This window comes from Macaca nemestrina, chromosome 19, assembly GCF_043159975.1.
Source record: "Macaca nemestrina isolate mMacNem1 chromosome 19, mMacNem.hap1, whole genome shotgun sequence".
Lineage (NCBI taxonomy): Eukaryota > Metazoa > Chordata > Mammalia > Primates > Cercopithecidae > Macaca > Macaca nemestrina.
Window position 1 is genome coordinate 36,731,576 of NC_092143.1, and position 72,089 is coordinate 36,803,664.

Here is a 72,089-nt window from a genome sequence, read left to right on the forward strand (position 1 = left end):
TCTGTGAGATGATTTCACAGAACACAAGGAAGTTTCTCAGAAATCTTCTTTCTCTTTGTTATCGGAGGATATTTCCTTTGGCCCTATTGTGTTCAAAGGGATCTGAAATATCTGTTCTCAGATTCCACAGAAATAAGGCTAGCAAGGAGATCCACGAAATACAGATGTAACTCTGTGAGCTGAATTTACAGAACACTAAGCATTTTCTCAGAAAGCTTCTTTCGAGATTTCATTTGAGGATATTTCCTTTTTCACCATGGCCATTTTGGGGCTTCCAAATATCACTTTGCTAATTCCACAAGAACTGTCTGAGCGAAAGGCTTCTGAGGGGAAAGCTGTAACTCTGTGAGATGATTTCACAGAACACAAGGAAGGTTCTCAGAAAGCCTTTTCTCTTTGTTATCGGAGGATATTTCCTTTGGCCCTATAGTCTTCAAAGGGATCCGAAATATCTGTTCTCAGATTCCACAGAAATAAGGCTAGGAAAGAGATCCACGATATACAGATGTAACTCTGTGAGATGAATTAACAGAACACTGAGCAGTTTCTCAGAAATCTTCTTTTCAGATTTCATCTGAGGATATTTCCGTTTTCACCATGGCCCTCTATGGGCTTCGAAATATCACTTTGACAATTCCACAAGAACTGTCTTATCGAAAGGCTTCTTGAGGGGTAAGCTTAACTCTGTGAGATGATTTCACAGAACACAAAGAAGTTTCTCAGAAAGTTTCTTTCTCTTTGTTAACGGAGGATATTTCCTTTGTAACTATAGTCTTCAAAGGGATCCGAAATATCTGTTCTCAGATTCCACAGAAATAAGGCTAGCAAAGAGATCCACGAAATACAGATGTAACTCTGTGAGATGAATTAACAGAACACTGAGCAGTTTCCAAGAAAGCTTCTTTTCTCATTTCATTTGAGGATATTTCCTTTTTCACCATAGAACTATGGGCTTCCAAATATCACTTTGCCAATTCCACAAGAACTGTCTTAGCGATAGGCTTCTTGAGGGGAAAGCTGTATCTCTGTGAGATGATTTCACAGAACACAAAGAAGTTTCTCCGAAAGCTTCTTTCTCTTTGTTATCGGAGGATATTTCCTTTGGCCCTATAGTCTTCAAAGGGATCCGAAATATCTATTCTCAGATTCCACAGAAATAAGGCTAGCAAAGAGATCCACGAAACACAGATGTAACTCTGTGAGATGAATTTACAGAACACTGAAAAGTTTCTCAGAAAACTTCTTTCCAGATTTCATCTGAGTATATTTCCTTTCTCACCAAAGCCCTCTATGGCCTTCCGAATATCACTTTGCCAATTCCACATGAACTGTCTTAGCGAAAGGCTTCTTGAGGGGAAAGCTGTAAATCTGTGAGATGACTTCACAGAAAACAAAGAAGTTCCTCAGAAAGCTTCTTCCTCTTTTTTATCGGAGGATATTTCCCTTGGCCCTATAGTCTTCAAAGGGATCAGATATATCTGTCCTCAGATTCCACAGAAATAAGGCTGGCATAGAGATCTACGAAATACAGATGTAACTCTGTGAGATGAATTAACAGAACACTAAGCAGTTTCTCAGAAAGCTTGTTTCCAGATTTCATCTGAGGATATTTCCTTTTTCACCACAGTCCTCTATGGGCTTCCCAATATCACATTGCCAATTCCACAAGAACTGTCTTAGCGAAAGACTTCTTGAGGGGAAAGCTGTAACTCTGTGAGATGGTTTCACAGAACACAAAGAAGTTTCTCAGAAAGCTTCTTTCTCGTTGTTTTCGGAGGATATTTCTTTGGCCCTATAGTCTTCAAAGGGATCCGAAATATCTGTTTTCAGATTCCACAGAAATAAGGCTTGCAAAGAGATCCACGAAATACAGATGTAACTCAGTGAGATGAATTAACAGAATACTAAGCAGTTTTTTCAGAAAGCTTCTTTCCAGATTTCATCTGAGGATATTTCCTTTTTCCCCATAGCCCTCTCAGGGCTTCGAAATATCACTTTGCTAATTCCACAAGAACTGTCTTACCGAAAGGCTTCTTGAGGGGAAAGCTGTAACACTGTGCGGTGATTTCACAGAACACAAGGAAGGTTCTCAGAAGTCTTCTTTCTCTTTGTTATCAGAGGATATTTCCTTTGGCCCTATTGTCTTCAAAGGGATCCGAAATATCTGTTCTCAGATTCTACAGAAATAAGGCTTGCAAAGAGATCCACGAAATACAGATGTAACCCTGTGAGCTGAATTAACAGAACACTAAGCATTTTCTCAGAAAGCTTCTTTCGAGATTTCATTTGAGGATATTTCCTTTTTCACCATGGCCATTTTGGGGCTTCTAAATATCTCTTTGCCAATTCCACAAGAACTGTCTTAGCGAAAGGCTTCTTGAGGGGAAAGCTGTAACTCTGTGAGATGATTTCACAGAGCACAAAGAAGTTTCTCAGAAAGCTTCTTTCTCTTTGTTATCGGAGGATAATTCCTTTAGACCTATAGTCTTCAAAGGGATCCGAAATATCTGTTCTCAGATTCCACAGAAATAAGGCTAGGAAAGAGATTAACGAAATACAGATATAACTCTGTGAGCTGAATTGACAGAACACTAAGCTGTTTCTCAGAAAGCTTCTTTCCAGATTTCATCTGAGGATATTTCCTTTTTCACCATAGCCCTCTATGGGCTTCCAAATATCACTTTGCCCATTCCACAAGAACTGTCTTAGCGAAAGGCTTCTTGAGGGGAAAGCTGTAACTCTGTGAGATGATTTCACAGAACACAAAGAAGTTTCTCAGAAAGCTTCTTTCTCTTTGTTATCAGAGGATATTTCCTTGGCCCTTATTGTCTTCAAAGGGATCCGAAATATCTGTTCTCAGATTCCACAGAAATGAGGCTAGCAAAGAGACCCACAAATTACATATGTAACTCTGTGAGATGAATAAACAGAACACTGAGCAGTTTTTTCAGAAAGCTTCTTTCCAGATTTCATCTGAGGATATTTCCTTTTTCACCTTAGCCCTCTATGGGCTTCCAAATATCACTTTGCCAATTCCACAAGAACTGTCTTAGGGAAATGTTTCTTCAGGGGAAAGCTGTAACTCTGTGTGATGATTTCACAGAACACAAAGAAGTTTCTCAGAAAGCTTCTTTCTCTCTGTTATCGGAGGATATTTCCTTTGGCCCTATAGTATTCAAACGAATCCGAAATATCTGTTCTCAGATTCCACAGAAAAAAGGCTGGCAAAGAGATCCACGAAATACAGATGTAACTCTGTGAGATGAATTAACAGAACACTGAACAGTTTCTCAGAAAGCTTCTTTCCAGATTTCATCAGAGATATTTCCTTTTTCACCGTAGCCCTCTGTAGGCTTCCAAATATAACTTTGCCAATTTCACAAGAACTGTCTTAGCGAAAGGCTTCTTGAGGGGTAAGCTGTTACTCTGTGAGATGATTTCACAGAACACAAAGAAGTTTCTCAGAAAGCTTCGTTCTCTTTGTTATCGGTGGATATTTCCTTTTGCCTTATGGTCTTCAAAGGGATGCAAAATATCTGTATTCAGATTCCACAGAAATAAGGCTAGAAAAGAGATCCACGAAATACAGATGTAACGCTGTGAGACAAATGAACAGAACAGTAAGCAGTTTCTCAGAAAACTTCTTTCCAGATTTCATCTGAGGATATTTCCTTTTTCACCATAGCCCTCTATGGGCTTCCAAATATCACATTGCCATTTCCACATGAACTGTCTTAGCGAACGGCTTCTTGAGGGGAAAGCTGTAACTCTGTGAGATGATTTCACAGAACTCAAAGAAGTTTCTCAGAAACTTCTTTCTCTTTGTTATCGCAGGATATTTCCTTTGGCCCTATAGTCCTCAAAGGTATCCGAAATATCTGTTCTCAGATTCCACAGAAATAAGGCTAGCAAAGAGATCCACAAAATACAGATGTACCTCTGTGAGATGAATTAACAGAACACTGAGCAGTTTCTCAGAAACCTTCTTTCCAGATTTCATCTCAGGATATTTCCTTTTTCACCATAGCCCTCTTGGTGCTTCCAAATGTCACTTTGCCAATTCCACAAGAACTCTCTTAGCGAAAGGCTTCTTAAGGGGAAAGCTGTAACTCTGTGAGATGATTTCACAGAACAGAAAGAAGTTTCTCAGAAAGGTTCTTTCTCTTTGTTATCGGAGGATATTTCCTTTGGCCCTATAGTCTTCAAAGGGATCCGAAATATCTGTTCTCAGATTCCACAGAAATAAGGCTAGCAAAGAGATCCACGAAATACAGATGTAACTCTGTGAGATGAATTAACAGAACACTAAGCAGTTTCTCAGAAAGCTTCTTTCCAGATTTTTTCTGAGGATATTTCCTTGTTCACCGTAGCCCTCTATAGGCTTCCAATTATCACTTTGCCAATTCCACAAGAACTGTCTTAGCAAAAGGCTTCTAGAGGGGAAAGCTGTAACTTTTTGAGATGATTTCGCAGAACACAAAGAAGTTTCTCAGAAAGGTTCTTTCTCTTTGTTATCGGAGGATATTTCCTTTGCCACTATGGTCTTCAAAGGGATCCCATATATCTGTCCTCAGTTTCCACAGAAATAAGGAAAGCAAAGAGATCCACGAAATACACATGTAACTCTGTGAGATGAATTAACAGAACACTGAGCAGTTTCTCAGAGAGCTTCTTTTCAGATTTCATCTGAGGATATTTCCTTTTTCACCATAGCCCACTATGGGCTTCCAAATATCAATTTGCCAATTCCACAAGAAGTGTCTTAGCGAAAGGCTTCTTGAGTGGAAAGCTGTAACTCTGTGAGATGATTTCACAGAACACAAAGAAGTTTCTCAGAAAGCTTCTTTCTCTTTGTTATCGGAGGATATTTCCTTTGGCCCTAGAGTCTTCAAAGGGATCCGAAATATCTGTTCTCAGATTCCACAGAAATAAGGCTAGCAAAGAGATCCACGAAATACAGATGTAACTCTGTGAGATGAATTAACAGAACACTAAGCAGTTTCTCAGAAAGCTTCTTTCCAGATTTTTTCTGAGGATATTTCTTTTTTCACCGTTGCCCTCTGTAGGCTTCCAAATATCACTTTGACAATTCCACAAGAACTGTCTTAGCGAAAGGCTTCTTGAGGGGAAAACTATAACTCTGTGAGATGATTTCACAGAACACAAAGAAGTTTCTCAGAAACCTTCTTTCTCTTTGTTATCGGAGGAAATTTCCTTTGGCCCTATAGTCTTCCAAGGGATCCGATATATCTGTTCTCAGATTCCACAGAAATAAGGCTAGCAAAGAGATCCACGAAATACAGATGTAACTCAGTGAGATGAATTAACAGAATACTAAGCAGTTTTTTCAGAAAGCTTCTTTCCAGATTTCATCTGAGGATATTTCCTTTTTCCCCATAGCCCTCTCAGGGCTTCGAAATATCACTTTGCTAATTCCACAAGAACTGTCTTACCGAAAGGCTTCTTGAGGGGAAAGCTGTAACACTGTGAGGTGATTTCACAGAACACAAGGAAGGTTCTCAGAAGTCTTCTTTCTCTTTGTTATCAGAGGATATTTCCTTTGGCCCTATTGTCTTCAAAGGGATCCGAAATATCTGTTCTCAGATTCTACAGAAATAAGGCTTGCAAAGAGATCCACGAAATACAGATGTAACCCTGTGAGCTGAATTAACAGAACACTAAGCATTTTCTCAGAAAGCTTCTTTCGAGATTTCATTTGAGGATATTTCCTTTTTCACCATGGCCATTTTGGGGCTTCTAAATATCTCTTTGCCAATTCCACAAGAACTGTCTTAGCGAAAGGCTTCTTGAGGGGAAAGCTGTAACTCTGTGAGATGATTTCACAGAGCACAAAGAAGTTTCTCAGAAAGCTTCTTTCTCTTTGTTATCGGAGGATAATTCCTTTAGACCTATAGTCTTCAAAGGGATCCGAAATATCTGTTCTCAGATTCCACAGAAATAAGGCTAGGAAAGAGATTAACGAAATACAGATATAACTCTGTGAGCTGAATTGACAGAACACTAAGCTGTTTCTCAGAAAGCTTCTTTCCAGATTTCATCTGAGGATATTTCCTTTTTCACCATAGCCCTCTATGGGCTTCCAAATATCACTTTGCCCATTCCACAAGAACTGTCTTAGCGAAAGGCTTCTTGAGGGGAAAGCTGTAACTCTGTGAGATGATTTCACAGAACACAAAGAAGTTTCTCAGAAAGCTTCTTTCTCTTTGTTATCAGAGGATATTTCCTTGGCCCTTATTGTCTTCAAAGGGATCCGAAATATCTGTTCTCAGATTCCACAGAAATGAGGCTAGCAAAGAGACCCACAAATTACATATGTAACTCTGTGAGATGAATAAACAGAACACTGAGCAGTTTTTTCAGAAAGCTTCTTTCCAGATTTCATCTGAGGATATTTCCTTTTTCACCTTAGCCCTCTATGGGCTTCCAAATATCACTTTGCCAATTCCACAAGAACTGTCTTAGGGAAATGTTTCTTCAGGGGAAAGCTGTAACTCTGTGTGATGATTTCACAGAACACAAAGAAGTTTCTCAGAAAGCTTCTTTCTCTCTGTTATCGGAGGATATTTCCTTTGGCCCTATAGTATTCAAACGAATCCGAAATATCTGTTCTCAGATTCCACGGAAAAAAGGCTGGCAAAGAGATCCACGAAATACAGATGTAACTCTGTGAGATGAATTAACAGAACACTGAACAGTTTCTCAGAAAGCTTCTTTCCAGATTTCATCAGAGATATTTCCTTTTTCACCGTAGCCCTCTGTAGGCTTCCAAATATAACTTTGCCAATTTCACAAGAACTGTCTTAGCGAAAGGCTTCTTGAGGGGTAAGCTGTTACTCTGTGAGATGATTTCACAGAACACAAAGAAGTTTCTCAGAAAGCTTCGTTCTCTTTGTTATCGGTGGATATTTCCTTTTGCCTTATGGTCTTCAAAGGGATGCAAAATATCTGTATTCAGATTCCACAGAAATAAGGCTAGAAAAGAGATCCACGAAATACAGATGTAACGCTGTGAGACAAATGAACAGAACAGTAAGCAGTTTCTCAGAAAACTTCTTTCCAGATTTCATCTGAGGATATTTCCTTTTTCACCATAGCCCTCTATGGGCTTCCAAATATCACATTGCCATTTCCACATGAACTGTCTTAGCGAACGGCTTCTTGAGGGGAAAGCTGTAACTCTGTGAGATGATTTCACAGAACTCAAAGAAGTTTCTCAGAAACTTCTTTCTCTTTGTTATCGCAGGATATTTCCTTTGGCCCTATAGTCCTCAAAGGTATCCGAAATATCTGTTCTCAGATTCCACAGAAATAAGGCTAGCAAAGAGATCCACAAAATACAGATGTACCTCTGTGAGATGAATTAACAGAACACTGAGCAGTTTCTCAGAAACCTTCTTTCCAGATTTCATCTCAGGATATTTCCTTTTTCACCATAGCCCTCTTGGTGCTTCCAAATGTCACTTTGCCAATTCCACAAGAACTCTCTTAGCGAAAGGCTTCTTAAGGGGAAAGCTGTAACTCTGTGAGATGATTTCACAGAACACAAAGAAGTTTCTCAGAAAGGTTCTTTCTCTTTGTTATCGGAGGATATTTCCTTTGGCCCTATAGTCTTCAAAGGGATCCGAAATATCTGTTCTCAGATTCCACAGAAATAAGGCTAGCAAAGAGATCCACGAAATACAGATGTAACTCTGTGAGATGAATTAACAGAACACTAAGCAGTTTCTCAGAAAGCTTCTTTCCAGATTTTTTCTGAGGATATTTCCTTGTTCACCGTAGCCCTCTATAGGCTTCCAATTATCACTTTGCCAATTCCACAAGAACTGTCTTAGCAAAAGGCTTCTAGAGGGGAAAGCTGTAACTTTTTGAGATGATTTCGCAGAACACAAAGAAGTTTCTCAGAAAGGTTCTTTCTCTTTGTTATCGGAGGATATTTCCTTTGCCACTATGGTCTTCAAAGGGATCCCATATATCTGTCCTCAGTTTCCACAGAAATAAGGAAAGCAAAGAGATCCACGAAATACACATGTAACTCTGTGAGATGAATTAACAGAACACTGAGCAGTTTCTCAGAGAGCTTCTTTTCAGATTTCATCTGAGGATATTTCCTTTTTCACCATAGCCCACTATGGGCTTCCAAATATCAATTTGCCAATTCCACAAGAAGTGTCTTAGCGAAAGGCTTCTTGAGTGGAAAGCTGTAACTCTGTGAGATGATTTCACAGAACACAAAGAAGTTTCTCAGAAAGCTTCTTTCTCTTTGTTATCGGAGGATATTTCCTTTGGCCCTAGAGTCTTCAAAGGGATCCGAAATATCTGTTCTCAGATTCCACAGAAATAAGGCTAGCAAAGAGATCCACGAAATACAGATGTAACTCTGTGAGATGAATTAACAGAACACTAAGCAGTTTCTCAGAAAGCTTCTTTCCAGATTTTTTCTGAGGATATTTCTTTTTTCACCGTTGCCCTCTGTAGGCTTCCAAATATCACTTTGACAATTCCACAAGAACTGTCTTAGCGAAAGGCTTTCTGAGGGGTAAGCTGTAACTCTGTGAAATGATTTCTCAGAACACAAAGAAGTTTCTCAGAACGCTTCCTTCTCTTTGTTTTGGGAGGATATTTCCTTTGGCCCTATAGTCTTCAAAGGGATCCGAAATATCTGTTCTCAGATTCCACAGAAATAAGGCTAGCAAAGAGATTAACGAAATACAGATGTAACTCTGTGAGTGGAAGTCACATATCACAGAGCAGTTTCTCAGAAAGCTTCTTTCCAGATTACATCTTAGGATATTTCCTTTTTCACCATAGCCCTCTATGGGCTTCCAAATATCACTTTGCCAATTCCACAAGAACTGTCTTAGCGAAAGGCTTCTAGAATGGAAAGCTGTAACTCTGTGAGATGATTTCACAGAATACTAAGAAGTTTCTCAGAAACTTCTTTCTCTTTGTTATCTGAGGATATTTCCTTTGGCCCTATAGTCTTCAAAGGGATCCGAAATATCTGTTCTCAGATTCCGCAGAAATAAGGCTAGCAAAGAGATCCACGAAATACAGATGTAACTCTGTGAGTTGAATTAACAGAACACAAAGCAGTTTCTCAGATAGCTTCTTTCCAGATTTCATTTGAGGATATTTCCTTTTTCACCGAAGCCCTCTATGGGTTTCCAAATATCACTTTGCCAATTCCACAAGAACTGTCTTAGCGAAAGACTTCTTGAGGGAAAGCTGTAACTCTGTGAGATGATTTCACAGAACACAAAGAAGTTTCTCACAAAGCTCCTTTCTCTTTGTTATCGGAGGATATTTCCATTGGCCCTATAGTCTTCAAAGGGATCCGAAATATCTGTTCTCAGATTCCACAGAAATAAGGCTAGCAAAGAGATCCACGAAATATAGATGTAACTCTGTGAGATGAATTAACAGAACACTGAGCAGTTTCTCAGAAAGCTTCTTTCCAGGTTTCATCTGAGGATATTTACTTTTTCGCCATAGCCCTCTATGGGCTTCCAATATCACTTTGCCAATTCCACACTAACTGTCTTAGCGAAACGTTTCTTGAGGAGTAAGCTGTAACTCTGTGACATGATTTTAAAGAACACAAAGAAGTTTCTCGGAAAGCTTCTTTCTCTTTGTTATGGGAGGATATTTCCTTTGGCCCTATATTCTTCAAAGGGATCCGAAATATGTGTTCTCAGATTCCACAGAAATAAGGCTAGCAAAGAGATCCACGAAATACAGATGTAACTCTGTGAGATGAATTAACAGAACAGTAAGCAGTCTCAGAAAGCTTCTTTTCAGATTTCATCTGAGGATATTTCCTTTTTCACCGTAGACATCTATAGGCTTCCAAATATCACTTTGCCAATTTCCCAAGAACTGTCTTAGTGAATGGATTCTTGAGGGGAAAGCTGTAAATCTGTGAGATGATTTCACAGAACACAAAGAAGTTTCTCAGAAAGCTTCTTTCTCTTTGTTATCGGAGGATATTTCCTTTGGTCCTATAGTCTTCAAAGTGATCCGAAATATCTGTTCTCAGATTCCACAGAAATAAGGCTAGGAAAGAGATCCACGAAATACAGATGCAACACTGTGAGATGAATTAACAGAACACTGAGCAGTTTCTCAGAAAACTTCTTTCCAGATTTCATCTGAGGATGTTTCCTTTTTCACCATAGCCCTCTACAGGCTTCCAAATATCACTTTGCCAATTCCACAAGAACTGTCTTAGCAAAAGGCTTCTTGAGGGGAAAGCTGTAACTTTTTGAGATGATTTCGCAGAACACAAAGAAGTTTCTCAGAAAGCTTCTTTCTCTTTGTTATCGGAGGATATTTCCTTTGGCACTATAGTCTTCAAAGGGATCCCATATATCTGTCCTCAGTTTCCACAGAAATAAGGAAAGCAAAGAGATCCACGAAATACACATGTAACTCTGTGAGATGAATTAACAGAACACTAAGCAGATTCGCAGAAAGCTTGTCTCCAGATTTCATCTGAGGATATATCCTTTTTCACCACAGCCCACTATAGTCTTCCAAATATCACTTTGCCAATTCCCCAAGAACTGTCTTAGCGAAAGGCTTTCTGATGGGTAAGCTGTAACTCTGTGAGATGATTTCTCAGAACACAAAGAAGTTTCTCAGAACGCTTCTTTCTCTTTGTTTTGGGAGGATATTTCCTTTGGCCCTATACTCTTCAAAGGGATCCGAAATATCTGTTCTCAGATTCCACAGAAATTAGGCTAGCAAAGAGATTAACGAAATACAGATGTAACTCTGTGAGATGAATTAACAGAACACTAAGCTGTTTCTCAGAAAGTTTCTTTCCAGATTTCATCTGAGGATATTTCCTTTTTCACCATAGCCCTCTATGGGCTTCCAAATATCACTTTGCCCATTCCACAATAACTGTCTTAGCGAAAGGCCTCTTGAGGGGAAAGCTGTAACTCTGTGAGTTGATTTCACAGAACACAAAGAAGTTTCTCAGAAAGCTTCTTTCTCTTTGTTATCAGAGGATATTTCCTTGGCCCTTATTGTCTTCAAATGTATCCGAAATATCTGTTCTCAGATTCCACAGAAATGAGGCTAGCAAAGAGACCCACAAATTACAGATGTAACTCTGTGAGATGAATTAACAGAACACTGAGCAGTTTCCAAGAAAGCTTCTTTTCAGATTTCATATGAGGATATTTCCTTTTTCACCATAGAACTATGGGCTTCCAAATATCACTTTGCCAATTCCACAAGAACTGTCTTAGCGATAGGCTTCTTGAGGGGAAAGCTGTATCTCTGTGAGATGATTTCACAGAACACAAAGAAGTTTCTCCGAAAGCTTCTTTCTCTTTATTATCGGAGGATATTTCCTTTGGCCCTATAGTTTTCAAAGGGATCCGAAGTATCTATTCTCAGATTCCACAGAAATAAGGCTAGCAAAGAGATCCACGAAACACAGATGTAACTCTGTGAGATGAATTAACAGAACACTGAACAGTTTCTCATAAAACTTCTTTCCAGATTTCATCTGAGTATATTTCCTTTCTCACCAAAGCCCTATATGGCCTTCCGAATATCACTTTGCCAATTCCAAAAGAACTGTCTTAGCGAAAGGCTTCTTGAGGGGAAAGCTGTAAATCTGTGAGATGATTTCACAGAACACAAGGAAGTTTCTCAGAAATCTTCTTTCTCTTTGTTATCGGAGGATATTTCCTTTGGCCCTATTGTGTTCAAAGGGATCCGAAATATCTGTTCTCAGATTCCACAGAAATTAGGCTAGCAAGTAGATCCACGAAATACAGATGTAACTCTGTGAGCTGAATTTACAGAACACTAAGCATTTTCTCAGAAAGCTTCTTTCGAGATTTCATTTGAGGATATTTCCTTTTTCACCATGGCCATTTTGGGGCTTCCAAATATCACTTTGCTAATTCCACAAGAACTGTCTGAGCGAAAGGCTTCTTGAGGGGAAAGCTGTAACTCTGTGAGATGATTTCACAGAACACAAGGAAGGTTCTCAGAAAGCCTTTTCTCTTTGTTATCGGAGGATATTTCCTTTGGCCCTATAGTCTGCAAAGGGAAACGAAATATCTGTTCTCAGATTCCACAGAAATAAGGCTAGGAAAGAGATCCACGATATACAGATGTAACTCTGTGAGATGAATTAACAGAACACTGAGCAGTTTCTCAGAAATCTTCTTTCCAGATTTCATCTGAGGATATTTCCGTTTTCACCATGGCCCTCTATGGGCTTCGAAATATCACTTTGACAATTCCACAAGAACTGTCTTATCGAAAGGCTTCTTGAGGGGTAAGCTTAACTCTGTGAGATGATTTCACAGAACACAAAGAAGTTTCTCAGAAAGTTTCTTTCTCTTTGTTAACGGAGGATATTTCCTTTGGAACTATAGTCTTCAAAGGGATCCGAAATATCTGTTCTCAGATTCCACAGAAATAAGGCTAGCAAAGAGATCCACGAAATACAGATGTAACTCTGTGAGATGAATTAACAGAACACTGAGCAGTTTCCAAGAAAGCTTCTTTTCAGATTTCATATGAGTATATTTCCTTTTTCACCATAGAACTATGGGCTTCCAAATATCACTTTGCCAATTCCACAAGAACTGTCTTAGCGATAGGCTTCTTGAGGGGAAAGCTGTATCTTTGTGAGATGATTTCACAGAACACAAAGAAGTTTCTCCGAAAGCTTCTTTCTCTTTGTTATCGGCGGATATTTCCTTTGGCCCTATAGTCTTCCAAGGGATCCGAAATATCTATTCTCAGATTCCACAGAAATAAGGCTAGCAAAGAGATCCACGAAACACAGATGTAACTCTGTGAGATGAATTTACAGAACACTGAACAGTTTCTCAGAAAACTTCTTTCCAGATTTCATCTGAGTATATTTCCTTTCTCACCAAAGCCCTCTATGGCCTTCCGAATATCACTTTGCCAATTCCACATGAACTGTCTTAGCGAAAGGCTTCTTGAGGGGAAAGCTGTAAATCTGTGAGATGACTTCACAGAAAACAAAGAAGTTCCTCAGAAAGCTTCTTCCTCTTTTTTATCGGAGGATATTTCCCTTGGCCCTATAGTCTTCAAAGGGATCAGATATATCTGTCCTCAGATTCCACAGAAATAAGGCTGGCATAGAGATCTACGAAATACAGATGTAACTCTGTGAGATGAATTTACAGAACACTAAGCAGTTTCTCAGAAAGCTTGTTTCCAGATTTCATCTGAGGATATTTCCTTTTTCACCACAGTCCTCTATGGGCTTCCCAATATCACATTGCCAATTCCACAAGAACTGTCTTAGCGAAAGACTTCTTGAGGGGAAAGCTGTAACTCTGTGAGATGGTTTCACAGAACACAAAGAAGTTTCTCAGAAAGCTTCCTTCTCGTTGTTATCGGAGGATATTTCTTTGGCCCTATAGTCTTCAAAGGGATCCGAAATATCTGTTTTCAGATTCCACAGAAATAAGGCTTGCAAAGAGATCCACGAAATACAGATGTAACTCAGTGAGATGAATTAACAGAATACTAAGCAGTTTTTTCAGAAAGCTTCTTTCCAGATTTCATCTGAGGATATTTCCTTTTTCCCCATAGCCCTCTCAGGGCTTCGAAATATCACTTTGCTAATTCCACAAGAACTGTCTTACCGAAAGGCTTCTTGAGGGAGGCTGTAACTCTGTGAGATGATTTCACAGAACACAAGGAAGGTTCTCAGAAGTCTTCTTTCTCTTTGTTATCGGAGGATATTTCCTTTGGCCCTATTGTCTTCAAAGGGATCCGAAATATCTGTTCGCAGATTCTACAGAAATAAGGCTTGCAAAGAGATCCACGAAATACAGATGTAACTCTGTGAGCTGAATTAACAGAACACTAAGCATTTTCTCAGAAAGCTTCTTTCGAGATTTCATTTGAGGATATTTCCTTTTTCACCATGGCCATTTTGGGGCTTCTAAATATCTCTTTGCCAATTCCACAAGAACTGTCTTAGCGAAAGGCTTCTTGAGGGGAAAGCTGTAACTCTGTGAGATGATTTCACAGAGCACAAAGAAGTTTCTCAGAAAGCTTCTTTCTCTTTGTTATCGGAGGATAATTCCTTTAGACCTATAGTCTTCAAAGGGATCCGAAATATCTGTTCTCAGATTCCACAGAAATAAGGCTAGGAAAGAGATTAACGAAATACAGATGTAACTCTGTGAGCTGAATTGACAGAACACTAAGCTGTTTCTCAGAAAGCTTCTTTCCAGATTTCATCTGAGGATATTTCCTTTTTCACCATAGCCCTCTATGGGCTTCCAAATATCACTTTGCCCATTCCACAAGAACTGTCTTAGCGAAAGGCTTCTTGAGGGAAAAGCTGTAACTCTGTGAGATGATTTCACAGAACACAAAGAAGTTTCTCAGAAAGCTTCTTTCTCTTTGTTATCAGAGGATATTTCCTTGGCCCTTATTGTCTTCAAAGGGATCCGAAATATCTGTTCTCAGATTCCACAGAAATGAGGCTAGCAAAGAGACCCACAAATTACAGATGTAACTCTGTGAGATGAATAAACAGAACACTGAGCAGTTTTTTCAGAAAGCTTCTTTCCAGATTTCATCTGAGGATATTTCCTTTTTCAACTTAGCCCTCTATGGGCTTCCAAATATCACTTTGCCAATTCCACAAGAACTGTCTTAGCGAAAGGTTACTTCAGGGGAAAGCTGTAACTCTGTGTGATGATTTCACAGAACACAAAGTAGTTTCTCAGAAAGCTTCTTTCTCTTTGTTATCGGAGGATATTTCCTTTGGCCCTATAGTCTTCTAAGGGATCCGAAATATCTGTTCCCAGATCCCACAGAAATAAGGCTAGCAAACAGATCCACGAAATACAGATGTAACTCTGTGAGATGAATTAAAAGAACACTAAGCAGTTTCTCAGAAAGCTTCTTTCCAGATTTCATCTGAGGATATTCCCTTTTTCACCGTAGCCCTCTATGGGCTTCGAAATATCACTTTGACAATTCCACAAGAACTGTCTTACCGAAAGGCTTCTAGAGGGGAAGCTGTAAATCTGTGAGATGATTTCACAGAACACAAGGAAGGTTCTCAGAAAGCTTCTTTCTCTTTGTTATCGGAGGATATTTCCTTTGCCCCTATAGTCTTCAAAGGGATCCGAAATATCTGTTCTCAGATTCCACAGAAATAAGGCTAGCAAAGAGATCCACGAAATACAGATGTAACTCAGTGAGATGAATTAACAGAACACTGAGCAGTTTCTCAGAAAGCTTCTTTCCAGATTTCATCTGAGGATATTTCCTTTTTCACCATAGCCCTCTATGGGCTTCGAAATATCACTTTGACAATTCCACAAGAACTGTCTTATCGAAAGGCTTCTTGAGGGGTAAGCTTAACTCTGTGAGATGATTTCACAGAACACAAAGAAGTTTCTCAGAAAGCTTCTTTCTCTTTGTTAACGAAGGATATTTCCTTTGGAACTATAGTCTTCAAAGGGATCCGAAATATCTGTTCTCAGATTCCACAGAAATAAGGCTAGCAAAGAGATCCAGGAAATACAGATGTAACTCTGTGAGATGAATTAACAGAACACTGAGCAGTTTCCAAGAAAGCTTCTTTCAGATTTCATATGAGGATATTTCCTTTTTCAACATAGAACTATGGGCTTCCAAATATCACTTTGCCAATTCCACAAGAACTGTCTTAGCGAAAGGCTTCTAGAGGGGAAAGCTGTAACTCTGTGAGATGGTTTCACAGAACACAAAGAAGTTTCTCAGAAAGCTTCTTTCTCTTTGTTATCGGAGGATATTTCCTTTGGCCCTATAGTCTTCAAAGGGACCCGAAATATCTGTTTTCAGATTCCACAGAAATAAGGCTTGCAAAGAGATCCACGAAATACAGATGTAACTCAGTGAGATGAATTAACAGAACACTAAGCAGTTTTTTCAGAAAGCTTCTTTCCAGATTTCATCTGAGGATATTTCCTTTTTCACCATAGCCCTCTATGGGCTTCGAAATATCACTTTGCTAATTCCACAAGAACTGTCTTACCGAAAGACTTCTTGAGGGAAGCTGTAACTCTGTGAGATGATTTCACAGAACACAAGGAAGGTTCTCAGAAAGCTTCTTTCTCTTTGTTATCGGAGGATATTTCCTTTAGCCCTATAGTCTTCAAAGGGATCCGAAATATCTGTTTTCAGATTCCACAGAAATAAGGCTTGTAAAGAGATCCACGAAATACAGTTGTAACTCAGTGAGATGAATTAACAGAACACTAAGCAGTTTTTTCAGAGAGCTTCTTTCCAGATTTCATCTGAGGATATTTCCTTTTTCACCATAGTCCTCTATGGGCTTCGAAATATCACTTTACTAATTCCACAAGAACTGTCTTAGCGAAAGGCTTCTTGAGGGGAAAGCTGTAACTCTGTGAGATGATTTCACAGAACACAAGGAAGGTTCTCAGAAAGCTTCTTTCTCTTTGTTATCGGAGGATATTTCCTTTGGCCCTATAGACTTCAAAGGGATCCGAAATGTCTGTTCTCAGATTCCACAGAAATAAGGCTAGCAAAGAGATCCACGAAATACAGATGTAACTCTGTGAGGTGAATTAACGGAACACTGAGCAGTTTCTCAGAAAGCTTCTTTCTCTTTGTTAACGGAGGATATTTCCTTTGGAACTATAGTCTTCAAAGGGATCCGAAATATCTGTTCTCAGATTCCACAGAAATAAGGCTAGCAAAGAGATCCACGAAATACAGATGTAACTCTGTGAGATGAATTAACAGAACACTGAGCAGTTTCCAAGAAAGCTTCTTTTGAGATTTCATATGTGGATATTTCCTTTTTCACCATGGAACTATGGGCTTCCAAATATCACTTTGCCAATTCCACAAGAACTGTCTTAGCGATAGGCTCCTTGAGGGGAAAGCTGTATCTCTGTGAGATGATTTCACAGAACACAAAGAAGTTTCTCCGAAAGCATCTTTCTCTTTGTTATCGGAGGATATTTCCTTTGGCCCTATAGTCTTCAATGGGATCCGAAATATCTATTCTCAGATTCCACAGAAATAAGGCTGGCAAAGAGATCCACGAAACACAGATGTAACTCTGTGAGATGAATTAACAGCACACTGAACAGTTTCTCAGAAAACTTCTTTCCAGATTTCATCTGAGTACATTTCCTTTCTCACCAAATCCCTCTATGGGCTTCCGAATATTACTTTGCCAATTCCACAAGAACTGTCTTAGCGAAAGGCTTCTTGAGAGGAAAGATGTAAATCTGTGAGATGATTTCACAGAACACAAAGAAGTTTCTCAGAAAGCTTCTTCCTCTTTTTTATCGGAGGATATTTCCCTTGACCCTATAGTCTTCAAAGGGATCAGATATATCTGACCTCAGATTCCACAGAAATAAGGCTAGCAAAGAGATCTACGAAATACAGATGTAACTCTGTGAGATGAATTAACAGAACACTAAGCAGTTTCTCAGAAAGCTTGTTTCCAGATTTCATCTGAGGATATTTCCTTTTTCAGCACAGCCCTCTATGGGCTTCCAAATATCACTTTGACAATTCCACAAGAACTGTCTTAGCGAAAGTCTTCTTGAGGGGAAAGCTGTAACTCTGTGAGATGGTTTCACAGAACACAAAGAAGTTTCTCAGAAAGCTTCTTTCTCTTTGTTATCGGAGGATATTTCCTTTGGCCCTATAGTCTTCAAAGGGATCCGAAATATCAGTTTTCAGATTCCAGAGAAATAAGGCTTTCAAAGAGATCCACGAAATACAGTTGTAACTCAGTGAGATGAATTAACAGTACACTAAGCAGTTTTTTCAGATAGCTTCTTTCCAGATTTCATCTGAGGATATTTCCTTTTTCACCATAGCCCTCTATGGGTTTCGAAATATCACTTTGCTAATTCCACAAGAACTGTCTTACCGAAAGGCTTCTTGAGGGAAGCTGTAACGCTGTGAGATGATTTCACAGAACCAAGGAAGGTTCTCAGAAATATTCTTTCTCTTTGTTATCGGAGGATATTTCCTTTGTCCCTATTGTCTTCAAAGGGATCCGAAATATCTGTTATCAGATTCCACAGAAATAAGGCTAGCAAAGAGATCCACGAAATGCAGATGTAACTCTGTGAGCTGAATTAACAGAACACTAAGCAATTTCTCAGAAAGCTTCTTTCGAGATTTCATTTGAGGATATTTCCTTTTTCACCATGGCCATTTTGGGGCTTCCAAATATCACTTTGCCAATTCCACAGAACTGTCTTAGCGAAAGGCTTCTTGAGGGGAAAGCTGTAACTCTGTGTGATGATTTCAGAAAACACAAAGAAGTTTCTCAGAAAGCTTCTTTCTCTTTATTATCGGAGGATAATTCCTTTAGACCTATAGTCTTCAAAGGGATCCGAAATATCTGTTCTCAGATTCCACAGAAATAAGGCTAGCAAAGAGATCCAGGAAATACAGATGTAACTCTGTGAGATGAATTAACAGAACACTGAGCAGTTTCTCAGAAAGCTTCTTTCCAGATTTCATCTGAGGATATTTCCTTTTTCACCGTCACCCTCTACGGGCTTCCAAATACCACTTTGCCAATTCCACAAGAAATGTCTTAGCGAAAGACTTCGTGAGGGGAAAGCTGTAACTCTGTGAGATGATTTCACAGAACACAAAGAAGTTTCTCAGAAAGCTTCTATCTCTTTGTTATCGGAGGATAATTCCCCTAGACCTATAGTCTTAAAAGGGATCCGAAATATCCGTTCTCAGATTCCACAGAAATAAGGCTAGCAAAGAGATCCACGAAAAACAGATGTAACTCTGTGAGATTAATTAACAGAACACTGAGCAGTTTCTCAGAAAGCTTCTTTCCAGATTTAATCTGAGGATACTTCCATTTTGACCGTAGCCCTCTACGGGCTTCCAAATACCACTTTGCCAATTCCACAAGAAATGTCTTAGCGAAAGACTTCGTGAGGGGAAAGCTGTAACTCTGTGAGATGATTTCACAGAACACAAAGAAGTTTCTCAGAAAGCTTCTTTCTCTTTGTTATCGGAGGATATTTCCTTTGGCCCTATAGTCTTCAAAGGGATCCGAAGTATCTGTTTTCAGATTCCCCAGAAATAAGGCTAGCAAAGAGATCCACGAAATACAGATGTAGCTCAGTGAGATGAATTAACAGAACACTAAGCAGTTTCTCTGAAAGCTTCTTTCGAGATTTTTTCTGAGGATATTTCCTTTTAAACCGTAGCCCTCTATAGGCTTCCAAATATCACTTTGCCAATTCCACAAGAACTGTCTTCGCAAAAGGCTTTTGAGGGGAAAGCTGTAACTCTGTGAGATGATTTCACAGAACACAAAGAAGTTTCTCAGAAAGCTTCTTTCTCTTTGTTTTGTGAGGATATTTCCTTTGGCCCTATTGTCTTCAAAGGGATCCGAAATATCTGTTCTCAGATTCCACAGAAATAAGGCTAGCAAAGAGATCCACGAAATACATATGTAACTCTGTGAGATGAATTAACAGAACACTAAACAGTTTCTCAGAAAGCTTCTTTCCAGATTTCATCTGAGGATATTTCCTTTTTCACCACAGCCCTCTATGGGCTTCCAAATATCACTTTGCCAATTCTACAAGAACTGTCTTAGAGAAAGGCTTCTTGAGTGGAAATCTGTAACTCTGTGAGATGGCTTCACAGAACACAAAGAAGTTTCTCAGAAAGCTTCTTTCTCTTTGTTATCGGAGGATATTTCCTTTGTCCCTATAGTCTTCAAAGGGATCCGAAATATCTGTTCTTAGATGGCACAGATATAAGGCTAGCAAAGAGATCCACGAAATACAGATGGAACTCTGTGAGATGAATTAACAGAACACTGAGTAGTTTCTAAGAAAGCTTGTTTCCAGATTTCATCTGAGGATATTTCCTTTTTCACCACAGCCCTCTATGGGCTTCCAAATATCACTTTGCCAATTCCACAAGAACTGTCTTAGCGAAGTCTTCTTGAGGGGAAAGCTGTAACTCTGTGAGATGGTTTCACAGAACACAAAGAAGTTTTTCAGAAAGCTTCTTTCTCTTTGTTATCGGAGGATATTTCCTTTGGCCCTATAGTCTTCAAAGGGATCCGAAATATCTGTTTTCAGATTCCACAGAAATAAGGCTTGCAAAGAGATCCACGAAATACAGATGTAACTCAGTGAGATGAATTAACAGAACACTAACCAGTTTTTTCAGAAAGCTTCTTTCCAGATTTCATCTGAGGATATTTCCTTTTTCACCATAGCCCTCTATGGGCCTCAAAATATCACTTTGCTAATTCCACAAGAACTGTCTTACCCAAAGGCTTCTTGAGGGAAGCTGTAACTCTGTGAGATGATTTCACAGAACACAAGGAAGGTTCTCAGAAATCTTCTTTCTCTTTTTTATCGGAGGATATTTCCTTTGGCCCTATTGTCTTCAAAGGGATCCGAAATATCTGTTCTCAGATTCCACAGAAATAAGGCTAGCAAAGAAATCCACGAAATACAGATGTAACTCTGTGAGCTGAATTAACAGAACGCTAAGCATTTTCTCAGAGAGCTTCTTTCGAGATTTCATTTGAGGATATTTCCTTTTTCACCATGGCCATTTTGGGCTTCCGAATATCACTTTGCCAATTCCACAAGAAATGTCTTAGCGATAGGCTTCTTTAGGGGAAAGCTGTAACTCTGTGAGATGATTTCACAGAACACAAAGAAGTTTCTCAGAAAGCTTCTTTCTCTTTGTTATCGGAGGATAATTACTTTAGACCTATAGTCTTAAAAGGGATCCGAAATATCTGTTCACAGATTCCACAGAAATAAGGCTAGCAAAGAGATCCAGGAAAAACAGATGTAACTCTGTGAGATTAATTAACAGAATACTGAGCAGTTTCTCAGAAAACTATTTCCAGTTTTCATCTGAGGATATTTCCTTTTTCACCGTAGCCCTCTACGGGCTTCCAAATACCACTTTTCCTATTCCACAAGAAATGTCTTAGCGAAAGACTTCTTGAGGGGAAAGCTGTAACTCTGTGAGATGATTTCGCAGAACACAAAGAAGTTTCTCAGAAAGCTTCTTTCTCTTTGTTATCGGAGGATATTTCCTTCGGCCCTATAGTCTTCAAAGGGATAAGAAATATCTGTTCTCGGTTGCCACAGAAATAATGCTAGCAAAGATTTCCACGAAATACAGATGTAACTCTGTAAGATGAATTAACAGAACACTGAGCAGTTTTTCAGAAATCTTCTTCCCAGATTTAATCTGAGGATATTTCCTTTTTTATCCTTGCCCTCTATGGGCTTCCAAATATCACTTTGCCAATTCCACAAGAACTGTCTTAGCGAAAGACTTCTTGAGGGGAAAGCTGTAACTCTGTGAGATGATTTCACAGAACACAAAGAAGTTTCTCAGAAAGCTTCTTTCTCTTTGTTATCGGAGGATATTTCCTTTGGCCCTATAGTCTTCAAAGGGATCCGAAATATCGGTTCTCAGATTCCACAGAAATAAGGCTAGCAAAGAGATCCACGAAATACAGATGTACCTCTGTACGATGAATTAACAGAACACTGAGCAGTTTCTCTGAAAGCTTCTTTCCAGATTTATTCTGAGGACATTTCCTTTTTTAACATAGCCCTTTGTGGGCTTCCAAATATCACTTTGCCAATTCCACAAGAAATGTCTTAGCGAAACGTTTCTTGAGGGGTAAGCTGTAACTCTGTGAGATGATTTCACAGAACACAAAGAAGTTTCTCAGAAAGCTTCTTTCTCTTTGTTATCGGAGGATAATTCCTTTGGCCCTATAGTCTTCAAAGGGATCCGAAATATCTGTTCTCAGATTCCACAGAAATAAGGCTAGCAAAGCGATCCACGAAATACAGATGTAACTCAGTGAGATGAATTAACAGAACACTAAGCAGTTTCTCAGAAAGCTTCTTTCCAGATTTCATCTGAGGATATTTCCTTTTTCACCACAGCTCTCTATGGGCTTCCAAATATCACTTTGCCAATTCCACAAGAAATGTATTAGCGATAGGCTTCTTGAGGGGTAAGCTGTAACTCTGTGAGATGATTTCACAGAACACAAAGAAGTTTCTCAGAAAGCTTCTTTCTCTTTGTTATCGGAGGATATTTCCTTTGGCCTTATAGTCTTCAAAGGGATCCGAAATATCTGTTTTCAGATTCCACAGAAATAAAGCTAGCAAAGAGATCCACGAAATACAGATGTAACTCTGTGAGATGAATTAACAGAACACTAAGCAGTTTCTCAGAAAGCTTCTTTCCAGATTTCCTCTGAGGATATTCCCTTTTTCACCGTAGCCCTCTATGGGCTTCGAAATATCACTTTTCTAATTCCACAAGAACTGTCTTACCGAAAGGCTTCTAGAGGGGAAGCTGTAAATCTGTGAGATGATTTCACAGAACACAAGGAAGGTTCTCAGAAAGCTTCTTTTTCTTTGTTATCGGAGGATATTTCCTTTGGCCCTATAGTCATCAAAGGGATCTGAAATATCTGTTCTCAGATTCCACAGAAATAAGGCTAGCAAAGAGATCCACGAAATACAGATGTAACTCTGTGAGATGAATTAACAGAACACTGAGCAGTTTCTCAGAAAGCTTCTTTCCAGATTTCATCTTTGGATATTTCCTTTTTCACCATAGCACTCTATGGGCTTCGAAATATCACTTTGACAATTCCACAAGAACTGTCTTATCGAAAGGCTTCTTGAGGGGTAAGCTTAACTCTGTGAGATGATTTCACAGAACACAAAGAAGTTTCTCAAAAAGCTTCTTTCTCTCTGTTAACGGAGGATATTTCCTTTGGAACTATAGTCTTCAAAGGGATCCGAAATATCTGTTCTCAGATTCCACAGAAATAAGGCTAGCAAAGAGATCCACGAAATACAGATGTAACTCTGTGAGATGAATTAACAGAACACTGAGCAGTTTCCAAGAAAGCTTCTTTTCAGATTTCATATGAGGATATTTCCTTTTTCACCAAAGAACTATGGGCTTCCAAATATCACTTTGCCAATTCCACAACAACTGTCTTAGCGATAGGCTTCTTGAGGGGAAAGCTGTAAATCTGTGAGGTGATTTCAAAGAGCACAAAGAAGTTCCTCCGAAAGCTTCTTCCTCTTTTTTATCGGAGGATATTTCCCTTGGCCCTATAGTCTTCAAAGGGATCAGATATATCTGTCCTCAGATTCCAAGAAATAAGGCTAGCAAAGAGATCCACGAAATACAGATGTAACTCTGTGAGCTGAATTAACAGAACACTAAGCAGTTTCTCAGAAAGCTTCTTCCGAGATTTCATTTGAGGATATTTCCTTTTTCACCATGGCCATTTTGGGGCTTCCAAATATCACTTTGCCAATTCCACAAGAACTGTCTTAGCGAAAGGCTTCTTGAGGGGAAAGCTGTAACTCTTTGAGATGTTTTCACAGAACACAAGGAAGGTTCTCAGAAATCTTCTTTCTCTTTGTTATCGGAGGATATTTCCTTTGGCCCTATAGTCTTCAAAGGGATCCGAAATATCTGTTCTCAGATTCCACAGAAATAAGGCTAGCAAAGAGATCCACGAAACACAGATGTAACTCTGTGAGATGAATTAACAGAACACTGAGCAGTTTCTCAGAAAGCTTCTTTCCAGATTTCATCTGAGGATATTTCCGTTTTCACCACAACCTTCTACAGGCTTCCAAATATCACTTTACCAATTCCACAAGAACTGTCTTAGCGAAAGGCTTCCTGATGGGTAAGCTGTAACTCTGTGAGATGATTTCTCAGAACACATAGAAGTTTCTCAGAGCACTTCTTTATCTTTGTTTTGGGAGGATATTTCCTTTGGCCCTATACTCTTCAAAGGGATCCGAAATATCTGTTTTCAGATTCCACAGAAATAATGCTAGCGAAGAGATTAACTAAATAAAGATGTAACTCTGTGAGATGAATTAACAGAACACTAAGCTGTTTCTCAGAAAGTTTCTTTCCAAATTTCATCTGAGGATATTTCCTTTTTCACTATAGCCCTCTATGGGCTTCCAAATATCACTTTGCCCATTCCACAAGAACTGTCTTCGCGAAAGGCTTCTTGAGGGGAAAGCTGTAACTCTGTGAGTTGATTTCACAGAACACAAAGAAGTTTCTCAGAAAGCTTCTTTCTCTTTGTTATAAGAGGATATTTCCTTTGGCCCTTATTGTCTTCAAAGGGATCCGAAATATCTGTTCTCAGATTCCACAGAAATGAGGCTAGCAAAGAGACCCACAAATTACAGATGTAACTCTGTGAGATGAATAAACAGAACACTGAGCAGTTTCTCAGAAAGCTTCTTTCCAGATTTCATCTGAGGATATTTCCTTTTTCACCACAGCCCTCCATGGGCTTCCAAATATCACTTTGCAAATTCCACAAGAACTGTATTAGCGAAAGGCTTCTTGAGGGGAAAGCTGTAACTCTGTGAGATGGTTTCACAGAACACAAAGAAGTTTCTCAGGAAGCTTCTTTCTCTTTGTTATCGGAGCATATTTCCTTTGGCCCTATAGTCTTCAGAAGGATCCGAAATATCTGTTTTCAGATTCCACAGAAATAAAGCTAGCAAAGAGACCCAAGAAATACAGATGTAACTCTGTGAGATGAATTAACAGAACACTAAGCAGTTTCTCAGAAAGCTTCTTTCCAGAATTCATCTGAGGATATTCCCTTTTTCACCGTACCCCTCTATGGGCTTCGAATTATCACTTTACTAATTCCACAAGAACTGTCTTACCGAAAGGCTTCTAGAGGGGAAGCTGTAAATCTGTGAGATGATTTCACAGAACAAAAGGAAGGTTCTCAGAAAGCTTCTTTCTCTTTGTTATCGGAGGATATTTCCTTTGGCCCTATAGTCTTCAAAGGGATCGGAAATATATGTTCTCAGATTCCACAGAAATAAGACTAGCAAAGAGATCCAGGAAATACAGATGTAACTCTGTGAGATGAATTAACAGAACACTGAGCAGTTTCTCAGAAAGCTTCTTTCCAGATTTCATCTGAGGATATTTCCTTTTTCACCATAGCCCTCTATGGGCTTCGAAATATCACTTTGACAATTCCACAAGAACTGTCTTATCGAAAGGCTTCATGAGGGGTAAGCTTAACTCTGTGAGATGATCTCACAGAACACAAAGAAGTTTCTCAGAAAGCTTCTTTCTCTTTGTTAACGGAGGATATTTCCTTTGGAACTATAGTCTTCAAAGGGATCCGAAATATCTGTTCTCAGATTCCACAGAAATAAGGCTAGCAAAGAGATCCACGAAATACAGATGTAACTCTGTGAGATGAATTAACAGAACACTGAGCAGTTTGTAAGAAAGCTTCTTTTCAGATTTCATCTGAGGATATTTCCTTTTTCACCATAGAACTATGGGCTTCCAAATATCATTTTGCCAATTCCACAAGAACTGTCTTAGCGATAGGCTTCTTGAGGGGAAAGCTGTATCTTTTTGAGATGATTTCGCAGTACACAAAGACGTTTCTCAGAAAGCTTCTTTCTCTTTGATATCGGAGGATATTTCCTTTGGCCCTATAGTCTTCAATAGGATCCCATATATCTGTCCTCAGTTTCCAGAGAAATAAGGCAAGCAAAGAGATTCACGAAATACAGATGTAACTCTGTGAGATGAATTAACAGAACACTAAGCAGTTTCTCAGAAAGCTTCTTTCCAGATTTCATCTGAGGATATTTCCTTTTTCACCGCAGCCCTGTATAGGCTTCCAAATATCACTTTGCCAATTCCACAAGAGCTGACTTGGCGAAAGGCTTCTTGACGGGAAAGCTGTAACTCTGTGAGATGATTTCACAGAACACAAAGAAGCTTCTCAGAAACCTTCTTTCTCTTTGTTGTCGGAGGATATATCCTTTTGGCGTATAGTCTTCAAAGGGATCCGAAATATCTGTTCTCAGAATCCACAGAAATAAGGCTAGCAAAGAGATCCAGGAAATACAGATGTAACACTGTGAGATGAATTAACAGAACACTGAGCAGTTTCTCAAAAAGCTTCTTTCCAGATTTAATCTGAGGATACTTCCTTTTTCACCATTGCGCTCCATGGGGGTCCAAATATCACTTTGACAATTCCACAAGAACTGTCTTATCGAAAGGTTTCTTGAGGGGAAAGCTGTAACTCTGTGAGATAATTTCACAGGACACAAAGAAGTTTCTCAGAAAGCTTCTTTCTCTTTGTAATCGGAGGATATTTCCTTTGGCCCTATAGTCTTCAAATGGATCCGAATATCTATTCTCAGATTCCACAGAAATAAGGCTAGCAAAGGGATCCACAAAATACGATGTAACTCTGTGAGATGAATTAACAGAACTCTGAGCAGTTTCTCAGAAAGTTTCTTTGTAGATTTCATCTGAGGATATTTCCTTTTCCACCATAGCCCTCTATGGGCTTCCAAATATCACTTTGCCGGTTCCACAAGAACTGTCTTAGCGAAAGGCTTCTTAAGGGGAAAGCTGTACCTCTGTGAGATGATTTCACAGAACACAAAAAAGTTTCTCAGAAAGTTTCTTTCTCTTTGTTATCGGAGGATATTTCCTTTGGCCCTATACTCTTCAAAGGAATCCGAAATATCTGTTCTCAGATCCCACAGAAACAAGGATAGCAAAGAGATCCACGAAATACAGACGTAACACTGTGAGATGAATTAACAGAACACTAAGCAGTTTCTCATAAAGCTTCTTTCCAGATTTCATCTGAGGATATTTCCCTTTTCATGATAGCCCTCTATGGGCATCCAAATATCACTTTGCCAATTCCACAAAAACTGTCTAAGCAAAACGCTTCTTGAGGGGAAAGCTGTAACTCTGTGAGATGATTTCACAGAACACAAAGAAGTTTCTCAGAAATCTTCTTTCTCTTTGTTATCGGAGGATATTTCCTTTGGCCCTATACTCTTCAAAGGGATACCGAAATATCTGCTCTCAGATTCCACAGAAATAAGGCTAGCAAAAGATCCACGAAATACAGATGTTACTCTGTGTGATGAATTAACAGATCATTAAGCAGTTTCTCAGAAAGCTTCTTTCCAGATTTCATCTAAGGATATTTCCTTTTTCACCATAGCCCTCTATGGGCTTCCAAATTTCTCTTTGCCAATTCCACAAGAACTGTCTTAGCGAAAGGCTTCTTGTGTGGAAAGCTGTAACTCTGAGAAATGATTTCACAGAATACAAAGAAGTTTCGCTCAAAGCTTCTTTCTCTTTGTTATCGGAGGATATTTCCTTTGGCCCTATAGTCTTCAATGGGATCCGAAATATCTGTTCTCAGATTCCACAGAAATAAGGCTAGCAGAGAGATCAACGAAATACAGATGTAACTCAGTGATTGGAAGTCAAACATCACAGAGCAGTTTCTCAGAAAGGTTCTTTCCAGATTTCATCTGAGGATATTTCCTTTTTCACCATAGCCCTCTACGGGCTTCCAAATATCACTTTGCCAATTCCACAAGAACTGTCTTAGCGAAAGGCTTCTTGAGGGGAAAGCTGTATCTCTGTGAGATGATTTCACAGAACACAAAGGAGTTTCTCAGAAAGCTTCTTTCTCTTTGTTATCGGAGGATATTTCCTTTGGCCCTATAGTCTTCAAAGGGATGCGGAATATCTGTTCTCAGATTCCACAGAAATAAGGCTAGCAAAGAGATCCACGAAATACAGATGTAACTCTGTAAGTGGAAGTCACACATCACAAAGTAGTTTCTCAGAAAGCTTCTTTCCAGACTTCATCTGAGGATATTTCCTTTTTCAACATAGCCCACTATGGGCTTCCAAATATCACTTTGCCAATTCCACAAGAACTGTCTTAGCGAAAGGCTTCTTGAGGGGAAAGCTGTAACTCCGTGAGATGATTTCACAGACACAAAGAAGTTTCTCAGAAAGCTTCTTTCTCTTTGTTATCGGAGGATATTTCCTTTGGCCCTATACTCTTCAAAGGGATCCGAAATATCTGTTCTCAGATAACAGAGAAATAAGGCTAGCAAAGAGATCCACGAAATACAGATGTAACTCTGTGAGATGAATTAACAGAACACTAAGCAGTTTCTCAGAAAGCTTCTTTTCAGATTTCCTCTGAGGATATTTCCTTTTTCACCATAGACCTCTATAGGCTTCCAAATATCACTTTGCCAATTCCACAAGAACTGTCTTAGCAAAACGCTTTTTGAGGGGAAAGCTGTAACTCTGTGATATGATTTCACAGAACACTAAGAAGTTTCTCAGAAAGCTTCTTTCCCTTTGTTATCGGAGGATATTTCCTTTGGCCCTATAGTCTTCAAGGGGATCCGAAATATCTGTTCTCAGATTCCACAGAAGTAAGGCAAGCAAAGAGATCCACGAAATACAGATGTAACTCTGCGAGATGAATTAACAGAACACTAACCAGTTTCTCAGAAAGCTTCTTTCCAGATTTCATCTGAGGATATTTCCTTTTTCACCATAGCCCTTTATGGATTTCCAATTATCACTTTGCCAATTACACAAGAACTGTCTTTGCAAAACGCTTCTTGAGGGGATAGCTGTAACTCTGTGAGATGATTTCACAAAACACAAAGAAGTTTCTCAGAGTGCTTTTCTCTTTGTTAACGGAGTATATTTCCTTTGGCCCTGTTGTCTTCAAAGGGATCCGAAATATCTGTTCTCAGATTCCACAGAAGTAAGGATATCAAAGAGATCCACGAAATACAGATGCAACTCTGTGAGATGAATTAACAGAACACTACGCAGTTTCTTAGAAAGCTTCTTTCCAGATTTCATGTGAGGATATTTCCTTTTTCACCATAGCCCTTTATGGGTTTCCAAATATCACTTTGCCAATTCCACATAAACTCTCTTAGCAAAACGCTTCTTGAGGGGAAAGCTGTAACTCTGTGAGATGATTTCACAGAACACAAAGAAGTTTCTCAGAAAGCTTCTTTCTCTTTGTTATTGGAGGATATTTCCTTTGGCCCTATAGTCTTCAAAGGGATCCGAAACATCTGTTCTCAGATTCCACAGAAATAAGGCTAGCAAAGAGATACACGAAATACAGATGTAACTCTGTGACATGAATTAACAGAACACTAAGCAGTTTCTCAGAAAGCTTCTTTCCAGATTTCATCTGAGGATATTTCCTTTTTCACCATTGAACTTTATGGATTTCCAATTATCAGTTTGCCAATTCCACAAGAAATGTCTTAGCAAAACGCTTCTTGAGGGGAAAGCTGTAACTCTGTGAGATGATTTCACAGAACACAAAGAAGATTCTCAGAAAGCTTCTTTCTCTTTTTTAACGGAGTATATTACCTTTGGCCCTATTGTCTTCAAAGGGATCCAAAATATCTGTTCTCAGATTCCACAGAGATAAGGCTAGCAAAGAGATCCACGAAATACAGATGTAACTCTGTAAGTGGAAGTCACGTATCACAGAGCAGTTTCTCAGAAAGCTTTTTTCCAGATTTCATCTGAGGATATTTCCTTTTTCAATATAGCCCACTAAGGGCTTCCAAATATCACTTTGCCCATTCCACAAGAACTCTCTAAGCGAAAGCCTACTTGAGGGGAAAGCGGTAACTCTGTGAGATGATTTCACAGAACACAAAGAAGTTTCTCAGAAAGCTTCTTTCTCTTTGTTATCGGAGGGTATATCCTTTTGGCCAATAGTCTTCAAAGGGATCCGAAATATCTGTTCTCAGATTCCATAGAAATAAGGCTAGCAAAGAGCTCCAAGAAATAGAGATGTAACTCTGTGAGAAGAATTAACGGAACACGCAGCAGTTTCTCAGAAAGCTTCTTTCCAGATTTCATCTGAGGATATTTCCTTTTTCACCTTAGACCTCTATAGACTTCCGAATATCACTTTGCCAATTCCACAAGAACTGTCTTAGCAAAACGCTTTATGAGGGGAAACCTGTAACTCTGTGATATGATTTCACAGAACACAAAGAAGTTTCTCAGAAAGCTTCTTTCCCTTTGTTATCGGAGGATATTTCCTTTGGCCCTATTGTCTTCAAAGGGATCCGAAATATCAATTCTCAGATTCCACAGAAGTAAGGCAAGCAAAGAGATCCATGAAATACAGATGTAACTCTGTGAGATGAATTAACAGAACACTAAGCAGTTTCTCAGAAAGCTTCCTTCCAGATTTCATCTGAGGATATTTCCTTTTTCGCCATAGCCTTCTATGGGCTTCCAAATATCACTTTGCCAATTCCACAAGAACTGTCTTAGCGAAAGGCTTCTTGAGGGGAAAGCTGTAACTCTGTGAGATGATTTCACAGAACACAAAGAAGGTTCTCAGAGAGCTTCTTTCTCTTTGTTATCGGAGGATACTTCCTTTGGCCCTATAGTCTTCAAAGGGATCCGAAATATCTGTTCTCAGATTCCACAGAAATAAGGCTAGCAAAGAGATCCACGAAATACAGATGTAACTCTGTGAGATGAATTAACAGAACACTAAGCAGTTTCTCAGAAAACTTCTTTACAGATTTCATCTCAGGATATTTCCTTTTTCACCATAGCCCTCTATGCGCTTCCAAATATCACTTTGCCAATTCCACAAAAACTGTCTTAGCGAAAGTCTTCTTGAGGGGAAAGCTGTAACTCTGTGAGATGATTTCACAGAACACAAAGAAGTTTCTCAGAAAGCTTCTTTCTCTTTGTTAACGGAGGATATTTCCTTTGGACCTATTGTCTTCAAAGGGATCCGAAATATCTGTTCTCAGATTCCACAGAAATAAGGCTAACAAAGAGATCCACGAAATACAGATGTAACCCTGTGAGATGAATTAACAGAACCCTAAGCAGTTTCTCAGAAAGCTTCTTTCCAGATTTCATCTCAGGATATTTCCTTTTTCACCAAAGCCTTCTATGGGCTTCCAAATATCACCTTGCCATTTCCACAAGCACTGTCTTAGTGAACGGCTACTTGAGGCGAAAGCTGTAACTCTGTGAGATGAATTCACAGAACACAAAGAAGTTTCTCAGACAGCTTCTTTCTCTTTGTTATCGGAGGATATATCCTTTTGGCGTATAGTCTTCAAAGGGATCCGAAATATCTGTTCTCAGATTCCACAGAAATAAGGCCAGCAAAGAGATCCACGAAATACAGATGTAACTCTGTGAGATGAATTAACAGACCACAAAGCAGTTTCTCAGAAAGCTTCTTTCCAGATTTCATCTGAGGATATTTCCTTTTTCACCACAGACCTCTATGGGCTTCCAAATATCACTTTGCAATTCCACAAGAACTGTCTTAGGGAAAGACTTCTTGAGGGGAAAGCTGGAACTCTGTGAGATGATTTCACACATTACAAAGAAGTTTCTCAGAAAGCTTCTTTCTCTTTGTTATTGGAGGATAATTCCTTTGGCCCTATACTCTTCAACGGGATCCGTAATATCTGTTCTCAGATTCCACAGAAATAAGGCTAGCAAGGAGATCCACGAAATACAGATGTAACTCTGTGAGTTGAATTAACAGACACTAAGCAGTTTCTCAGAAAGCTTCTTTCCAAATTTCATCTGAGGATATTTCCTTTTTCACCATAGCCTTCTATGGGCTTGCAAATATCACTTTGCCAATTCCACAAGAACTGTTTTAGCGAAAGGCTTCTTGAGATGAAATCTACAACACTGTGAGATGATTTCACAGAACACAAAGAAGTTTCTCAGAAAGCTTCTTCCTCTTTTTTACCGGAGGGTATTTCCTTTGGCCCTATAGTCTAGAAAGGGATCCGAAATATCTGTTCTCAGATTTCACAGAAATAAGGCTAGCAAAGAGATCCACGAAATACAGATGTAACTCTGTGAGATGAATTAACAGAACACTAAGCAGTTTCTCAGAAAGCTTCCTTCCAAATTTCATCTGAGGATATTTCCTTTTTCACCATAGCCTTCTATGGGCTTCCAAATATCACTTTGCCAATTCCACAAGAACTGTTTTAGCGAACGGCTTCTTGAGGGGAAATCTGCATCTCTGTGAGATGATTTCACAGAACACAAAGAAGTTTCTCAGAAAGCTTCTTTCTCTTTTTTACCGGAGGATATTTCCTTTGGCCCTATGGTCTTGAAAGGGATCCGAAATATCTGTTCTCAGATTTCACAGTAATAAGGCTAGCAAAGAGATCCAGGAAACACAGATGTAACTCTGTGAGATGAATTAACAGAACACTAAGCAGTTTCTCAGAAAGCTTCTTTCCAGATTTCATCTGAGGATATTTCCTTTTTTACCATAGCCCTTTATGGATTTCCAATTATCACTTTGCAAATACCACAAGAACTGTCTTAGCAAAACGTTTCTCGAGGGGAAAGCTGTAACTCTGTGAGATGATTTCACAGAACACAAAGAAGTTTCTCAGAAAGCTTCTTTCTCTTTGTTCACGGAGGATATTTCCTTTGGCCCTATAGTATTCAAAGTGATCCGAAATATCTGTTCTCAGATTCCACACAAATAAGGCTAGCAAGGAGATCCATGAAATACAGTTGTAACTCTGTAAGTGTAAGTCACATCACAGAGCAGTTTCTCAGAATGCTTCTTTCCAGATTTCATCTGAGGATATTTCCTTTTTCACCATACCATCTATGGGCTTCCAAATATCACTTTGCCAATTCCACAAGAACTGTCTTTGTGAAAGGCTTCTTGAGGGGAAAGCTGTAACTCTGTGAGATGATTTCACAGAACACAAAGAAGTTTCTCAGAAAGCTTCTTTCTCTTTGATAACGGAGGATATTTCCTTTGGCCCTATTGTCTTCAAAGGGATCCGAAATATCTGTTCTCAGATTCCACAGAAATAAGTCTAGCAAAGAGATCCACGAAATACAGATGTAACTCTGTAAGTGGAAGTCACATATCACAGAGCAGTTTCTCAGAAAGCTTCTTTCCAGATTTCATCTGAGGATATTTCCTTTTTCAATATAGCCCTCTATGGGCTTCCAAATATCACTTTGCCAATTCCACAAGATCTCTCTAAGCGAAAGCCTTCTTGAGGGGAAAGCTGTAACTCTGTGAGATGATTTCACAGAACACAAAGGAGTTACTCAGAAATGTTCTTTCTCTTTGTTATCAGAGGATATTTCCTTTGGCCCTGTAGTCTTCAAAGGGATCCGAAATATCTGTTCTCAGATTCCACAGAAATAAGGATAGCAAAGAGTTCCACGAAATACAGATGTAACTCTGTAAGTGGAAGTCACATATCACGGAGAAGTTTCTCAGAAAGCTTCTTTCCAGATTTCATTGGAGGATATTTCCTTTTTCACCACAGCCCTTTATGGGTTTCCAAATATCACTTTACCAATTCCACAACAACTGTCTTCGTAAAACACTTCTTGAGCGGAAAGCTGTAACTCTGTGAGATGATTTCCCAGAATACAAAGAAGTTTCTCAGAAAGCTTCTTTCTCTTTGTTAACGGAGGATATTTCCTTTGGCCGTAGTGTCTTCAATGGGATCCGAAATATCTGTTCTCAGATTCCACAGAAATAAGGCTAGCAAGGATATCCATGAAATACCGTTGTAACTCTGTAAGTGGAAGTCACACATCACAGAGCAGTTTCTCAGAAAGATTCTTTCCAGAATTCATCTGAGGATATTTCCTTTTTCACCATACCCTCTATGGGCTTCCAACTATCACTTTGCCAAATCCACAAGAACTGTCTTTGTGAAAGGCTTCTTGAGGCGAAAGCTGTAACTCTGTGAGATGATTTCACAGAACACAAAGAAGTTTCACAGAAATCTTCTTTCTCTTTGTTAACGGAGGATATTTCCTTTGGCCCTATTGTCTTCAAAGGGATCCAAAATATCTGTTCTCAGATTCCACAGAGATAAGGCTAGCAAAGAGATCCACGAAATACAGATGTAACTCTGTAAGTGGAATTCACATATCACAGAGCAGTTTCTCTGAAAGCTTCTTTCCAGATTTCATCTGAGGATATTTCCTTTTTCAATATAGCCCTCTATGGGCTTCCAAATATCACTTTGCCAATTCCACAAGAACTCTCTAAGCGAAAGCGTTCTTGAGGGGAAAGCTGTAATTCGGTGAGATGATTTCACAGAACACAAAGAAGTTACTCAGAAATCTTCTTTCTCTTTGTTATCGGAGGATATTTCCTTTGGCCCTGTAGTCTTCAAAGGGATCCGAAATATCTGTTCTCAGATTCCACGGAAATAAGGCTAGCAAGGAGATCCACGAAATACAGTTGTAACTCTGTAAGTGGAAGTCACACATCACAGAGCAGTTTCTCAGAAATCTTCTTTCCAGAATTCATCTGAGGATATTTCCTTTTTCACCATACCCTCTATGGGCTTCCAAATATCACTTTGCCAATTCCACAAGAACTGTCTTTGGGAAAGGCTTCTTGAGGCGAAAGCTGTAACTCTGTGAGATGATTTCACAGAACACAAAGAAGTTTTTCAGAAAGCATCTTTCTCTTTCTTAACGGAGGATATTTCCTTTGGCCCTATTGTCTTCAAAATGATCCGAAATATCTGTTCTCAGATTCCACAGAAATAAGGCTAGCAAAGAGATCCACGAAATACAGATGTAACTCTGTAAGTGGAAGTCACATATCACAGAGCAGTTTTTCAGAAAGCTTCTTTCCAGATTTCATCTGAGGATATTTCCTTTTTCAATATAGCCCACTATGGGCTTCCAAATATCACTTTGCCAATTCCACAAGAACTCTCTAAGCGAAAGCCTTCTTGAGGGGAAAGCTGTAACTCTGTGAGATAATTTCACAAAACACAAAGAAGTTACTCAGAAATCTTCTTTCTCTTTGTTATCGGAGGATATTTCCTTTGGCCCTGTAGTCTTCAAAGGGATCCGAAATATCTGTTCTCAGATTCCACAGAAATAAGGCTAGCAAAGCGATCCACGAAATACAGATGCAACTCTGTGAGATGAATGAACAGAACACTAAGCAGTTTCTCAGAAAGCTTCTTTCCAGATTTCATCTGAGGATATTTCCTTTTTCACCATATCCCTTTATGGATTTCCAATTATCATTTTGCCAATTCCACAAGAACTGTCTTAGCAAAACGCTTCTGGAGGGGAAAGCTGTATCTCTGTGAGATGATTTCACAGAACGCAAAGAAGTTTCTCAGAAAGCTTCTTTCCCTTTGTTAACAGAGGATATTTCCTTTGGCCCTATTGTCTTCAAAGGGATCCAAAATATCTGTTCCCAGATTCCACAGAAATAAGGCTAGCAAAGAGATGCACGAAATACAGATGTAACCCTGTAAGTAGAATTCACATATCTCAGAGCAGTTTCTCTGAAAGCTTCTTTCCCGATTTCATCTGAGGATATTTCCTTTTTCAATATAGCCCTCTATGGGCTTCCAAATATCACTTTGCCAATTCCACAATAACTCTCTAAGCGAAAGCGTTCTTGAGGGGAAAGCTGTAACTCTGTGAGATGGTTTCACAGAACCCAAAGATGTTACTCAGAAATCTTCTTTCTCTTTGTTATCGGAGGATATTTCCTTTGGCCCTGTAGTCTTCAAAGGGATCCGAAATATCTGTTCTCAGATTCCCCAGAAATAAGGCTAGCAAAGCGATCCACGAAATACAGATGCAACTCTGTGAGATGAATTAACAGAACACTAAGCAGTTTCTCAGAAAGCTTCTTTCCAGATTTCATCTGAGGATATTTCCTTTTTCACCATAGCCCTTTACGGTTTTCCAAATATCACTTTGCCAATTCCACAAGAACTGTCTTAGCAAAACGCTTCTTGAGGGGAAAGCTGTAACTCTGTGAGATGATTTCACAGAACACAAAGAAGTTACTCAGAAATCTTCTTTCCCTTAGTTATCGGAGGATATTTCCTTTGGCCCTATTGTCTTCAAAGGGATCCGAAATATCTGTTCTCAGATTCCACGGAAATAAGGCTAGCAAGGAGATCCACGAAATACAGTTGTAACTCTGTAAGTGGAAGTCACACATCACAGAGCAGTTTCTCAGAAAGATTCTTTCCAGAATTCATCTGAGGATATTTCCTTTTTCACCATACCCTCTATGGGCTTCCAAATATCACTTTGCCAATTCCACAAGAACTGTCTTTGTGAAAGGCTTCTAGAGGCGAAAGCTGTAACTCTGTGAGATGATTTCACAGAACACAAAGAAATTTTTCAGAAAGCATCTTTCTCTTTCTTAACGGAGGATATTTCCTTTGGCCCTATTGTCTTCAAAGGGATCCGAAATATCTGTTGTCAGATTCCACAGAAATAAGGCTAGCAAAGAGATCCACGAAATACAGATGTAATTCTGTAAGTGGAAGTCACATATCACAGAGCAGTTTTTCAGAAAGCTTCTTTCCAGATTTCATCTGAGGATATTTCCTTTTTCAATAGAGCCCACTATGGGCTTCCAAATATCACTTTGCCAATTCACCAAGAACTCTCTAAGCGAAAGCCTTCTTGAGGGGAAAGCTGTAACTCTGTGAGATGATTTCACAGAACACAAAGAAGTTACTCAGAAATCTTCTTTCTCTTTGTTATCGGAGGATATTTCCTTTGGCCCTGTAGTCTTCAAAGGGATCCGAAATATCTGTTCTCAGATTCCACAGAAATAAGGCTAGCAAAGCGATCGATGACATACAGATGTAACTCTGTGAGATGAATTAACAGAACACTAAGCAGTTTCTCAGAAAGCTTCTTTCCAGATTTCATCTGAGGATATTTCCTTTTTCACCATAGCCCTTTATGGATTTCCAATTATCAATTTGCCAATTCCACAAGAACTGTCTTAGCAAAACGCTTCTGGAGGGGAAAGCTGTAACTCTGTGAGATGATTTCACAGAAAGCAAATAAGTTTCTCAGAAAGCTTCTTTCTCTTTGTTAACGGAGGATATTTCCTTTGGCCCTATTGTCTTGAAATGGATCCGAAATATCTGTTTTCAGATTCCACAGAAATAAGGCTAGCAAAGAGATCCACGAAATACAGATGTAATTCTGCAAGTGGAAGTCACATATCACAGAGCAGTTTTTCAGAAAGCTTCTTTCCAGATTTCATCTGACGATATTTCCTTTTTCAATATAGCCCTCTATGGGCTTCCAAATATCACTTTGCCAATTCCACAAGAACTCTCTAAGCGAAAGCCTTCTTGAGGGGAAAGCTGTAACTCTGTGAGATGATTTCACAGAACACAAAGAAGTTACTCAGAAATCTTCTTTCTCTTTGTTATCGGAGGATGTTTCCTTTGGCCCTGTAGTCTTCAAAGGGATCTGAAATATCTGTTCTCAGATTCCACAGAAATAAGGCCAGCAAAGCGATCCACGAAATACAGATGCAACTCTGTGAGATGAATTAACAGAACACTAAGCTGTTTCTTAGAAAGCTTCTTTCCAGATTTCATCTGAGGATATTTCCTTTTTCACCATAGCCCTTTATGGATTTCCAATTATCACTGTGCCAATTCCACTAGAACTGTCTTAGCAAAACGCTTCTGGAGGGGAAAGCTGTAACTCTGTGAGATGATTTCACAGAACGCAAAGAAGTTTCTCAGAAAGCTTTTTTCCCTTTGTTAACAGAGGATATTTCCTTTGGCCCTATTGTCTTCAAGGGATCCAAAATATCTGTTCTCAGATTCCACAGAAATAAGGCTAGCAAAGAGATCCACGAAATACAGATGTAACTCTGTAAGTGGAAGTCACATATCACAGAGCAGTTTCTCTGAAAGCTTCTTTCCAGATTTCATCTGAGGATATTTCCTTTTTCAATATAGCCCTATATGGGCTTCCAAATATCACTTTGCAAATTCCACAAGAACTCTCTAAGCGAAAGCGTTCTTAAGGGGAAAGCTGTAACTCTGTGAGATGATTTCACAGAACACAAAGAAGTTACTCAGAAATCTTCTCTCTCTTTGTTATCGGAGGATATTTCCTTTGGCCCTGTAGTCTTCAAAGGGATCCGAAATATCTGTTCTCAGATTCCACAGAAATAAGGCTAGCAAAGCGATCCACGAAATACAGATGCAACTCTGTGAGATGAATTAACAGAACACTAAGCAGTTTCTCAGAAAGCTTCTTTCCAGATTTCATCTGAGGATATTTCCTTTTTCACCATAGCCCTTTATGGGTTTCCAAATATCACTTTGCCAATTCCACAAGAACTGTCTTAGCAAAACACTTCTTGAGGGGAAATCTGTAACTCTGTGAGATGATTTCTCAGAACACAAAGAAGTTTCTCAGAAAGCTTCTTTCTCTTTGTTATCAGAGGATATTTCCTTTGGCCCTACTTTCTTCAAAGGGATCCGAAATATCTGTTCTCAGATTCCCCAGAAATAAGGCTAGCAAAGAGATCCACGAAATACAGATGTAACTTTGTGACATGAATTAACAGAACACTAAGCAGTTTCTCAGAAACCTTCTTTCCAGAATTCATCTGAGGATATTTCCTTTTTCACCACAGCCCTTTACGGTTTTCCAAATATCACTTTGCCAATTCCACAACAACTGTCTTCGCAAAACGCTTCTTGAGTGGAAAGCTGTAACTCTGTGAGATGATTTCACAGAAAACAAAGAAGTTTCTCAGAAAGCTTCTTTCTCTTTGTTAAGGAAGGATATTTCCTTTGGCCCTATTGTCTTCAAAGGGATCCAAAATATCTGTTCTCAGATTCCAGAGAAATAAGGCTAGCAAGGAGATCCACGAAACACAGTTGTAACTCTGTAAGTGGAAGTCACACATCACAGAGCAGTTTCTCAGAAATCTTCTTTCCAGAATTCATCTGAGGATATTTCCTTTTTCACCATACCCTCTGTCGGCTTCCAAATATCACTTTGCCAATTCCACAAGAACTGTCTGAGCAAAAGGCTTGTTGAGGCGAAAGCTGTAACTCTGTGAGATGATTTCACAGAACACAAAGAAGTTACTCAGAAAGCATCTTTCTCTTTCTTAACGGAGGATATTTCCTTTGGCCTTATTGTCTTCAAAGGGATCCGAAATATCTGTTCTCAGATTCCACAGAAATAAGGCTAGCAAAGAGATCCACGAAATACAGATGTAACTCTCTAAGTGGAAGTCACATATCAGAGAGCAGATTTTCAGAAAGCTTCATTCCAGATTTCATCTGAGGATATTTCCTTTTTCAATATAGCCCACTATGGGCTTCCAAATATCACTTTGCCAATTCCACAAGAACTGTCTTAGGGAAAGCCTTCTTGAGGGGAAAGCTGTAACTCTGTGAGATGACTTCACAAAACACAAAGAAGTTACTCAGAAATCTTCTTTCTCTTTGTTATCGCAGGATATTTCCTTTGGCCCTGTAGTCTTCAAGGGATCCGAAATATCTGTTCTCAGATTCCACAGAAATAAGGCTAGCAAAGCGATCCACGAAATACAGATGCAACTCTGTGAGATGAATTAACAGAACACTAAGCAGTTTCTCAGAAAGCTTCTTTCCAGATTTCATCTGAGGATATTTCCTTTTTCACCATAGCCCTTTATGGATTTCCAATTATCAATTTGCCAATTCCACAAGAACTGTCTTAGCAAAACGATTCTGGAGGGGAAAGCTGTATCTCTGTGAGGTGATTTCACAGAACGCAAAGAAGTTTCTCAGAAAGCTTCTTTCCCTTTGTTAACAGAGGATATTTCCTTTGGCCCTATTGTCTTCAAAGGGATCCAAAATATCTGTTCCCAGATTCCACAGAAATAAGGCTAGCAAAGAGATGCACGAAATACAGATGTAACCCTGTAAGTGGAATTCACATATCTCAGAGCAGTTTCTCTGAAAGCTTCTTTCCCGATTTCATCTGAGGATATTTCCTTTTTCAATATAGCCCTCTATGGGCTTCCAAATATCACTTTGCCAATTCCACAAGAACTCTCTAAGCGAAAGCGTTTTGAGGGGAAAGCTGTAACTCTGTGAGATGGTTTCACAGAACACAAATAAGTTACTCAGAAATCTTCTTTCCCTTAGTTATCGGAGGATATTTCCTTTGGCCCTATTGTCTTCAAAGGGATCCGAAATATCTGTTCTCAGATTCCACGGAAATAAGGCTAGCAAGGAGATCCACGAAATACAGTTGTAACTCTGTAAGTGGAAGTCACACATCACAGAGCAGTTTCTCAGAAAGATTCTTTCCAGAAATCATCTGAGGATATTTCCTTTTTCACCATACCCTCTATGGGCTTCCAAATATCACTTTGCCAATTCCACAAGAACTGTCTTTGTGAAAGGCTTCTTGAGGTGAAAGCTGTAACTCTGTGAGATGATTTCACAGAACACAAAGAAATTTTTCAGAAAGCATCTTTCTCTTTCTTAACGGAGGATATTTCCTTTGGCCCTATTGTCTTCAAAGGGATCCGAAATATCTCTTGTCAGATTCCACAGAAATAAGGCTAGCAAAGAGATCCACGAAATACAGATGTAATTCTGTAAGTGGAAGTCACATATCACAGAGCAGTTTTTCAGAAAGCTTCTTTCCAGATTTCATCTGAGGATATTTCCTTTTTCAATAGAGCCCACTATGGGCTTCCAAATATCACTTTGCCAATTCACCAAGAACTCTCTAAGCGAAAGCCTTCTTGAGGGGAAAGCTGTAACTCTGTGAGATGATTTCACAGAACACAAAGAAGTTACTCAGAAATCTTCTTTCTCTTTGTTATCGGAGGATATTTCCTTTGGCCCTGTAGTCTTCAAAGGGATCCGAAATATCTGTTCTCAGATTCCATAGAAATAAGGCTAGCAAAGCGATCCATGAAATACAGATGCAACTCTGTGAGATGAATTAACAGAACACTAAGCAGTTTCTTAGAAAGCTTCTTTCCAGATTTCATCTGAGGATATTTCCTTTTTCAACATAGCCCTTTATGGATTTCCAATTATTACTTTGCCAATTCCACAAGAACTGTCTTAGCAAAACGCTTCTGGAGGGGAAAGCTGTAACTCTGTGAGATGATTTCACAGAACGCAAAGAAGTTTCTCAGAAAGCTTCTTTCTCTTTGTTAACGGAGGATATTTCCTTTGGCCCTATTGTCTTGAAATGGATCCAAAATATCTGTTCTCAGATTCCACAGAAATAAGGCTAGCAAAGAGATCCACGAAATACAGATGTAACTCTGTAAGTGGAATTCACATATCACAGAGCAGTTTCTCTGAAAGCTTCTTTCCAGATTTCATCTGAGGATATTTCTTTTTTCAATATAGCCCTCTATGGGCTTCCAAATATCACTTTGCCAATTCCACAAGAACTCTCTAAGCGAAAGCGTTCTTGAGGGGAAAGCTGTAATTCTGTGAGATGATTTCACAGAACACAAATAAGTTACTCAGAAATCTTCTTTCTCTTTGTTATCGGAGGATATTTCCTTTGGCCCTATTGTCTTCAAAGGGATCCGAAATATCTGTTCTCAGATTCCACAGAAATAAGGCTAGCAGGGAGATCCACGAAATACAGTTTGAACTCTGTAAGTGGAAGTCACACATCGCAGAGCAGTTTCTCAGAAATCTTCTTTCCAGAATTCATCTGAGGATATTTCCTTTTTCACCATACCCTCTATCGGCTTCCAAATATCACTTTGCCAATTCCACAAGAACTGACTTTGTGAAAGGCTTCTTGAGGCGAAAGCTGTAACTCTGTGAGATGATTTCACAGAACACAAAGAAGTTTTTCAGAAAGCATCTTTCTCTTTGCTATCGGAGGATATTTCCTTTGGCCCTATTGTCTTCAAAGGGATCCGAAATATCTGTTCTCAGATTCCACAGAAATAAGGCTAGCAAAGAGATCCACGAAATACAGATGTAACCCTGTGAGATGAATTAACAGAACACTAAGCAGTTTCTCAGAAAGCTTCTTTCCAGATTTCATCTGAGGATATTTCCTTTTTCACCAAAGCCTTCTATGGGCTTCCAATTATCACTTTGCCAATTCCACAAGAACTGTCTTAGCAAAACGCTTCTGGAGGGGAAAGCTGTATATCTGTGAGATGATTTCACAGAACGCAAAGAAGTTTCTCATAAAGCTTCTTTCTCTTTGTTAACAGAGGATATTTCCTTTGGCCCTATTGTCTTCAAAGGGATCCAAAATATCTGTTCTCAGATTCCACAGAAATAAGGCTAGCAAAGAGATTCACGAAATACCGATGTAACTCTGTGAGATGAATTAACATAACACTAAGCAGTTTCTCAGAAAGCTTCTTTCCAGATTTCATCTGAGGATATTTCCTTTTTCACCAAAGCCTTCTATGGGCTTCCAAATATCACTTTGCCAATTCCACAAGAACTGTCTTAGTGAACGGCTACTTGAGGCGAAAGCTGTAACTCTGTGAGATGAATTCACAGAACACAAAGAAGTTTCTCAGAAACCTTCTTTCTCTTTGTTATCGGAGGATATATCCTTTTTGGCGTATAGTCTTCAAAGGGATCCGAAATATCTGTTCTCAGATTCCACAGAAAGAAGGCTAGCAAAGAGATCCACGAAATACAGAGGTAACACTGTGAGATGAATTAACAGACCACTAAGCAGTTTCTCAGAAAGCTTCTTTCCAGATTTCATCTGAGGATATTTCCTTTTTCACCACAGCCCTTTACGGGTTTCCAAATATCACTTTACCAATTCCACAACAACTGTCTTCGCAGAACGCTTCTTGAGGGGAAATCTGTAACTCTGTGAGATGATTTCACAGAAAACAAAGAAGTTTCTCAGAAAGCTTCTTTCTCTTTGTTAACTCAGGATATTTCCTTTGGCCCTATTGTCTTCAAAGGGATCCGAAATATCTGTTCTCAGATTCCACAGAAATAAGGCTAGCAGGGAGATCCACGAAATACAGACGTAACCCTGTGAGATGAATTAACAGAACACTAAGCAGTTTCTCAGAAAGCTTCTTTCCAGATTTCATCTGAAGATATTTCCTTTTTCACCAAAACCTCTATGGGCTTCCATATATCACTTTTCCAATTCCACAAGAACTGTCTTTGTGAAAGGCTTCTTGAGGCGAAAGCTGTAAGTCTGTGAGATGATTTCACTGAACAAAAAGAAGTTTTTCAGAAAGCATCTTTCTCTTTCTTAACAGAGGATATTTCCTTTGGCCCTATTGTCTTCCAAGGGATCCGAAATATCTGTTCTCAGATTCCACAGAAATAAGACTATCAAAGAGATCCACGAAATACAGATGTAACTCTGTAAGTGGAAGTCACATATCACAGAGCAGTTTCTCAGAAAGCTTCTTTCCGGATTTCATCTGAGGATATTTCCTTTTTCAATATAGCCCTCTATAGGCTTCCAAATATCACTTTGTCAATTCCACAAGAACTCTCTAAGCGAAAGCCTTCTTGAGGGGAAAGCTGCAACTCTGTGAGATGATTTCACAGAACACAAAGAAGTTACTCAGAAATCTTCTTTCTCTTTGTTATCGGAGGATATTTCCTTTGGCCCTGTAGTCTTCAAAGGGATCCGAAATATCTGTTCTCAGATTCCACAGAAATAAGGCTAGCAAAGCGATCCACGAAATACAGATGCAACTCTGTGAGATGAATTAAGAGAACACTAAGCAGTTTCTCAGAAAGCTTCTTTCCAGATTTCATCTGAGGATATTTCCTTTTTCACCATAGCCCTTTATGGGTTTCCAAATATCACTTTGCCAATTCCACAAGAACTGTCTTGGCAAAACGCTTCTTGAGGGGAAAGCTGTACTCTGTGAGATGATTTCATGGAACACAAAGAAGTTTCTCAGAAAGCTTCTTTCTCTTTGTTATCGGAGGATATTTCCTTTGGCCCTATTTTCTTCAAAGGCATCCGAAATATCTGTTCTCAGATTCCACAGAAATAAGGCTAGCAAAGAGATCCACGAAATTCAGATGTAATTCTGTGACATGAATTAACAGAACACTTAGCAGTTTCTCAGAAAGCTTCTTTCCAGATGTCATCTGAGGATATTTCCTTTTTCACCATAGCCCTTTATGGATTTCCAATTATCAGTTTGCCAATTCCACAAGAACTGTCTTAGCAAAACGCTTCTGGAGGGGAAAGCTGTAACTCTGTGAGATGATTTCACAGAACGCAAAGAAGTTTCTCAGAAAGCTTCTTTCTCTTTATTAACGGAGGATATTTCCTTTGGCCCTATTGTCTTCAAAGGAATCCGAAATAGCTGTTCTCAGATTCCACAGAAATAAGGCTAGCAAGGAGATCCACGAAATACAGTTGTAACTCTGTAAGTGGAAGTCACACATCACAGAGCAGTTTCTCAGAAATCTTCTTTCCAGAATTCATCTGAGGATATTTCCTTTTTCACCATACCCTCTATCGGCTTCCAAATATCACTTTGCCAATTCCACAAGAACTGTCTGAGCAAAAGGCTTGTTGAGGCGAAAGCTGTAACTCTGTGAGATGATTTCACAGAACACAAAGAAGTTACTCAGAAAGCATCTTTCTCTTTCTTAACGGAGGATATTTCCTTTGGCCTTATTGTCTTCAAAGGGATCCGAAATATCTGTTCTCAGATTCCACAGAAATAAGGCTAGCAAAGAAATCCACGAAATACAGATGTAACTCTGTAAGTGGAAGTCACATATCACAGAGCAGTATCTCAGAAAGCTTCTTTCCAGATTTCATCTGAGGATATTTCCTTTTTCAATATAGCCCACAATGGGCTTCCAAATATCACTTTGCCAATTCCACAAGAACTCTCTAAGCGAAAGCGTTCTTGAGGGGAAAGCTTTAACTCTGTGAGATGGTTTCGCAGAACAGAAAGAAGTTTCTCAGAAAGCTTCTTTCTCTTTGTTATCGGAGGATATTTCCTTTGACCCTATAGTCTTCAAAAGGATCGGAAATATCTGTTCTCAGATTCCACAGAAATAAGGCTAGCAAAGAGATCCAAGAAACACAGATGTAACTCTGTGAGATGAATTGACAAAACACTAAGCAGTTTCTTAGAAAGCTTCTTTCCAGATTTCATCTGAAGATATTTCCTTTTTCACCGCACCCCTCTATGGGCTTCCAAATATCACTTTGCCAATTCCACAAGAACTGTTATAGCGAAAAGCTTCGTGAGGGGAAAGCTGTAACCCTGTGAGATGATTTCACACAACACAAAGAAGTTTCTCAGAAAGCTTCTTTCTCTTTGTTATCGGAGGGTATTTCCTTGGCCCAAGAGTCTTCAAAGGGATCCGAAATATCTGTTCTCAGATTCCACAGAAATCAGGCAAGCAAAGAGATCCACGAAATACAGATGTAACTGAGTGAGATGAATTAACAGAACGCTAAACAGTTTCTCAGAAATCTTCTTTCCAGATTTCATCTGAGGATATTTCCTTTTTCACAATAGCCCTCCATGGACTTCCAAATATCACTTTGCCAATTCCACAAGAACTCTCTAAGCGAAAGGCTTCTTGAGGGGAAAGCTGTAACTCTGTGAGATGATTTCACAGAACACAAAGAAGATACTCAGAGAGCTTCTTCTTCTTTGTTATCGGAGGTTATTTCCTTTGGCCCTATAGTCTTCAAAGGGAACCGAAATATCTGTTCTCAGATTCCACAGAAATAAGGCTAGCAAAGAGATCCACGAACTACAGATGTAACTCGGTGAGTAGAAGTCACTCATCACAGAGCAGTTTCTCAGAAAGTTTCTTTCCAGATTTCATCTGAGGATATTTCCTTTTTCACCATAGCCCTCTATGGGCTCCCAAATATCACTTTCCCAATTCCTCAAGAACTGTCTTATCGAAAGGCTTCTTGAGGGGAAAGCTGTAACTCTGTGAGATGATTTCACACAACGCCAAGCAGTTTCTCAGAAAGCTTCTTTCCCTTTATTATCGGAGGATATTTCCTTTGGCGTATAGCCTGCAAAGGAATCCGAAATATCTGTTCTCAGATTCCTCAGAAATAAGGGTAGCAAAGAGATCCAAGAAATACGGATGTAACTCTGTGAGATGAATTAACAGAACACTAAGCAGTTTCTCAGAAAGCTTCTTTCCAGATTTCATCTGAGGATATTTCCTTTTTCACCATACCACTCTATGGGCTTCCAAATATCACTTTGCCAATACCACAAGAACTGTCTTAGCAAAAGGCTTCTTGAGGGGAAAGCTGTAACTCTGTGAGATGATTTCAGAGATCACAAAGAAGTTTCTCAGAAAGCTTCTTTCTCTTTATTATCGGAGGATATTGCCTTTGGCCCTATTGTCTTCAAAGGGTTCCGAAATATCTGTTCGCAGATTCCACAGAAATAAGGCTAGGAAAGAGATCCATGAAATACAGATGTAACTCTGTGAGTGGAAGTGACACATCACAGAGCAGTTTCTCAGAAATCTTCTATCCAGATTTCATCTGAGGATATTTCCTTTTTCACCATAGCCCTCTAAGGGGTTTCAAATATCTCTTTGCCAATTGCACAAGAACTCTCTAAGCGAAAGGCTTCTTGAGGGGAAAGCTGTAACTCTGTGAGATGATTTCACAGAACACAAAGAAGTTACTCAGAAAGCTGCTTCTTCTTTGTTATCGGAGGATATTTCCTTTGGCCCCATAGTCTTCAAAGGGATCCGAAATATCTGTTCTCAGATTCCACAGAAATAAGGCTAGCAAAGAGATCCACGAAATACAGATGCAACACTGTGAGATGAATTAACGGAACACTAAGCAGTTTCTCAGAAAGCTTCTTTCCAGATTTCATCTGAGGATATTTCCTTTTTCACCATAGCCCTCTATGGGCTTCCAAACATCACTTTACCAATTCCACAAGAACTATCTTAGCGAAAGGCTTCTTGAGGGGAAATCTGTAACTCTGTGAGATGATTTCACAGAAAACAAAGAAGTTTCTCAGAAAGCTTCTTTCTCTTTGTTATCGGAGGATAATTCCTTTGGCCCTATAGTCTTCAAATGGATCCGAAATATCTGTTCTCAGATTCCACAGAAATAAGGCTAGCAAAGAGATCCACGAAATACAGATGTAACTCTGTGAGATGAATTAACAGAACACTAAACAGTTTCTCAGAAAGCTTCTTTCCAGATTTCATATGAGGATATTTCCTTTTTCACCATAGCCCTCTATGGGCTTCCAAATAGCACTTGGCCAATTCCACAAGAACTGTCTTAGCGAAACGCTTCTTGAGGGGAAAGCTGTACCTCTGTGAGATGATTTCACAGAACACAAAGAAGTTTCTCAGAAAGCTTCTTTCACTTTGTTATCGGAGGATATTTCCTTTGACCTAAGAGTCTTCAAAGGGATCCGAAATATCTGTTCTCAGATTCCACAGAAATAAGGCTACCAAAGAGATCCACGAAATACAGATGTAACTCTGTGAGATAAATTAACAGAACACTAAGCAGTTTCTCAGAAAGCTTCTTTCTCTTTGTTAACGGAGGATACTTCCTTTGGCCCTATAGTCTTTCAAGAGATCCGAAATATCTGTTCTCAGATTCCACAGAAATAAGGCTAGCAAAGAGATCCACGAAATACAGATGTAACTCTGTAAGCGGAAGTCACACATCACAGAGTAGTTTCTCAGAAAGTTTCTTTCCATATTTCATCTGAGGATATTTCCTTTTTCACCATAGCCCTCTATGATCTTCCAAATATCACTTTGCCAATTCCACAAGAACAGTCTTAGCAAAACGCTTCTTGAGGGGGAAGCTGTAACTCTGTGAGATGATTTCACAGAACAGAAAGAAGTTTCTCAGAAAGCTTCTTTCTTTTTGTTAACGGAGGATACTTCCTTTGGCCCTATTGTCTTCAAAGAGATTCGAAATATCTGTTCTCAGATTCCACAGAAATAAGGCTAGCAAAGAGATCCAAGAAATACAGATGTCACTCTGTAAGTGGAAGTCACCCTTCACAGAGCAGATTCTCAGAAAGCTTCTTTCCATATTTCATCTGAGGATATTTCCTTTTTCACCATAGCCCTCTATGGGCTTCCAAATATCACTTTGCCAATTCCACAAGAACAGTCTTGGCGAAAGGCTTCTTAAGGGGAAAGCTGTACCTCTGAGAGATGATTTCACAGAACACAAAGAAGTTTCTCAGAAAGCTTCTTTCTCTTTGTTATCGGAGGATATTTCCTTTGGCCCTATTGTCTTCAAAGGGATCCGAAATATCTGTTCTCAGATTCCACAGAAATAAGGCTAGCAAAGAAATCCACGAAATACAGATGTAACTCTGTGAGATGTATTAACAGAACACTAAGCAGTTTCTCAGAAAGCTTCTTTCCAGATTTCATCTGAGGATATTTCCTTTTTCACCATAGCCCTCTATGGGCTTCCAAATGTCACTTTGCCTATTACACAAGGACTGTCTTAGCGAAAGGCTTCTTGAGCAGAAAGCTGTACCTCTGTGAGATGATTTCACAGAACACAAAGAAGTTTCTCAGAAAGCTTCCTTCTCTTTGTTATCGGAGGATAATTTCTTTGTCCTATAGTCTTTAAAGGGATCCGAAATATCTGTTCTCAGATTCCACAGAAATAAGGCTAGCAAAGTTATGCACGAAATACAGAGGTAACTCTTTGAGTAGAAGTCACACATCACAGAGCAGTTTCTCAGAAAGCTTCTTTCCAGATTTCATCTGAGGATATTTCCTTTTTCACCGTGACCCTCTATGGGCTTCCAAATATCACTTTGCCAATTCCACAAGAACTCTCTTAACGAAAGGCTTCTTGAGGGGAAAGCTGTATCTCTGTGAGATGATTTCACAGAACACAAAGAAGTTTCTCAGAAAGCTTCTTTCTCTTTGTTATCGGAGGATATTTCCTTTGGCCTTATTGTCTTCCAAGGGATCCAAAATATCTGTTCTCAGATTCCACAGAAATAAGGCTAGCAAAGAGATCCACGAAATACAGATGTAACTCAGTGAGATGAATTAACAGAACACTAAGCAGTTTCTCAGAAAGCTTCTTTCCAGATTTCATCTGAGGATATTTCCTTTCTCACCATCGCCCTCTAAGGGGTTCCAAATATCACTATGCCAATTCCACAAGAACTGTCTTAGCGAAAGGCTTCTTAAGGGGAAAGCTGTAACTCTGTGAGATGATTTCAAAGAACAAAAAGAAGTGTCTCAGAGAGCTTCTTTCTCTTTGTTATCGGAGGATATTGCCTTTGGCACTACATTCTTCTAAGGGATCCGAAATATCTGTTCTCAGATTCCACAGAAATAAGGCTAGCAAAGAGATCCACGAAATAGAGATGTAACTCTGTGAGGTGAATTAACAGAACACTAAGCAGTTTCTCAGAAAGCTTCTTTCCAGGTTTCATCTGAGGATATTTCCTTTCTCACCATAGCACTCTATTGCCTTCCAAATATCACTTTGCCAATTCCACAAGAACTGTCTTAGCGAAAGGATTCTTGAGGGGAAAGCTGTAACTCTGTGAGATGATTTCACAGAACACAAAGAAGTTTCTCAGAAAACTTCTTTCTCTTTGTTATCGGAGGATATTTCCTTTGGCCCTATAGTCTTCCAAAGGATCAGAAATATCTGTTCTCAGATTCCACAGAACTAAGGCTAGCAAAGAGATGCACGAAATACAGATGTAACTCTGTGAGATGAATTAACAGAACACTAAGCAGGTTCTCAGAAAGGTTCTTTTCACATTTCATCTGACGATATTTCCTGTCCCATCATAGCCTTCTATGGGCTTCCAAATATCACTTTGCCAATTACACAAGAACCGTCTTAGCGAAAGGCTTCTTGAGGGGAAAGCTGTAACTCTTTGAGATGATTTCACAGAACACATTGAAGTTTCTTAGAAAGCTTCTTTCCCTTTTTTATCGGAGGATATTTCCTTTGGACCTGTAGTCTTCCTAGGGACATGAAATATGTGTTCTCAGATTCCTAAGAAATAAGGCTAGCAAAGAGATCCACGAAATAGAGATGTAACTCTGTGAGATGAATTAACAGAGCACTAAGCAGTTTCATAGAAATCTTCTTTCCAGATTTCATCTGAGGATATTTCTTTCTCACCATAGCCCTCTATGGGCTTCCAAATATCACTTTGCAAATTCCACCAGAACTGTCTTAGCGAAAGGTTTCTTGAGGGGAAAGCTGTAACTCTATGAGATGATTTCACAGAACACAAAGAAGTTTCTCAGAAAGCTTCTTTCTCTTTGATATCGGAGGATATTTCCTTTGGCCCTATAGTCTTCCAAGGGATCCGAAATATCTGTTCTCAGATTCCACAGAAATAAGGCTAGCAAAGAGATCCACGAATTACAGATGTAATTCTGTGAGATGAATTAACAGAACACTAAGAAGTTTCTCAGGAAGCTTCTTTCTCTTTGATATCGGAGGATATTTCCTTTGGCCCTATAGTCTTCCAAGGGATCCGAAATATCTGTTCTCAGATTCCACAGAAATAAGGCTAGCAAAGAGATCCACGAATTACAGATGTAATTCTGTGAGATGAATTAACAGAACACTAAGAAGTTTCTCAGGAAGCTTCTTTCCAGATTTCATCTGAGGATATTTCCTTTCTCACCATAGCCCTCTAAGGGGTTCCAAATATCACTTTGCGAATTCCGGAAGAACTGTCTTAGCGAAAGGCTTCTTGAGGGGAAAGCTGTAACTCTTTGAGATGATTTCACAGAAGACAAAGAAGTTTCTCAGAAAGCTTCTTTCTCTTTGTTATCGGAGGATATTTCCTTTGACCCTATAGTCTTCCCTAGGATTCGAAATATCTGTTCTCAGATTCCACAGAAATAAGGCTAGCAAAGTGATCCACGAAATACAGATGTAACTCTGTGAGATGAATTAACAGAACACTAAGCAGTTTCTCAGAAAGCTTCTTTCCAGATTTCATCTGAGGATATTTCCTTTCTCACCATAGCCCTCTAAGGGTTTCCAAATATCACTTTGCCAATTCCACAAGAACTGTCTTAGCGAAAGACTTCTTGAGGGGAAAGCTGTAACTCTGTGAGATGATTTCACAGAACACAAAGAAGTTTCTCAGAAAGCTTCTTTCTCTTTTTTATTGGAGGATATTTCCTTTGGCCCTATAGTCTTCCAAGGAATCCGAAATATCTGTTCTCAGATTCCACAGAAATAAGGCTGGCAATCAGATCCACGAAATACAGATGTAACTCTGTGAGGTTAATTAACAGAACACTAAGCAGTTTCTCAGAAAGGTTTTTTCCAGATTTCATCTGAGGATATTTCCTTTCTCACCATAGCCTTCTATGGGCTTCCTAATATCACTATGCCAATTACACAAGAACTGCCTTAGCAAAAGGCTTCTTGAGGGGAAAGCTGTAACTCTGTGAGAAGATTTCACAGAACACAGAGAAGTTTCTTAGAAAGCTTCTTTCCCTTTTTTATCGGAGGATATTTCCTTTGGACCTGTAGTCTTCCTAGGGACATGAAATATCTGTTCTCAGATTCATAAGTGATAAGGTTAGCAAAGAGATCCACGAAATAAAGATGTAACTCTGTGAGATGAATTAACACAGCACTAAGCAGTTTCATAGAAATCTTCTTTCCAGATTTCATCTGAGGATATTTCCTTTCTCACCATAGCCCTCTATGGGCTTCCAAATATCACTTTGCCAATTCCACCAGAACTGTCTTAGCGAAAGGCTTCTTGAGGGGAAAGCTGTAACTCTGTGACATGATTTCACAGAACACAAAGAAGTTTCTCAGAAAGCTTCTTTCTCTTTGTTATCGGAGGATATTTCCTTTGGCCCTATAGTCTTCCAAGGTATCCGAAATATCTGTTCTCGAATTCCACAGAAAAAAGGCTAGAAAAGAGATCCACGAAATACAGATGTATCTCTGTGAGTTGAATTAACAGCACACTATGCAGTTTCTCAGGAAGCTTCTTTCCAGATTTCATCTGAGGATATTTCCTTTCTGACCATAGCCCTCTAAGGGGTTCCAAATATCACTTTGCCAATTCCACAAGAACTGTCTTAGCGAAAGGCTTCTTGAGGGAAGCTGTAACGCTGTAAGATGATTTCACAGAACACAAGGAAGGTTCTCAGAAATCTTCTTTCTCTTTGTTATCGGAGGATATTTCCTTTGGCCCTATAGTCTTGCAAGGGATCCGAAATATCTGTTCTCAGATTCCACAGAAATAAAGCTAGCGAACAGATCCACGAAATACAGATGTAACTCTGTGAGATGAATAAACAGAACACTAAGCAGTTTCTCAGAAAGCTTCTTTCCAGATTTCATCTGAGGATATTTCCTTTCTCACCAAAGCCCTCTATGGCCTTCCAAATATCACTTTGCCAATTCCACAAGAACTGTCTTAGCGAAAGGCTTCTTGAGGGGAAAGCTGTAACTCTGTGTGATGATTTCACAGAACACAAAGAAGTTTCTCAGAAAGCTTCTTTCTCTTTGTTATCGGAGGATATTTCCTTTGGCCCTATAGTCTTCCAAGGGATCCGAAATATCTGTTCTGAGATTCCACAGAAATAAGGCTAGCAAAGAGATCTACGAAATACAGATGTAACTCTGTGAGAAGAATTAACAGAACAGGAAGCAGTTACTCAGAAAGCTTCTCTCCAGATTTCATCTGAGGATATTTCCTTTCTCACCATAGATCTCTATGGGCTTCCAAATATCACCTTGCCAATTCCACCAGAACCCTCTTAGCGAAAGGTTTCTTGAGGGGAAAGCTGTAACTCTGTGAGATGATTTCACAGAACAAAAAGAAGTGTCTCAGAAAGCTTCTTTTTCTTTGTTATCGGAGGATATTTCCTTTGGCCCTATAGTCTTCCAAGGGATCCGAAATATCTGTTCTCAGATTCCACAGAAATAAGGCTAGCAAAGAGATCTACGAAATACGGATGTAACTCTATGAGATGAAATAACAGAACACTAAGCAGTTTCTCAGAAAGCTTCTTTCCAGATTTCATCTGAGGATATTTCCTTTCTTAGCACAGCCCTCTCTGGCCTTCCAAATATCACTTTGCCAATTCCACAAGAACTGTCTTAGCGAAAGGCTTCTTGAGGGGAAAGCTGTAACTCTGGGTGATGATTTCACAGAACACAAAGAAGTTTCTCAGAAAGCTTCTTTCTCTTTGTTATCGGAGGATATTTCCTTTGGCCCTATAGTCTTCCAAGGGATTCGAAATATCTTTTCTGAGATTCCACAGAAATAAGGCTAGCAAAGAGATCTACGAAATACAGATGTAACTCTGTGAGATGAATTAACAGAACACTAAGCAGTTTCCCAGAAAGGTTCTTTCCAGATTTCATCTGAGGATATTTCCTTTCTCACCATAGCCTTCTATGGGCTTCCAAATATCACTTTGCCAATTACACAAGAACTGCCTTAGCGAAAGGCTTCTTGAGGGGAAAGCTCTAACTCTGTGAGATGATTTCACAGAACACAGAGAAGTTTCTTAGAAAGCTTCTTTGCCTTTTTTATCAGAGGATATTCAATTTGGACCTGTAGTCTTCCTAGGGACATGAAATATCTGTTCTCAGATTCCTAAGAAATAAGGCTAGCAAAGAGATCCACGAAATACAGATGTAACTCTGTGAGATTAATTAACAGAACACTAAGCAGTTTCTCAGAAAGCTTCTTTCCAGATTTCATCTGAGGATATTTCCTTTTTCACCATAGACCTCTATGAGCTTCCAAATATCACTTTGCCAAGTACACAAGAACTGTCTTAGGGAAAGGCTTATGGAGGGGTAAGCTGTAACTCTCTGAGATGATTTCACAGAACTCAAAGAAGTTTCTCAGAAAGCTTCCTTCTCTTTGTTATCGGAGGATATTTCCTTTGGACCTATAGTTTTCAAAAGGATGGGAAATATCTGTTCTCAGATTCCACAGAAATAAGGCTAGCAAAGAGATCCACGAAATACAGATGTAACTCTGTGAGATGAATTAACAGAACACTAAGGAGTTTCTCAGAAAGCTTCTATCCAGATTTCATGTGAAGATATTTCCTTTTTCACCATAGCCCTCTAAGGACTTCCAAATATCACTTTGCCAATTCCACAAGAACTGTCTAGCGAAAGGCTTCTTGAGGGGTAAGCTGTAGCTCTGTGAGATGATTTCGCAGAACACAAAGAAGTTTCTAAGAAAGCTTCTTTCTCTTTGTTATCGGAGGATACTTCCTTTGGCCATATAGTCTTCAAAGCGATCCGAAATATCTGTTCTCAGGTTCCACAGTTATAAGGCTAGCAAATTGATCCACGAAACAGATGTAACTCTCTGAGTGGAAGTCACACGTCACAGAGCAGTTTCTCAGAAAACTTCTTTCCAGATTTTATCTGAGGATATTTCCTTTTTCACCATAGACCTCTATGGGCTTCAAAATATCACTTTGCCAATTCCACAAGAACTGTCTTTGGGAAAGGTTTCTTGAGGGGAAAGCTGTAACTCTGTGAGATGATTTCACAGAACACAAAGAAGTTTCTCAGAAAGATTCTTTCTCTTTGTTATCGGAGGATGTTTCCTTTTTCCCTGTATTTTTCAAAGGGATCCGAAATATCTTTTGTCACATTCCACAGAAATAAGGCTAGCAAAGAGATCCACGAAATACAGATGTAAGTCTGTGAGTTGAAGTCACACTTCACAGAGCAGTTTCTCAGAAAGCTTCTTTCCAGATTTCATCTGAGGATATTTCGTTTATCACCTTAGCACTCAATGAGCTTCCAAATATCACTTTGCCAATTCCACAAGAACTGTCTTACCGAAAGGCTTCCTAAGGGTAAAGCTGTAACTCTGTGAGATGATTTCACAGAACACAAAGAAGTTTCTCAGAAAGCTTCTTTCTCATTGTTATCGGAGGATATTTCCTTTGTCCCTATAGTCTTCAAAGGGATCCGCAATATCTGTTCTCAGATTCCACAGAACTAAGGCTAGTAAAGAGATCCACGAAATACAGATGTAACTCTGTGAGATGAATTAACAGAACACTAAGGAGTTTCTCAGAAAGCTTCTATCCAGATTTCATCTGAAGACATTTCGTTTTTCAACGTAGCCCTCTATGGGCTTACAAATATCACTTTGCCAATTCCACAAGAACTGTCTTAGCGAAAGGCTTCTTGAGGGGAAAGCTGTAACTCTGTGAGATGATTTCAAAGAACACAAAGAAGTTTCTCAGAGAGCTTCTTTCTCTTTGTTATGGGAGGATATTTCCTTTGGCCCTTTAGTCTTCAAAGGGATCCGAAATGTCTGTTCTCAGATTCCACAGAAATAAGGCTAGCAAAGAGATCCAGGAAACGCAGATGTAACTCTTTGTGTGGAAGTCACACATCACAGAGCAGTTTCTCAGAAAGCTTCTTTCCAGATTTCATCTGAGGACATTTCCTTTTCACCATAGCGCTCTATGGGCTTCCAAATATCAGTTTGCCAATTCCACAAGGACTGTCTTAACGAAAGGCTTCTTCAGGGGAAAGCTCTAATTCTGTGAGATGAATTCACAGAACACAAAGATGTTTCTCAGAAAGCTTCTTTCTCTTTGTTATCTGAGGATATTTCCTTTGGCCCTATAGTCTTCCAAGGGATCCGAAATATCTGTTCTCAGATTCCACAGAAATAAGGCTACCAAAGAGATCCACGAAATACAGATGTAACTGTGAGTGGAAGTCACACGTCACAGAGCAGTTTCTCAGAAAGCTTCCTTCCAGATTTCATCTGAGGATATTTCCTTTTTCACCATAGCCCTCTATGGGCTTCCAAATATCACTTTGCCAATTCCACAAGAACTGTCTTAGCGAAAGGCTTCTTGAAGTGAAAGCTGTAACTCAGTGAGATGATTTCACAGAACACCAAGAAGTTTTTCAGAAAGCTTCTTTCGCTTTATTGTCGGAGGATATTTCCTTTGCCCCTATAGTCTTCAAAGGGATCGGTAATATCTGTTCTCAGATTCCACAGAAATAAGGCTGGAAAAATAGATCCACGAAATACAGATGTAACTCGTGGGATGAATTAACAGAACTCTAAGCAGTTTCTCAGAAAGCTTCTTTGCAGATTTCAACTGAGGGTGTTTCCTTTTTCACCATAGCACTCTATGGGCTTCCAAATATCACTCTGCCAATTCCACAGGAACTGTCTTAGCGAAAGGCTTCTTAAGGGGAAAGCTGTACCTCTGAGAGATGATTTCACAGAACACAAAGAAGTTTCTCAGAAAGCTTCTTTCTCTTTGTTATCGGAGGATATTTCCTTTGGCCCTATTGTCTTCAAAGGGATCCGAAATATCTGTTCTCAGATTCCACAGAAATAAGGCTAGCAAAGAAATCCACGAAATACAGATGTAACTCTGTGAGATGTATTAACAGAACACTAAGCAGTTTCTCAGAAAGCTTCTATCCAGATTTCATCTGAGGATATTTCCTTTTTCACCATAGCCCTCTATGGGCTTCCAAATGTCACTTTGCCTATTACACAAGGAAAGTCTTAGCGAAAGGCTTCTTGAGCAGAAAGCTGTACCTCTGTGAGATGATTTCACAGAACACAAAGAAGTTTCTCAGAAAGCTTCCTTCTCTTTGTTATCGGAGGATAATTTCTTTGTCCTATAGTCTTTAAAGGGATCCGAAATATCTGTTCTCAGATTCCACAGAAATAAGGCTAGCAAAGTTATGCACGAAATACAGAGGTAACTCTTAGAGTAGAAGTCACACATCACAGAGCAGTTTCTCAGAAAGCTTCTTTCCAGATTTCATCTGAGGATATTTCCTTTTTCACCGTGACCCTCTATGGGCTTCCAAATATCACTTTGCCAATTCCACAAGAACTCTCTTAACGAAAGGCTTCTTGAGGGGAAAGCTGTATCTCTGTGAGATGATTTCACAGAACACAAAGAAGTTTCTCAGAAAGCTTCTTTCTCTTTGTTATCGGAGGATATTTCCTTTGGCCTTATTGTCTTCCAAGGGATCCAAAATATCTGTTCTCAGATTCCACAGAAATAAGGCTAGCAAAGAGATCCACGAAATACAGATGTAACTCAGTGAGATGAATTAACAGAACACTAAGCAGTTTCTCAGAAAACTTCTTTCCAGATTTCATCTGAGGATATTTCCTTTCTCACCATCGCCCTCTAAGGGGTTCCAAATATCACTATGTCAATTCCACAAGAACTGTCTTAGCGAAAGGCTTCTTAAGGGGAAAGCTGTAACTCTGTGAGATGATTTCAAAGAACAAAAAGAAGTGTCTCAGAGAGCTTCTTTCTCTTTGTTATCGGAGGATATTGCCTTTGGCACTACATTCTTCAAAGGGATCCGAAATATCTGTTCTCAGATTCCACAGAAATAAGGCTAGCAAAGAGATCCACGAAATAGAGATGTAACTCTGTGAGGTGAATTAACCGAACACTAAGCAGTTTCTCAGAAAGCTTCTTTCCAGGTTTCATCTGAGGATATTTCCTTTCTCACCATAGCACTCTATTGCCTTCCAAATATCACTTTGCCAATTCCACAAGAACTGTCTTAGCGAAAGGATTCTTGAGGGGAAAGCTGTAACTCTGTGAGATGATTTCACAGAACACAAAGAAGTTTCTCAGAAAACTTCTTTCTCTTTGTTATCGGAGGATATTTCCTTTGGCCCTATAGTCTTCCAAAGGATCAGAAATATCTGTTCTCAGATTCCACAGAACTAAGGCTAGCAAAGAGATGCACGAAATACAGATGTAACTCTGTGAGATGAATTAACAGAACACTAAGCAGGTTCTCAGAAAGGTTCTTTTCACATTTCATCTGACGATATTTCCTGTCCCATCATAGCCTTCTATGGGCTTCCAAATATCACTTTGCCAATTACACAAGAACCGTCTTAGCGAAAGGCTTCTTGAGGGGAAAGCTGTAACTCTTTGAGATGATTTCACAGAACACAGAGAAGTTTCTTAGAAAGCTTCTTTCCCTTTTTTATCGGAGGATATTTCCTTTGGACCTGTAGTCTTCCTAGGGACATGAAATATGTGTTCTCAGATTCCTAAGAAATAAGGCTAGCAAAGAGATCCACGAAATAGAGATGTAACTCTGTGAGATGAATTAACAGAGCACTAAGCAGTTTCATAGAAATCTTCTTTCCAGATTTCATCTGAGGATATTTCTTTCTCACCATAGCCCTCTATGGGCTTCCAAATATCACTTTGCAAATTCCACCAGAACTGTCTTAGCGAAAGGTTTCTTGAGGGGAAAGCTGTAACTCTATGAGATGATTTCACAGAACACAAAGAAGTTTCTCAGAAAGCTTCTTTCTCTTTGATATCGGAGGATATTTCCTTTGGCCCTATAGTCTTCCAAGGGATCCGAAATATCTGTTCTCAGATTCCACAGAAATAAGGCTAGCAAAGAGATCCACGAATTACAGATGTAATTCTGTGAGATGAATTAACAGAACACTAAGAAGTTTCTCAGGAAGCTTCTTTCTCTTTGATATCGGAGGATATTTCCTTTGGCCCTATAGTCTTCCAAGGGATCCGAAATATCTGTTCTCAGATTCCACAGAAATAAGGCTAGCAAAGAGATCCACGAATTACAGATGTAATTCTGTGAGATGAATTAACAGAACACTAAGAAGTTTCTCAGGAAGCTTTTTTCCAGATTTCATCTGAGGATATTTCCTTTCTCACCATAGCCCTCTAAGGGGTTCCAAATATCACTTTGCGAATTCCGGAAGAACTGTCTTAGCGAAAGGCTTCTTGAGGGGAAAGCTGTAACTCTTTGAGATGATTTCACAGAAGACAAAGAAGTTTCTCAGAAAGCTTCTTTCTCTTTGTTATCGGAGGATATTTCCTTTGACCCTATAGTCTTCCCTAGGATTCGAAATATCTGTTCTCAGATTCCACAGAAATAAGGCTAGCAAAGTGATCCACGAAATACAGATGTAACTCTGTGAGATGAATTAACAGAACACTAAGCAGTTTCTCAGAAAGCTTCTTTCCAGATTTCATCTGAGGATATTTCCTTTCTCACCATAGCCCTCTAAGGGTTTCCAAATATCACTTTGCCAATTCCACAAGAACTGTCTTAGCGAAAGACTTCTTGAGGGGAAAGCTGTAACTCTGTGAGATGATTTCACAGAACACAAAGAAGTTTCTCAGAAAGCTTCTTTCTCTTTTTTATTGGAGGATATTTCCTTTGGCCCTATAGTCTTCCAAGGAATCCGAAATATCTGTTCTCAGATTCCACAGAAATAAGGCTGGCAATCAGATCCACGAAATACAGATGTAACTCTGTGAGATTAATTAACAGAACACTAAGCAGTTTCTCAGAAAGGTTTTTTCCAGATTTCATCTGAGGATATTTCCTTTCTCACCATAGCCTTCTATGGGCTTCCTAATATCACTATGCCAATTACACAAGAACTGCCTTAGCGAAAGGCTTCTTGAGGGGAAAGCTGTAACTCTGTGAGAAGATTTCACAGAACACAGAGAAGTTTCTTAGAAAGCTTCTTTCCCTTTTTTATCGGAGGATATTTCCTTTGGACCTGTAGTCTTCCTAGGGACATGAAATATCTGTTCTCAGATTCATAAGTGATAAGGTTAGCAAAGAGATCCACGAAATAAAGATGTAACTCTGTGAGATGAATTAACACAGCACTAAGCAGTTTCATAGAAATCTTCTTTCCAGATTTCATCTGAGGATATTTCCTTTCTCACCATAGCCCTCTATGGGCTTCCAAATATCACTTTGCCAATTCCACCAGAACTGTCTTAGCGAAAGGCTTCTTGAGGGGAAAGCTGTAACTCTGTGAGATGATTTCACAGAACACAAAGAAGTTTCTCAGAAAGCTTCTTTCTCTTTGTTATCGGAGGATATTTCCTTTGGCCCTATAGTCTTCCAAGGTATCCGAAATATCTGTTCTCGAATTCCACAGAAAAAAGGCTAGAAACGAGATCCACGAAATACAGATGTATCTCTGTGAGTTGAATTAACAGCACACTATGCAGTTTCTCAGGAAGCTTCTTTCCAGATTTCATCTGAGGATATTTCCTTTCTGACCATAGCCCTCTAAGGGGTTCCAAATACCACTTTGCCAATTCCACAAGAACTGTCTTAGCGAAAGGCTTCTTGAGGGAAGCTGTAACGCTGTAAGATGATTTCACAGAACACAAGGAAGGTTCTCAGAAATCTTCTTTCTCTTTGTTATCGGAGGATATTTCCTTTGGCCCTATAGTCTTGCAAGGGATCCGAAATATCTGTTCTCAGATTCCACAGAAATAAAGCTAGCGAACAGATCCACGAAATACAGATGTAACTCTGTGAGATGAATAAACAGAACACTAAGCAGTTACTCAGAAAGCTTCTCTCCAGATTTCATCTGAGGATATTTCCTTTCTCACCATAGATCTCGATGGGCTTCCAAATATCACTTTGCCAATTCCACCAGAACTGTCTTAGCAAAAGGTTTCTTGAGGGGAAAGCTGTAACTCTGTGAGATGATTTCACAGAACAAAAAGAAGTGTCTCAGAAAGCTTCTTTTTCTTTGTTATCGGAGGATATTTCCTTTGGCCCTATAGTCTTCCAAGGGATCCGAAATATCTGTTCTCAGATTCCACAGAAATAAGGCTAGCAAAGAGATCTACGAAATACGGATGTAACTCTATGAGATGAAATAACAGAACACTAAGCAGTTTCTCAGAAAGCTTCTTTCCAGATTTCATCTGAGGATATTTCCTTTCTTAGCACAGCCCTCTCTGGCCTTCCAAATATCACTTTGCCAATTCCACAAGAACTGTCTTAGCGAAAGGCTTCTTGCGGGGAAAGCTGTAACTCTGTGTGATGATTTCACAGAACACAAAGAAGTTTCTCAGAAAGCTTCTTTCTCTTTGTTATCGGAGGATATTTCCTTTGGCCCTATAGTCTTCCAAGGGATTCGAAATATCTTTTCTGAGATTCCACAGAAATAAGGCTAGCAAAGAGATCTACGAAATACAGATGTAACTCTGTGAGATGAATTAACAGAACACTAAGCAGTTTCCCAGAAAGGTTCTTTCCAGATTTCATCTGAGGATATTTCCTTTCTCACCATAGCCTTCTATGGGCTTCCAAATATCACTTTGCCAATTACACAAGAACTGCCTTAGCGAAAGGCTTCTTGAGGGGAAAGCTCTAACTCTGTGAGATGATTTCACAGAACACAGAGAAGTTTCTTAGAAAGCTTCTTTGCCTTTTTTATCAGAGGATATTCAATTTGGACCTGTAGTCTTCCTAGGGACATGAAATATCTGTTCTCAGATTCCTAAGAAATAAGGCTAGCAAAGAGATCCACGAAATACAGATGTAACTCTGTGAGATGAATTAACAGAACACTAAGCAGTTTCTCAGAAAGCTTCTTTCCAGATTTCATCTGAGGATATTTCCTTTCTCACAATAGCCCTCTAAGGGGTTCCAAATATCACTTTGCCAATTCCACAAGAACTGTCTTAGCGAAAGGCTTCTTGAGGGGAAAGCTTTAACTCTGTGAGATGATTTCACAGAACACAAAGAAGTTTCTCAGAAAGCTTCTTTCTCTTTTTTATTGGAGGATATTTCCTTTGGCCCTATACTCTTCCACGGGTTCCGAAATATCTGTTCTGAGATTCCACAGAAATAAGGCTAGCAAACAGATGCACAAAATACAGATGTAACTCTGTGAGATGAATTAACAGAACACTAAGCAGTTTCTCAGAAAGATTCTTTCCAGATTTCATCTGAGGATATTTCCTTTCTCACCATAGCCTTCTATGGGCTTCCAAATATCACTATGCCAATTACACAAGAACTGTCTTAGCGAAAGGCTTCTGGAGGGGAAAGCTGTAACTCTGTGAGATGATTTCACAGAACACAGAGAAGTTTCTTAGAAAGCTTCTTTCCCTTTTTTATCGGAGGATATTTCCTTTGGACCTGAAGTCTTCCTAGGGACATAAAATAACTGTTCTCAGATTCCTAAGTAATAAGGCTAGCAAAGAGATCCACGAAATACAGATGTAACTCTGTGAGATGAATTAACAGAGCACTAAGCAGTTTCATAGAAATCTTCTTTCCAGATTTCATCTGAGGATATTTCCTTTCTCACCATAGCCCTCTAAGGGCTTTCAAATATCAATTTGCCAATTCCACCTGAACTGTCTTAGCGAAAGGCTACTTGAGGGGAAAGCTGTAACTCTGTGAGATGATTTCACAGAACACAAAGAAGTTTCTCAGAAAGCTTCTTTCTCTTTGTTATCGGAGGATATTTCCTTTGGCCCTATAATCTTCCAAGGCATCCGAAATATCTGTTCTCGGATTCCACAGAAAAAAGGCTAGAAAAGAGATCCACGAAATACAGATGTAACTCTGTGAGTTGAATTAACAGCACACTAAGCAGTTTCTCAAAAAGCTTCTTTCCAGATTTCCTCTGAGGATATTTCTTTTCTCACCATAGCCCTCTAAGGGGTTCCAAATATCACTTTGCCAGTTCCACAAGAACTGTCTTAGCGAAAGGCTGCTTGAGGGGAAAGCTGTAACTCTGTGAGATGATTTCACAGAACACAAAGAAGTTTCTCAGAAAGTTTCTTTCTCTTTTTTATTGGAGGATATTTTCTTTGGCCCTATAGTCTTCCAAGGTAGCCGAAATATCTGTTCTCAGATTCCACAGAAATAAGGCTAGCGAACAGATCCACGAAATACAGATGTAACTCTGTGAGATGAATTAACAGAACACTAAGCAGTTTCTCAGAAAGCTTCATTCCAGATTTCATCTGAGGATATTTCCTTTCTCACCATAGCCCTCTATGGCCTTCCAAATATCACTTTGCCAATTCCACAAGAACTGTCTTAGCGAAAGGCTTCTTGAGGGGAAAGCTGTAACTCTGTGTGATGATTTCACAGAACACAAAGAAGTTTCTCAGAAAGCTTCTTTCTCTTTGTTATCAGAGGATATTTCCTTTGGCCCTATAGTCTTAAAAGGGATCCGAAATATCTGTTCTGAGATTCCACAGAAATAACGCTAGCAAAGAGATCTACGAAATACAGATGTAACTCTGTGAGAAGAATTAACAGAACAGGAAGCAGTTACTCAGAAAGCTTCTCTCCAGATTTCATCTGAGGATATTTCCTTTCTCACCATAGCTCTCTATGGGCTTCCAAATATCACTTTGCCAATTCCACCAGAACTGTCTTAGCGAAAGGCTTCTTGAGTGGAAAGTTGTAACTCTGTGAGACGATTTCACAGAACAAATAGAAGTGTCTCAGAAAAGCTTCTTTCTCTTTGTTATCGGAGGATATTTCCTTTGGCCCTATAGTCTTCCAAGGGATCCGAAATATCTGTTCTCGTATTCCACAGAAATAAGGCTAGCAAAGAGATCCACGAAATACAGATGTAACTCTGTGAGATGAATTAACAGAACACTAAGCAGTTTCTCAGAAAGCTTCTTTCCAGATTTCATCTGAGGATATTTCCTTTCTCACCATAGCCCTCTATGGGCTTTCAAATATCACTTTGCCAATTCCACCAGAACTGTCTTAGCGAAAGGCTTCTTGAGGGGAAAGCTGTAACTCTGTGAGATGATTTCACAGAACACAAAGAAGTTTCTCAGAAAGCTTCTTTCTCTTTTTTATTGGAGGATATTTCCTTTGGCCCTATAGTCTTCCAAGGGATCCGAAATATCTGTTCTCATATTCCACAGAAATAAGGCTAGCAAAGAGATCCACGAAATACAGATGTAACTCTGTGAGATGAATTAACAGAACACTAAGCAGTTTCTCAGAAAGATTCTTTCCAGATTTCATCTGAGGATATTTCCTTTCTCACCATAGCCTTCTATGGGCTTCCAAATATCACTTTGCCAATTCCACAAGAACTGCCTTAGCGAAAGGCTTCTTGATGGGAAAGCTGTAACTCTGTGAGATGATTTCACAGAACACAGAGAAGTTTCTTAGAAAGCTTCTTTCCCTTTTTTATCGGAGGATATTTCCTTTGGACCTGTAGTCTTCCTAGGGACATAAAATATCTGTTCTCAGATTCCTAAGTAATAAGGCTAGCAAAGAGATCCACGAAATACAGATGTAATTCTGTGAGATGAATTAACAGAGCACTAAGCAGTTTCATAGAAATCTTCTTTCCAGATTTCATCTGAGGATATTTCCTTTCTCACCATAGCCCTCTATGGGCTTTCAAATATCACTTTGCCAATTCCACAAGAACTGTCTTAGCGAAAGTCTTCTTGAGGGGAAAGCTGTAACTCTGTGAGATGATTTCACAGAACACAAAGAAGTTTCTCAGAAAGCTTCTTTCTCTTTGTTATCGGAGGATATTTCCTTTGGCCCTATAATCTTCCAAGGGATCCGAAATATCTGTTCTCGGATTCCACAGAAGAAAGGCTAGAAAAGAGATCCACGAAATACAGATGTAACTCTGTGAGTTGAATTAACAGCACACTAAGCAGTTTCTCAAAAAGCTTCTTTCCAGATTTCATCGGAGGATATTTCCTTTCTCACCATAGCCCTCTAAGGGGTTCCAAATATCACTTTGCCAATTCCAGAAGAACTGTCTTATCGAAAGGCTTCTTGAGGGGAAAGCTGTAACTCTTTGAGATGATTTCACAGAACAGAAAGAAGTTTCTCAGAAAGCTTCTTTCTCTTTGTTATCGGAGGATATTTCCCTTGACCCTATAGTCTTCCAATGGATTCGAAATATCTGTTCTCAGATTCCACAGAAAAAAGGCTAGCAAAGAGATCCACGAAATACAGATGTAACTCTGTGAGATGAATTAACAGAACACTAAGCAGTTTCTCAGAAAGTTTTTTTCCAGATTTCATCTGAGGATATTTCCTTTCTCACCATAGCCCTCTAAGGGGTTCCAAATATCACTTTGCCAATTCCACAAGAACTGTCTTTGCGATAGGCTTCTTAAGGGGAAAGCTGTAACTCTGTGAGATGATTTCACAGAACACAAAGAAGTTTCTCAGAAAGCTTCTTTCTCTTTTTAATTGGAGGATATTTCCTTTGGCCCTATAGTCTTCCAAGGGATCCGAAATATCTGTTCTCAATTCCACAGAAATAAGGCTAGCAAAGAGATCCACGAATTACAGATGTAATTCTGTGAGATGAATTAACAGAACACTAAGCAGTTTCTCAGGAAGCTTCTTTCCAGATTTCATCTGAGGATATTTCCTTTCTCACCACAGCCCTCTATGGCCTTCCAAATATCACTTTGCCAATTCCACAAGAACTGTCTTAGCGAAAGGCTTCTTGAGGGGAAAGCTGTAACTCTGTGTGATGATTTCACAGAACACAAAGAAGTTTCTCAGAAAGCTTCTTTCTCTTTGTTATCGGAGGATATTTTCTTTGGCCCTACAGTCTTCCAAGGGATGCGAAATATCTGTTGAGAGATTCCACAGAAATAAGGCTAGCAAAGAGATCTACGAAATACAGATGTAACTCTCTGAGAAGAATTAACAGAACAGGAAGCAGTTACTCAGAAAGCTTGTCTCCAGATTTCGTCTGGGGATATTTCCTTTCTCAACATAGCTCTCTATGGGCTTCCAAATATCACTTTGCCAATTCCACCAGAAATGTCTTAGCGAAAGGCTTATGAGGGGAAAGATGTAACTCTGTGACATGATTTCACAGAACAAAAAGTAGTGTCTCAGAAAGCTTCTTTCTCTTTGTTATCGGAGGATATTTCCTTTGGCCCTATAGTCTTCAAAGGGATCCGAAATATCTGTTCTCAGATTCCACAGAAATAAGGCTTGCAAAGAGATCTACGAAATACAGATGTAACTCTATGAGATGAAATAACAGAACACTAAGCAGTTACTCAGAAAGCTTCTCTCCAGATTTCATCTGAGGATATTTCCTTTCTCACCATCGCCTTCTATGGGATTCCAAATATCACTTTGCCAATTCCACAAGAACTGTCTTTGCGAAAGGCTTCTTGAGGGGAAAGCTGTAACTCTGTGAGATGATTTCACAGAACACAAAGAAGTTTCTCAGAAAGCTTCTTTCTCTTTGTTATCGGAGGATATTTCCTTTGGCCCTATAGTCTTCCAAGGGATCCGAAATATCTGTTCTCAGATTCCACAGAAATAAGGGTGGCAAAGAGATCCACGAAATACAGATGTAATTCTGTGAGATGAATTAACAGAACACTAAGCAGTTTCCCAGAAAGGTTCTTTCCAGATTTCATCTGAGGATATTTCCTTTCTAACCATAGCCTTCTATGGGCTTCCAAATATCACTTTGCCAATTACACAAGAACTGCCTTAGCGAAAGGCTTCTTGAAGGGAAAGCTCTAACTCTGTGAGATGATTTCACAGAACACAGAGAAGTTTCTTAGAAAGCTTCTTTCCCTTTTTTATCGGAGGATATTCCCTTTGGACCTGTAGTCTTCCTAGGGACATGAAATATCTGTTCTCAGATTCCTAAGAAATAAGGCTAGCAAAGAGATCCACGAAATACAGATGTAACTCTGTGAGATGAATTTACAGAGCACTAAGCAGTTTCATAGAAATCTTCTTTCGAGATTTCATCTGAGGATATTTCCTTTCTCACCATAGCCCTCTATGGGCTTCCAAATATCACTTTGCCAATTACACCAGAACTGTCTTAGCGAAAGGCTTTTTGAGGGGAAAGCTGTAACTCTGTGAGATGATTTCACAGAACACAAAGAAGTTTCTCAGAAAGCTTCTTTCTCTTTGATATCGGAGGATATTTCCTTTGGCCCTATAGTCTTCCAAGGGATCCGAAATATCTGTTCTCAGATTCCACAGAAATAAGGCTAGCAAAGAGATCCACGAATTACATATGTAATTCTGTGAGATGAATTAACAGAACACTAAGCAGTTTCTCAGGAAGCTTCTTTCCAGATTTCATCTGAGGATATTTCCTTTCACAGCATAGCCCTCTATGGGCTTCCAAATATCACTTTGCCAATTCCAGAAGAACTGTCTTAGCGAAAGGCTTCTTGAGGGGAAAGCTGTAACTCTTTGAGATGATTTCAGAGAACACAAAGAAGTTTCTCAGAAAGCTTCTTTCTCTTTGTTATCGGAGGATATTTCCCTTGACCCTATAGTCTCCCAATGGATTCGAAATATCTGTTCTCAGATTCCACAGAAATAAGGCTAGCAAAGAGATCTACGAAATACAGATGTAACTCTGTGAGAAGAATTAACAGAACAGGAACTAGTTACTCAGAAAGCTTCTCTCTAGATTTCATCTGAGGATATTTCCTTTCTCACCATCGCTCTCTATGGGCTTCCAAATATCACTTTGCCAATTCCACCAGAACTGTCTTAGCGAAAGGCTTCTTGAGGGGAAAGTTGTAACTCTGTGAGACGATTTCACAGAACAAAAAGAAGTGTCTCAGAAAAGCTTCTTTCTCTTTGTTATCGGAGGATATTTCCTTTGGCCCTATAGTCTTCCAAGGGATCCGAAATATCTCTTCTCAGATTCCACAGAAATAAGGCTAGCAAAGAAATCTACGAAATACAGATGTAACTCTATGAGATGAATTAACAGAACACTAAGCAGTTTCTCAGAAAGGTTCTTTCCAGATTTCATCTCAGGATATTTTCTTTCTCACCATAGCCTTCTATGGGCTTCCAAATATCACTTTGCCAATTACACAAGAACTGCCTTAGGGAAAGGCTTCTTGAGGGGAAAGCTCTAACTCTGTGAGATGATTTCACAGAACACAGAGAAGTTTCTTAGAAAGCTTCTTTCCCTTTTTTATCGGAGGATATTTCCTTTGGACCTGTAGTCTTCCTAGGGACATGAAATATCTGTTCTCAGATTCCTAAGAAATAGGGCTAGCAAAGAGATCCAAGAAATACAGATGTAACTCTATGAGATGAATTAACAGAGCATTAAGCAGTTTCATAGAAATCTTCTTTCCAGATTTCATCTGAGGATATTTCTTTTCTCACCATAGCCCTCTAAGGGGTTCCAAATATCACTATTCCAATTCCACAAGAACTGTCTTAGCGAAAGGCTTCTTAAGGGGAAAGCTGTAACTCTGTGAGATGATTTCAAAGAACAAAAACAAGTGTCTCAGAAATCTTCTTTCTCTTTGTTATCGGAGGATATTGCCTTTGGCCCTACATTCTTCTAAGGGATCCGAAATATCTGTTCTCAGATTCCACAGAAATAAGGCTAGCAAAGAGATCCACGAAATAGAGATGTAACTCTGTGAGGAGAATTAAGAGAACACTAAGCAGTTTCTCAGAAATCTTCTTTCCAGATTTCATCTGAGGATATTTCCTTTCTCACCATAGCACTCTATTGCCTTCCAAATATCACTTTGCCAATTCCACAAGAACTGTCTTAGCGAAAGGCTTCTTGAGGGGAAAGCTGTAACTCTGTGAGATGATTTCACAGAACACAAAGAAGTTTCTCAGAAAGCTTCTTTCTCTTTGTTATCAGAGGATATTTCCTTTGACCCTATAGTCTTCCAATGGATTCGAAATATCTGTTCTCAGATTCCACAGAAATAAGGCTAGCAAAGAGATCCACGAAATACAGATGTAACTCTATGAGATGAATTAACAGAACACTAAGCCGTTTCTCAAAAAGCTTCTTTCCAGATTTCATCTGAGGATATTTCCTTTCTCACCATAGCCCTCTAAGGGGTTCCAAATATCACTTTGCCAATTCCAAAAGAACTGTCTTAGTGAAAGACTTCTTGAGGGGAAAACTGTAACTCTGTGAGATGATTTCACAGAACACAAAGAAGTTTCTCAGAAAGCTTCTTTCTCTTTTTTATTGGAGGATATTTCCTTTGGCCCTATAGTCTTCCAAGGGATCCGAAATATCTGTTCTCAGATTCCACAGAAATAAGGCTGGCAAAGTGATCCACGAAATACAGATGTAACTCTGTGAGATGAATTAACAGAACACTAAGCAGTTTCTCAGAAAGCTTCTTTCCAGATTTCATCTGAGGATATTTCCTTTCTCACCATAGCATTCTAAGGGCTTCCAAATATCACTTTGCCAATTCCACAACAACTGTCTTAGCGAAAGGCTTCCTGAGGGGAAAGCTGTAACTCTGTGAGATGATTTCACAGAACACAGAGAAGTTTCTTAGAAAGCTTCTTTCCCTTTTTTATCGGAGGATATTTCCTTTGGACCTGTAGTCTTCCTAGGGACATGAAATGTCTGTTCTCAGATTCCTAAGTAATAAGGCTAGCAAAGATATCCACGAAATAAAGATGTACCTCTGTGAGATGAATTAACAGAGCACTAAGCAGTTTCATAGAAATCTTCTTTCCAGATTTCATCTGAGGATATTTCCTTTCTCACCATAGCCCTCTATGGGCTTCCAAATATCACTTTGCCAATTCCACCAGAACTGTCTTAGCGAAAGGCTTCTTGAGGGGAAAGCTGTAACTCTGTGAGGTGATTTCACAGAACACAAAGAAGTTTCTCAGAAAGCTTCTTTCTCTTTGTTATCGGAGGATATTTCCTTTGGCCCTATATTCTTCCAAGGGATCCGAAATATCTGTTCTCAGATTCCACAGAAATAAGGCTAGCAAAGAGATCCACGAAATACAGATGTAACTCTCTGAGGTGAATTAACAGGACACTAAGCAGTTTCTCAGAAAGTTTCTTTCCAGATTTCATCTGAGGATATTTCCTTTCTCACAATAGCCCTCTATGGCCTTCCAAATATCACTGTGCCAATTCCACAAGAACTGTCTTAGCGAAAGGCTTCTTGAGGGTAAAGCTGTAACTCTGTGAGATGATTTCACAGAACACAAAGAAGTTTCTTAGAGAGCTTCTTTCTCTTTGTTATCGGAGGATATTTCCTTTGGCCCTATAGTCTTCCTAGGGTTCTGAAATATCTGTACTCAGATTCCCAAGAAATAAGGCTAGCAAAGAGATCCAGGAAAAACAGATGTAACTCTGTGAGATGAATTAACAGAACACTAAGCAGTTTCTCAGAAAGCTTCTTTCCAGATTTCATCTGAGGATATTTCCTTTCTCACCATGTCAATCTATGGGATTCCAAATATCACTTTGCCAATTCCATAAGAATTGTCTTAGCGAAAGGCTTCTTAAGGGGAAAGCTGTAACTCTGTGAGATGATTTCACAGAACACAAAGAAGTGTCTCAGAAAGCTTCTTACTCTTTATTATCAGAGGATATTTCCTTTGGCCATATAGACTTCCAAGGGATCCGAAATATCTGTTTTCAGATTCCACAGAAATAAGGCTGGCAAAGAGATCCACGAAATACACATGTAACTCTATGAGATGAATTAACAGAACACTAAGCAGTTTCTCAGAAAGCTTCTTTCCAGATTTAATCTGAGAATATTTCCTTTCTCACCATAGCCTTCTATGGGCTTCCAAATATCACTTTGCCAATTCCACAAGAACTGTCTTAGCGAAAGGCTTCTTGAGGGGAAGCTGTAATTCTGTGAGATGATTTCACAGAACACAAAGAAGTTTCTCAGAAAGGTTCTTTCTCTTTCTTATCGGAGGATATTTCCTTTGGCCCTATAGTCTTCCAAGGGATCCGAAATATTTGTTCTCAGATTCCACAGAAATAAGGCTAGCAAAGAGATCCAAGAAATACAGATGTAACTCTGTGAGGTGAATTAACAGAACACTAAGCAGTTTCTCAGAAAGCTTCTTTCCAGATTTCATCTGAGGATATTTCCTTTCTCACCATAGCCCTCTATGGCCTTCCAAAAATCACTTTGCCAATTCCACAAGAACTGTCTTAGCGAAAGACTTCTTGAGGGAAAAGCTGTAACTCTGTGAGATGATTTCACAGAACACAAAGAAGTGTATTAGAAAGCTTCTTTCTCTTTGTTATCAGAGTGTATTTCCTTTGGCCCTATAGTCTTCCAAGGGATCCGAAATATCTGTTCTCAGATTCCACAGAAATAAGGCTAGCGAACAGATCCACGAAATACAGATGTAACTCTGTGAGATGAATTTACAGAACACTAAGCAGTTTCTCATAAAGTTTCTTTCCAGATTTCATCTGAGGATATTTCCTTTCTCACCATAGCCCTCTATGGCATTCCAAATATCACTTTCCCAATTCCACAAGAACTGTCTTTGCGAAAGGCTTCTTGAAGGGAAAGCTGTAACTCTGTGAGATGATTTCACAGAACACAAAGAAGTTTCTCAGAAAGCTTCTTTCTCTTTGTTATCGGAGGATATTTCCTTTGGCCCTATAGTTTTCCAAGGGATCCGAAATATCTGTTCTCAGATTCCACAGAAATAAGGCTGGCAAAGAGATCCACGAAATACAGATGTAACTCTGAGAGATGAATTAACAGAACACTAAGCAGTTTCTCAGAAAGCTTCTTTCCAGATTTCATCTGAGGATATTTCCTTTCTCACCATAGCCCTCTATGGGCTTCCAAATATCACTTTGCAATTCCACAAGAACTGTGTTAGCGAAAGGCTTCTTGAGGCAAAAGCTGTAACTCTGTGAGATGAATTAACAGAACACTAAGCAGTTTCTCAGAAACCTTCTTTCCAGATTTCATCTGAGGATTTTTCCTTTCTCACCATAGTCCTCTATGGGCTTCCAAATATCACTTTGCCAATTCCACCTGAACTGTCTTAGCGAAAGGCTTCTTGAGGGGAAAGCTGTAACTCTGTGTGATGATTTCACAGAACACAAAGAAGTTTCTCAGAATGATTCTTTCTCTTTGCTATCGGAGGATATTTCCTTCGCCCTATAGTATTCCAAAGGATCCGAAATATCTGTTCTCAGATTCCACAGAAGTAAGGCTAGCAAAGAGATCCACGAAATACAGACGTAACTCTGTGAATGGAGTCACACATCACAGAGCAGTAATTCAGAAAGCTTCTTTCCAGATTTCATCTGAGGATATTTCCTTTTTCACCATTGCCCTCTATGGGCTTCAAATATCACTTTGCCAATTCCACAAGAACTGTCTTAGCGAAAGGCTTCTTGAGGGAAAAGCTGTAACTCTGTGAGATGATTTCACAGAACACAACGAAGTTTCTCAGAAAGCTTCTTTCCCTTTGTTAACAGAGGATATTTCCTTTGGCCCTATTGTCTTCAAGGGATCCAAAATATCTGTTCTCAGATTCCACAGAAATAAGGCTACCAAAGAGATCCACGATATACAGATGTAACTCTGTAAGTGGAAGTCAAATATCACAGAGCAGTTTCTCTGAAAGCTTCTTTCCAGATTTCATCTGAGGATATTTCCTTTTTCAATATAGCCCTCTATGGGCTTCCAAATATCACTTTGCCAATTCTACAAGAACTGTATTAGCGT